Below are 72,089 nucleotides of genomic sequence, written 5' to 3' on the forward strand. Positions count from 1 at the left end.
TTAAGAAAGGGATAGATAATAGGACAGAAAATATAATGTTGCCTCTATATAAATCCATGGTACGCCCACATCTTGAATACTGTGTGCAGATGTGGTCACCCCATCTCAAAAAAGATATATTGGAATTGGAAAAGGTTCAGAAAAGGGCAACAAAAATTATTAGGGGTATGAAACGGCTTCTGAATGAGGAGAGATTAATAAGACTGATATCTGCTGGGAGAGCAATACAGCGGTGCATAGACAATCCAGGAAGTTTTTGGAAAGCGTAGGGGACAATTTCCTGGCGCAAGTGCTAGAGGAGCCAACTAGGGGGGGCGCTTTTCTTGACCTGCTGCTCACAAACCGGGTAGAATTAGTGGGGGAAGCAAAAGTGGATGGGAATCTGGGAGGCAGTGACCATGAGTTGGCTGAGTTCAGGATCCTGACACAGGGAAGAAAGGTAAGCAGCAGGATACGGACCCTGGACTTCAGGAAAGCAGACTTCGACTCCCTCAGGGAACGGATGGCCAGGATCCCCTGGGGGACTAACTTGAAGGGGAAAGGAGTCCAGGAGAGCTGGCTGTATTTCAAGGAATCCCTGTTGAGGTTACAGGGACAAACCATCCCGATGAGTCGAAAGAATAGTAAATATGGCAAGCGACCAGCTTGGCTTAATGGTGAAATCCTAGCGGATCTTAAACATAAAAAAGAAGCTTACAAGAAGTGGAAGGTTGGACATATGACCAGGGAAGAGTATAAAAATATTGCTCGGGCATGTAGGAATGATATCAGGAGGGCCAAATCTCACCTGGAGCTGCAGCTAGTGAGAGATGTCAAGAGTAACAAGAAGGGTTTCTTCAGGTATGTTGGCAACAAGAAGAAAGCCAAGGAAAGTGTGGGCCCCTTACTGAATGAGGGAGGCAACCTAGTGACAGAGGATGTGGAAAAAGCTAATGTACTCAATGCTTTTTTTGCCTCTGTTTTCACTAACAAGGTCAGCTCCCAGACTGCTGCGCTGGGCATCACAAAATGGGGAAGAGATGGCCAGCCCTCTGTGGAGATAGAGGTGGTTAGGGACTATTTAGAAAAGCTGGACGTGCACAAGTCCATGGGGCCGGACGAGTTGCATCCGAGAGTGCTGAAGGAATTGGCGGCTGTGATTGCAGAGCCATTGGCCATTATCTTTGAAAACTCGTGGCGAACCGGGGAAGTCCCGGATGATTGGAAAAAGGCTAATGTAGTGCCAATCTTTAAAAAAGGGAAGAAGGAGGATCCTGGGAACTACAGGCCAGTCAGCCTCACCTCAGTCCCTGGAAAAATCATGGAGCAGGTTCTCAAAGAATAAATCCTGAAGCACTTGCATGAGAGGAAAGTGATCAGGAACAGCCAGCATGGATTCACCAAGGGAAGGTCATGCCTGACTAATCTAATCACCTTCTATGATGAGATTACTGGTTCTGTGGATGAAGGGAAAGCAGTGGATGTATTGTTTCTTGTCTTTAGCAAAGCTTTTGACACGGTCTCCCACAGTATTCTTGTCAGCAAGTTAAGGAAGTATGGGCTGGATGAATGCACTATAAGGTGGGTAGAGAGCTGACTAGATTGTCGGGCTCAACGGGTAGTGATCAATGGCTTCATGTCTAGTTGGCAGCCGGTATCAAGTGGAGTGCCCCAAGGGTCGGTCCTGGGGACGGTTTTGTTCAATATCTTCATAAATGATCTGGAGGATGGTGTGGATTGCACTCTCAGCAAATTTGCGGATGATACTAAACTGGGAGGAGTGGTAGATACGCTGGAGGGGAGGGATAGGATACAGAAGGACCTAGACAAATTGGAGGATTGGGCCAAAAGAAATCTGATGAGGTTCAATAAGGATAAGTGCAGGGTCCTGCACTTAGGACGGAAGAATCCAATGCACCGCTACAGACTAGCGACCGAATGGCTAGGCAGCAGTTCTGCGGAAAAGGACCTAGGGGTGACAGTGGACGAGAAGCTGGATATGAGTCAGCAGTGTGCCCTTGTTGCCAAGAAGGCCAATGGCATTTTGGGATGTATAAGTAGGGGCATAGCAAGCAGATTGAGGGACGTGATCGTTCCCCTCTATTCAACATTGGTGAGGCCTCATCTGGAGTACTGTGTCCAGTTTTGGGCCCCACACTTCAAGAAGGATGTGGATAAATTGGAGAGAGTCCAGCGAAGGGCAACAAAAATGATTAGGGGTCTGGAACACATGACTTATGAGGAGAGGCTGAGGGAGCTGGGATTGTTTAGCCTGCAGAAGAGAAGAATGAGGGGGGATTTGATAGCTGCTTTCAACTACCTGAAAGGGGGTTCCAAAGAGGATGGCTCTAAACTATTCTCAATGGTAGCAGATGACAGAACGAGGAGTAATGGTCTCAAGTTGCAGTGGGGGAGGTTTAGATTGGATATTTGGAAAAACTTTTTCACTAAGAGGGTGGTGAAACACTGGAATGCGTTACCTAGGGAGGTGGTAGAATCTCCTTCCTTAGAAGTTTTTAAGGTCAGGCTTGACAAAGCCCTGGCTGGGATGATTTAACTGGGAATTGGTCCTGCTTCGAGCAGGGGGTTGGACTAGATGACCTTCTGGGGTCCCTTCCAACCCTGATATTCTATGATTCTATGATTCTAAGACTGAGACTTTTCAGCTTGGAAAAGAGATGGCTAAGAGGAGATATGATTAAAGTCTATAAAATCATGACTGGTGTAAAGAAAAGTAAGTAGTAAACAACACTTCCTTAACACAGGGACAAGGGGTTTTAGGCAGCAGGTTTAAAAAAAAATAAAAGGAAGAATTTCTTCACACAACACACAGTCGACCTGTGGAACTCCTTACCAGAGGATGTTGTGAAGGCCAAGACCATAACAGGGTTCAAAAAAGAACTAGATAAATTCACGAAGGATAGGTCCATCAGTTGCTATTAGCCAGGATGGGCAGGAATGGTGTCCCTAGCCTCTGTTTGCCAAAAGCTGGGAATGAGTGACAGGGGATGGATCACTTGATGATTACCTGTTCTGTTCATTCCATCTGGGGCCCCTGGCACTGGCCACTGTTGGAAGACAGGATACTGGGCTAGCTGGACCTTTGGTCTGACCCAGTAGGGCCATTCTTATGTTCTTATGACTATCCTTTTATTCTGTGTTTCTACAGCACCTACCACCATGGGGACCTAGTCCATTACTGGGACTTCTAGGTGCTATGATAATACAAACAACAAGTAATGATATGAATGGTAATAGATTGTCACTATGGCTGTACTCATAAAGGGCACAGGAGTTGTGAGAGACATGACCTGCGATAAGTGGGTTATCCTGACTGCTGGCTCTGTATCCAGTTCCCAGAATCTACCACCTGTACATGGAGAGAGCAGGGGTCTCTATGCTAGAGACCAGGAGCTCTGTTCCAGGGAGCAGAGTGTGATGGGTTGGATCACAGAAACCCCCTTGGGAATTGCCAACTGGTGTGCTGAGACTACCTCTAAGCCTATTTTCCCTGGCAGCTTGGGACTTCAGAGCCCTGCCTGGTTGTGCCAGACACGCTAGCCTGCTACAAACACAGACCCAGGTCTGAACCAGGTCCCCCAAAGGCTGCAGGCTTAACTGAAAAAAGCTTAAGTAGTGTTCCTGTCTCCAACACTCAGATACCCAACTCCCAATGGGGTCCAAACCCCAAATAAATCCATTCTACCCTGTATAAAGCTTATACAGGGTAAACTCATAAATTGTTCACCCTCTATAACACTGATAGAAAGATATGCACAGCTGTTTGCCCTACCCCCTCGGTATTAATACATACTCTGGGTTAATTAATAAGTAAAAAGTGATTTTATTAAATACAAAAAGTAGGATTTAAGTGGTTCCAAGTAATAACAGATAGAACAAAGTGAATTACCAAGCAAAATAAAATAAAACACGCAAGTCTAAGCCTAATACAGTAAGAAAACTGAATACAGATAAAATCTCACCCTCAGAGATGTTTCAATAAGCTTCTGTCACAGACTGGATGCCTTTCTAGTCTGGGCACAATCCTTTCCCCTGGTACAGCCCTTGTTCCAGCTCAGGTGGTAGCTAGGGGATTTCTCATGACTGCAGCCCCCTTTGTTCTGTTGCACCTCCTTATACATCTTTTGCACAAGGTGGGAATCCTTTGTCCCTCTCTGGGATCCCACCCCTCCTGCTAAATGGAAAAGCACCAGGTTAAAGATGGATTCCAGTTCAGGTGACATGATCACATGTCACTGTAAGACTTCATTACCCACTTGCCAGCACACAGGTATACAGGAAGACTTACAAGTAAAAAGAGCCATCTACAGTCAATTGTCCTGGTTAATGGGAGCCATGAAGATTCAAAACCACCATTAATGGCCCCCACATTGCATAATTACAATAGGACCTCAGAGTTATACTTCTTATTTCTTGTTTCAAATACAAGAATGATACATACACACAAATAGGATGACCACACTCAGATTATAAGCTTTGTAATGTTACCTTACAAGAGACCTTTTGCATGAAGCATATTCCAGTTACATTATATTCACACTCATTAGCACATTTTCATAAAATCATGTAAAGTGCAACATCACACAGAGACTCAGTCTAAGGATACGGTTTTGATCTAGGTTCCCCAGATAGAGATCCTGTACTCTGTGTGGTATGATTTTTGAACAACAGGATCAGAGCTTGTGCAGAGCTGATTTCACAGTGAGTCCTGACCTGACCAGTGATGCAGAGCTGCGTGTACAGAAATAGGTCAGGTACCTGCACATCCAAGTGGCTCCTGGCAGTGTGGACCTCTTTGCACTGCTGCAGACAGGCAGGAGAGCCATCCCAACTGACTACCACTGAGTCTAAGTGGATCCATGAGTGGTGGCTTAAGGGGGTAGGGATTGCTTTTTGATAGAGTTCTGGACCTCAGCAAGCCAGACAATTAATATACTGGAACTGTACTATGGGCTGTACTCCTGATATGACAAAAGGAGCAAAACCCAATCAGTATATGTAATTATGCATCTGGTTATGTTTTCTCTCCCCACCCCTCACTTCCAAATAAAAGGTATTTGTGGTTCCATGATCCAAAGGATTTCTGATTGTTTGTGTGGGGAAGCAGCACCTGCAATAGCAACTATGGAGGTTTGTTATTAATTTCCCAGAGCCACATGCTCATAACCCACCAGGGGTGCTGGAACAATTTGTATAGTAGGGGTGCTGAGAATCATTGACCCAAACTGTAAACCCTGTATATAATCGAAACCACTTCAAGCCAGGGAGTACGGTAGCACCCCCAGCATCCCTAGTTCCAGCACCTATGTAACCCACTGACCAACAGAAAACATTTAAAACCCCCAAATTGGGTCATTCGTGACCAACAGATGGCTTCAGCATCTGATCATTTAGATATGGGAGAGTAAGATCCTCTTCTGTAATCTACAGCAAGAGAGGCTTTCTTCCCTACCTGCCCTTATGCAAGGTGTTGACTGCAACCTTTAATGCTTTGAACCTGTCATCCTGAAAAACCACTTCTCCCCATACAGCTGTCATGACAGCTGAGATCAGCTGAGTCAATCTACTGTTGATGACTAGAATAAATCTTTTTAGGACTAGTGGCAAGGCATTCTCCATTGGGGACTCTCACTAATGGAACTTATTCCCTCTGAGATACACCAGAGCTGGAGTCTGGTGCTCTTCAGGGTATGTTGTAAGGTACACTGATTTAGCCAGGCCTTTTACAAACTATCAGAAGGCAGTAATACGGGGTTTTCTTGCTGCTGGATGCAGCTATTGAGCTGCTGTATATGGTTTGTTAGCCTGCCTAAGACGGTCGCTTTGGTATCTTCAGTATCAACGTATTTGTTTAAATTTGACTGCTGCTAGGCACCTAGAAGCTTCACCAAAGGACATAGAACACATTTTAAAATAAATAGATGTCAAAGCGATGCTCTCAGAGAAATCCCCTGGGTACTCTCTGAAAGCTTCTCTCTGCCTGTCTGTGTTACCACAATATATTTAAAAAGGAGAGAAGAATGCCTCCAGCTTCTCCACAAAGGCTTGTTGAGGAATACCAGCCAGCATTAGCCATCTCCAGTTCCTCACCCTAGAACAATGGTTCTCAATCTATTTACCATTGTGGGCCGCACATGCAGCTCATTGTGTTATGTGGGCTGCAGCCGCACAATAGATATACTACCTGTATGGCCCTGAGAAGGTCACATGGGCCACAGCTATGTGCTGATTGGGCCGCAGGTTGAGAACCACTGCTCTAGAAGAATCAATGCCAAGTAGGATTAGTGTTCTGTCACCACTCTGGCTAGTTGGCTGGGACACATCGTTCATCGGAGTCAAAGTGAACACTAAATTTTGTTCTCTTTTAAAAACAGTCTTTATAAGTGTATTCCCTGCTTGGCCTCCACTTCCTATACTGAATTCTAAGCCATGAGATTCACAGGCTACTGGTCACAGGAACTTAGTTCTTTCTTTGACAGGGTAAGCTCACGCTACCTCAAACAGCCATCTTTCATTAGTACAGAACTGAATAGGAGAAAAGTAGATGAGCCAATGCAAATCACATACCATTAACCAGACAGCCAAAAGTACTATGATGTGGTACTAATAAATCCAAGAGGATAAGGCTATGTCATTCAGTCTCTACAGTTCAAGTGGATGTATCAGTTTATTAAATAATAGGTGAATAGTAACCATTACTGAAGCAACTTCATGCTTCAAGCTACCACATCAGCTCTAGAAGTTTTCACCCACCTAGTGGGTACATGAAACAGACTTAATAAAATTTGTTAGGGGGTAACGTAACTGTGACTTCGTGGTCTTGTTTTTAAATTGCCATCTCCCTCCCCCCACCCCCATTATGCTCAGTCCCATATAAACTTATTTTGACCCAACCAGATAGACACCTGCAGAGCTAGAAATCGTCAAATGCAGTCTGAGCCCTGGTCTACACTAGGAGTTGAGGTCGAATTTAGCAGCGTTAAAATCGATTTAACCCGGCACACATCCACATGACGAAGCCTCCCCCCCCCCCTTTTTTTTTTTTACTTAAAGAGCTCTTAAAATCGATTTCTCTACTCCACCCCCAACAAGGGGATTAGTGCTGAAATCGGCCTTGCCAGCTTGAATTTGGGGTACTGTGGACACAATTAGACGGTATTGGCCTCCAGGAGCTAGCCCAGAATGCTCCATTGTGACTGCTTTGGACAGCATTCTCAACTCAGATGCACTGGCCAGGTATACAGGATAAGGCCTGTGAACTTTTGAATCTCATTTCCTGTTTGGCCAGCGTGGCAAGCTGCAAGTGAGTGCAGAGCTCATCAGCAGAGGTGACCATGATGGAGTCCCAGAATCGCAAAAGATCTCTAGCATGGACCGAACGGGAGGTATGGGATTTGATCGCTGTATGGGGAGAAGAATCCGTGCTATCAGAACTCCGTTCCAGTTTTTGAAATGCCAAAACATTTGTCAAAATCTCCCACGGCATGAAGGACAGAGGCCATAACAGGGACCCGAAGCAGTGTCACGTGAAACTTAAGGAGCTGAGGCAAGTCTACCAGAAAACCAGAGAGGCAAATGGCCGCTCCGGGTCAGAGCCCCAAACATGCTGCTTCTATGATGAGCTGCATGCCATTTTAGGGGGTTCAGCCACCACTACCCCAACCATGTTGTTTGACTCCTTCAATGGAGATAGAGGCAACACGGAAGCAGGTTTTGGGGACGAGGAAGATGATGATGATGAGGTTGTAGATAGCTCACAGCAAGCAAGCGGAGAAACCAGTTTTCCTGACAGCCAGGAACTGTTTCTCACCCTGGACCTGGAGCCAGTACCCCCCGAACCCACCCAAGGCTGCCTTCTGGACCCGCCAGGCAGAGAAGGGACCTCTGGTGAGTATACCTTTTAAAATAGTATACATGGTTTAAAAGCAAGTGTGTTTAATGATTAATTTGCCCTGGCATTCGCGGCCAGTACAGCTACTAGAAAAGTCCGTTAACCTGTCTGAAGTTGGAGCAGAAATCCTCCAGGGACATCTCCGTAAAGCTCTCCTGGATCTACTCCCAAAGCCTTTGCAAAAGGTTTCTGGGGAGGGCAGCCTTATTCCGTCCACCATGGTAGGACACTTTACCACTCCAGGCCAGTAGCATTTACTCGGGAATCACTGTAGAACAAAGCATTGTAATGGATGTTTGCTGGCGTTCAAACAACATCCATTCTTTATCTCTCTGTGTTATCCTCAGGAGAGTGATCTCATTCATGGTCACCTGGTTGAAATAGGGTGCTTTTCTTAAGGGGACATTCAGAGGTGCCCATTCCTGCTGGGCTGTTTTCCTGTGGCTGAACAGAAATGTTCCCCGCTGTTAGCAACAGGAAGGGGGAGGCAAAATACGACCTTGTAACGAAAGTACATGTGCTATGTATGTAATGTTAACAGCAAGGTTTACCGTGAAAGAGAGTATACCCATTGTTCCATAAAATGTGTCTTTTTAAATACCACTGTCCCTTTTTTTCCCCTCCACCAGCTGCATGTGTTTCAAGGATCACAGGATCATCTCCTTCCCAGAGGCTAGCTAAGATTAGAAGACGAAAAAAACGCACTTGCGATGAAATGTTCTCTGAGCTCATGCTGTCCTCCCACACTGACAGAGCACAGACGAATGTGTGGAGGCAGACAATGTCAGAGTGCAGGAAAGCACAAAATGACCAGGAAGAGAGGTGGCAGGCTGAAGAGAGGGCTGAAGCTGATAGGTGACAGCAGCATGTTGAGAGGAGGCAGGAGTCAATGCTGAGGCTGCTGGAGGATCAAACTGATATGCTCCAGCATATGGTTGAGTGCAGGAAAGGCAGCAGGAACACAGACTGCCACTACAGCCCCTGTGTAACCAACCACCCTCCTCCCCAAGTTCCATAGTCTCCTCACCCAGATGCCCAAGAATGCGGTGGTGGGGCCTCTGGCCACCCAGCCACTCCACTCCAGAGGATTGCCCAAGCAACAGAAGGCTGGCATTCAAGAAGTTTTAAAGTGCTGTGTGGCCTTGTCCTTCCCTCTTCCACCACCCCTCCCGGTGCTTCCCTCCTCCACCACCCCTCCTGGGCTACCTTGGCAGTTATCCCCCTGTTTGTGTGATGAATTAATAAAGAATGTATGAATGTGAAGCAACAATGACTTTATTGCCTCTGCAAGCGGTGATCGAAGGGAGGAGGGGAGGGTGGTTAGCTTATAGGAAAGTAGAGTGAACCAAGGGGGTGGGGGTTTCCATCAATGAGAAACAAACAGAACTTTCACACCATAGCCTGGCCAGTCATGAAACTGGTTTTCAAAGCTTGTCTGATGTGCACCGCGCCCTCCTGTGCTCTAACCACCCTGGTGTCTGGCTGTGCATAACCAGCAGCCAGGCGATTTGCCTCAACCTACCACCCTGCCATAAAGTCTCCTCCTAACTCTCACAGATATTGTGGAGTGCACAGCAAGCAGTAATAACAGTGGGAATATTGGTTTTGCTGAGGTCTAACCGAGTCAGTAAACTGCGCCAGCGCGCCTTTAAACATCCAAATGCACATTCTACCACCATTCTGCACTTGCTCAGCCTGTAGTTGAACAGCTCCTGACTACTGTCCAGGGTGCCTGTGTATGGCTTCATGAGCCATGGCATTAAGGAGTAGGCTGGGTCCACAAGGATAACTATAGGCATTTCAACATCCCCAACGGTTATTTTCTGGTCTGGGAATAAAGTCCCTTCCTGCAGCTTTTGAAACAGACCAGAGTTCCTGAAGACGCGAGTGTCATGTACCTTTCCCGGCCATCCCACGTTGATGTTGGTGAAACATCCCTTGTGATCCACCAGTGCTTGCAGCACTATTGAAAAGTACCCCTTGTGGTTTATGTACTCCCCGGCTTGGTGCTCCGGTGCCAAGATAGGGATATGGGTTCCGTCTATGGCCCCACCACAGTTAGGGAATCCCATTGCAGCAAAGCCATCCAGTATGACCTGCACATTTCCCAGGGTCACTAACCTTGATATCAGCAGATCTTTGATTGCATTGGCTACTTGCATCACAGCAGCCCGCACTGTAGATTTGCCCACTCCAAACTGATTCCCAACTGACCAGTAGCTGGCGTTGCAAGCTTCCACAGGGCTATCACCACTCGCTTCTCAACTGTGAGGGCTGCTCTCATCTTGGTATTCTTGCACCTCAGGGCAGGGGAAAGCAAGTCAAAGTTCCATGCAAGTGCCCTTATGCATGCAAAAGTTTTGCAGCCATTGGGAATCGCCAGGTTCTTGTGCTGCATATACTGCTGGATAATGCGTGTGGTGTTTAATGTGCTCCTAATTGCCAAAGTGATCTGAGTGGGCTCCATGCTTGCCGTGGTATGGTGTCCGCACAGAAAAAAGGCGCGGAACGATTGTCTGCCGTTGCTCTGACAGAGGGAGGGGGAACTGACGACATGGCTTATAGGGTTGGCTTACAGGGAATTAAAATCAATCAAGGAGAAACAAAAAGAACTGTCACATAGAATGGCCCCCTCAAGGATTGAACTCAAACCCCTGGGTTTAGCAGGCCAATGCCCAACCCACTGAGCTGTCTCTCCTCCTGGTATTTCAGGCAGGACTGAATCTCCATTAAACTTTTCAAGGTGCCCCAGACAGACCTCACTGAAACGATTGTCAGCTGTTGATTTCATGGAGGGAGGGAGGGGGGAGCAAATGAATACAAAACAAATCTGGTGTATTTCTTGTTTTGATCCATTCCATCTATCTTTTACATATTTGGCTGGCAGCAGACGGTGCAATAGGACTGCTAGCCATCCTCATCTCCTGTCTGCTCGGCAGAAGACTGTACAGTAGGACTGCCGGCAGGACTAAGGAGAATGACCTGGTCGAATCACTCCTATTTTAGTTCCTGCACCCATGTCTGCCCAGGTGCTCCTGACCGACCTTACTGAGGCAGCCAGGAGCACCTCAGCCATGATGATGATGGCAATGGGCTGCTGCTGTGTAGCAATGCAGTACTGCGTCTGCCAGCACCCACGAGAGTACGGTGACAGCGAGCTGAGCAAGCTCCATGCTGGCCGTGGTATGGTGTCTGCACAGGTAACTCAGGAAAAAAGGCGAGAAACGATTGTCTGCCGTTGCTTTCACAGAGGGAGGGCCTGATGACATGTACCCAGAACCACCCGTGACAATGTTTTTGCCCCATTAGGATCTCAACCCAGAATTCCAATGGGCGGCAGAGACTGCGGGAACTGTGGGATAGCTACCCACAATGCAACGCTCTGGAAGTCGATGCTAGCCTCGGTACTGTGGAAGCACTCTGCCGACTTAATGCACAATGCACTTAGAGCATTAGAGCATTTGTGTGGGGACACACAAAATTGTCTATATAAAAACGATTTCTAAAAAAATGACTTCTATAAATTTGACCTAATTTCGTAGTGTAGACATACTCTGAGAGTTGTATATTTTAAAAGCAGCCATGTTCATCTCCCAAGCTTTAAATAAGCTATATGCCTGGGGACTAGCTAGCAGCATGGATGCCATGTCTTGACACAGTAGTTAACTTATTATTACCACTATTAAATATTCCTTGGTGTGTGCAAATGTCAATGAGGCCAAGGCACAAAACAGAAATAAAAGCAACAAAAGTTGGCATATTAGAAATATTACAAATTGCATATGATTACAGCCTCTATTTCCTTGTGCAAGTTTCTTCCACACAGGTCATTTTAAAGACATCTCTAAACTAGTCTGATTTCTCTTGGGAGAGGTTGCAGTTAAAGGTTTATTACAGTTATTAATTTATTATTGCAGTTAAAGGTTTATTAAAGCTTTAGGTTACAGGAGTTGTCAAGAGTTAAGGCTCTTTTAGAATCAAAGCTACAAAATCCTCTAAATCCAATTTCATAAGATTCCTCTTTAACGTTCTAGAGACAGTCCATCTGAACAAGCCAGCCATAAAAAGGTAAATAAAAAAAAGAAAAAACCCCTCCCCTCCAACACCAATGCTTCCGGAATCTAAAGGGAAACCCTTCCATAAAGGTGTGGTTAAGGAAGCATCAAGAGACTCGGGTGATGAACTTCATTACTACCAAAATAAGACATTTTTGGGACATATGTTAAGAGAAGTGGTTCTGTCTGAATGAAGCAATTCAACAAAGATTATCCCGTTTGTCTGTTTGCAGCTCAGACTCAATCCCACACTACTGAAGTCAATGGAAGTTTTTTCTAACTGATTTCCTTCACAAAGGATCAGACAGACCCTTAAGACCATTATGTTTCTGTTTTGTGCAGTGAAATGTATGACAACTAGACAGTGAAGCTTTCTGATTGTGTGTTTTACAACTGCAGGGAAGTAATATTGAAGTCAGATTCTGTGTCATTTACTGTAGACTAAAACAAGACAAGTTTGGCTATATCCTTTGAGTAAATATGGTTTCCACCAAAATATGTTGTGCCTCTTCGATGAAATTTTATCTTACTATTCATGGGGCGGGGGGGAAAGAGAGGATTCTTTGGGCATCTGTCATATTGGTTGGTCAGTTTATGTTTTAATGGCAATGTTTTTAATTTAAAATATTCATAATGAATGTTATAAGGAAAAGATAATCGGCACTTTTGCCAAAAAGATAAAGTTTGAAGAAAGAACCACCTAAATGTCTTTTGTTCTAATAGGGTATTACAAACAGCCAAGAGTTTAAAAAAATAGAAATAGCTGGCAGTGTTCTTTTAACTTAAAATTGCATAACTAAAACTTACACCAAAGCTGGTTATGCTAGCATGTGCCTGTCCTTGGGCCAAGATTTATTTAATGTTAACAAAATTTCTTTTCGGTATTGTGTCCTAAATGTGGAGCAAAAAATTAATGATGTTTGAATCATTTACAAAACCTGGTTACTTTATGTAAAATGTTAATGAGAACAATTAAGTGAAGAAATGAGATACTCTCTGACCTAATTAGCCTTGCTCATGGAACTTTCTCCCTTGCACAGGCCTCCAGGCTGTGAGTGCAGAACCCACTCTTGACATACAGACTAAGTCAGCTGTTCTTGCCAAATTACGCAGCTCACAGCAAATAAATAAATAAATGAAAAAAATAAAAAAATGTCACATTGCACACAGAGCAGGCTCCAAGGCTAAGAAACAAATTTACAACATCCTCTCAGAACTCCATGCCCTACATACAGCATCAAAGGCGGCAGTGTGAATACTTTGGCTTGAATCAATGGATTTTATTTTATTTTTCAGTGGGGGTCATCAGCCTGGATCATCAGTGCAGAGTTACTGTGTGAAAAGAAGGGACCACTGTAGAAGAATATATCAATTCAAAAAAAATATTTTCTTCAAACTTCCCTTACGTCATTCATCTCTTGGCTGAGGACAGACAGGAGAATTTTCAGCCCCAATGCAAATTTTTGTGACAGCAAAGTGAATGAGGAGTGCGAGGGCAGGAAATAAAACCAGGCTTAGAATGGAGTGCCTCCTGCAATGGTAACTACAGAGTCAATACCGTGACTCCCTGATCAATAATTATAACCTACTCCCCTCTTTTTGTCCCCCACATTTAAAGAGGATGCAAAAGATGCATTGGTTTCAATTATTTTTTGTTTATGGCACTGTATTACTCATTGAACACTTTGCAAATATTTAGGATAGATGATCCTTACTCAGAGGACAAGTTAGGGGAAGGAAAACAACTATATGTAATTTATATGCAAGTCAACTCTAATCATATTCATAGCCCAGCAAAAGGGGCTCTTTAAAACATACTTAACTGTGGAAAGACACGTGACTAGAGCCTGGGAAATATGCACAAACGTTTAGAAGGTACAATGCCTAGCAGTATCTTTGATGGATGTTAATGGAAGGAGATTCCTTTCTCTTAGCATAGGAATTATATAAATCATACTTCCTCATTGGCAGGATTTCCCAAAGTTCTAAAGCCTTCTTATTTGGTTCTATGTCACCAGATGCTGCTCCAAAAATCAAGTAACAGACTGGATTGCAAGAAGATTATTTCACCTTCTCATAGTTATTCTAGCCAGGGTGATTTCTGATTAAAAATGTACAGGAGGTAACAAAAGCCCCAGGAAGCCACAAAGGTACTAGACACATTTGGAGAAAAACTGATTAAGGAGATTTGTTCACGGCTTGAAAAAAGTTAGTTGAGGGAAGGGGTCACTTTAATCTGGGAACTCATGCAAGTTGAATGATGAACCTAGTAAAGGATATTTACCCTAACATTAAGTGCAGGTTTATTATTGAAACATTCAGGTGGTACAAAGACCACATCCCACATTTGGTCTTACTGATGGGGAGATGGGATTTCCTGACATTGGGCCAGGTAGTGGCTTTAATCCACAGGGACATCTCACACTGCTGTGAATAACCAGTACAGATTCCTCTAAGAGCTCTGGCCACCTCAAGCTGGAACAAGACACTCTGCTACCCTTTCACGGTATACATTGGATTCTCCTTTCCCCCACACCATACTGACCATTGTCCTCGTTGGTGGGAATTATTTTATAAAGATACAACCACAGGTTTGGGGCCTGAGCTGAGAGGTGCAGAGCAGCCAGAACCTCCCATTGAGGTTGATGAAAAGTTACACAGTCAATGAAAAGTGGCTTAGCAAATCTCAGGATCAGGTACTAACAAGTGACTTACCTAGCAGTCAGGCAGACTACATCTACACTGGAGCTGAAAGGTGTGATTTCCAGTTCAAGTAGACATACTTGCACTAGTTTGATCAGAGCTAGCTCACTAAAAATTTGGTGCAGTGGCGGTGGTGTGAGCAGAAGGATGAGCTAGCTGCCCAGGCACAGTCCCATCCAAGACCCTTGGTGTGTACTTGAGGTGGCTAGCCCCTCTTGCTGATCATGCCATCATGACTACAGGCTGTTATTTTTAGCATGTTAGCTTATTCAGAGCTAGCGCAGGTATGTCTCCTCAGTCCTCAGCTCCAGTGTAGCTGTACCCATGCTGACTGCGGCAGGGGTAGGCCTGGGAAAAGAATCCAGACGTCCTGACTAATAATTTACACGCAATCAGTGGTGCTCAGTCTTTTCCATACCATGATCCCGTCTTACATGACACTCCAAATGAATACAGAGTTAAATATTTGATCTTGTTCAGGGGCTTTTTGCTAAAATTTAGAAGCCATCATGCGTGTTCTTTCAAGCTCTGAGTGACTTGATCCCCTGTGGGAACAGTACTGAGCATATTTTGGGAAACACATATTGTGGTTATGGATTTTTGGCTAACCCTATCAGTTTCATACATCAGCAACTAAGAAATGCAAGACTCCTGTAAGTTTGTTTTGCACAGGGACTAGAGATCATTTGGTTGAACTCTAAACTTCACGTAGCAATTCATGACAGAATATTTTGTGGTGCCTTAATTTAGCCAGTGTATTTGTGTAATTTGCTCAATTATGTTCTCTAGAAAATGGGGGGAGGGGAGACGGGAGGTGAAATGGTTTGAAATGAAATATGCATTCTCCACTACAGATATTTTCTCTAAGAGATGCAATGTAGCACCCTGCCCAGTAAGGGGTTTTCCCAGACATTCTGCAGCGAGGGACTTACACGAAAACAGCATCACTCAGCTCTCTCTGCTGTTGTCTCTGTGTGAAATATAGATTATCTCCTACTTGTTCTCAAAACTAGAAACAGGCCTGAATCACAAACTGCAGTTACAGATTTGGATCTAAATATCCCTAAAGCTCAGATGTGTTCAGACCCATTGTTCTTGGTCAAGTTCATCTCCATTTGAAATGAGAAGGCAATGAGACTCAGGGAAGAGAAGTTGGTGTAAGAACTGATTAGTACATTCTAAATAAGACAGAGGGGGGGAAAAGGAGAGGACTTCAAAATGGCAAGGCTATCATTACCGTTTGAAGAGGCAGCGCAGTAAAGTGGTTACAGCAGGGGACTGGACGTCAAGACTATTTGATTCTATCCCTGACTCATTATGTGACCTTGGGCAAGTTGCTTAGCCCTATCTCTGCCTCAATATGCCTACATGGAGAGTACATATAATACTCATAATTAAGGATAAGCTTTAGTCATGGAGGTCTCAGATTCCATGACTTCAAAGAACCTCCATCACTTCTTCAGCTTTAGCCCCCCATTGCAGTGGTGGAGGTTGGAGCTGTCAGCCGCTGCGGTGGGCAGCTGGAGCTGTCAGTCGTCCCATCCTGCAGGGCTTGGGCTTCAGTCATGTTTCCCACCCTTGGTGGTCAGCCATTCCCCTCCCCTTATTTTTAGTAAAAGTCAGACAGGTCTCGGGTTTCTGTGAATTTTTGTTTATTGCCTGCAACAGGGCCAAAAGTATCTGTAACAATATCTTAACCTTATAATACCTCACAGGGGCACTCCTTTCCAGGAAGTGTTTCCTGTCAGTCAGAAGGCAGTGAATTCCTTGGCAGATGTAGCGCATTAGCAAAATCACCAGATTACCTTCCTTCAGGAGCATTAAACAACAAAATAGGATACCAACGTACATATATCATACTCTATCACAAAATGTCTCCAAAACAGAAAATGCCTCCATTATTAGTGAAAATGAAACTCATCAAAATCTCCTGGAGAGAATTTTAGGGTGGATTGTGTTGATCTGAGCTGTCAATTGAAGTCTCTCTCCTTTTGATAGTTTTTGCACTAGTCATAGGACTGGAAGGCACCTCTTCGGACATCAAATCCCATCTCTTTCTGTCAGAGGCAATCTTGTCATCTAATCACTTTCATGAACTTATCACAAAAGGTACCTAAACATACATCCATGTCAGGAAAAGGTTGAGAAATTTCCCATACATTTTTATAACCAAAGGACTAGAACTATGGTTACAGTCATAGGTGAAACAAGAAAAAACAATATCTTTCTGAAGTGGACTCTTGGTAAGCAGGAAATAATCCCTATAGTCCCACCTAATAGGAATGTGTGACCTGTGCTAACACTAGAGGAAACATCCTGTTTGTCAAAAATCCCAAACATGACATCAGCAGCCTGGGTTGTGGTAGCCCTGTTGGTCCCAAAGTATTAGAGAGACAAGGTGGGTGAGGTAATCGCTTTTATATATCACCTCACCCACCTTGTCTCTCTTATCAGCCCAGGACAGGCATTGGTGACTACCAAAAGTTTGTGCTGCAGGAAGGCACACCAATAAATTCTCATGTCACCTTGTCATTGACTTTAACGAGAGAAGGATCAGGCCCATTTTCTAGTCAGAACGGTGCTCCAAAAGAAGGCCTGTGGTAGAATTAGAGATGTTAGATATGGGAAAAGCCTATTAGCGATAACATTTATCTGCCACTTCCCGGGGCTGTGGAGAGGATTAGTTAATATTTGTAAAGCATTTTGAAGATAAAAAGCACTAAGTAAGTATTATTCTTTTCTAAATGGATTCTAGGTATTTGCCTGCATGATCAGCCAAATTTTCTACTGTAACCAAACTTTACTGAAACTAATTTTAAATACTTTTATTGCTTTCTCAACATTGTTTAAATATTTTATAGCTAATGCAGTCACCTGGTGAAGAACCCCAGGCCACATATGTCAAGGCTACCATACCAGCATAAACACCAAACCACTGTAACTGTTCCAAGGTTATAGTACCCCACCCATAGCACAGAAGTCAGAGATGGCAAATACATCTTAGATCATCTTGTCCACTCCCTGGTCAGTGATTATTTTCTATTGCTTTATACAGTCTAGGATAAAATATCACACTATGTGGCTTTTGTCTTCCCTTTAGAAATGCATCTGTCTAATATAACTCAACTGCCTATTAAAAAGGTTTCCTGCTTTTCAGTCTACATTTTCCTTTGCTTAATTTAGTCCATAACTACTTATTTCCCCTGGGATTACTGTAAACAATTCAGCTCCCTCCTAATGTTTAGCCCCTTCCGATACTCAAAGACAGTTGTCAAATTCCCCTTAGTTGCATTCCAGGAACTCTGGAAGTCCCCTTCTAAAAGCAGTGGCTGCAGGAATGCGGTCTTTGTTACAGATTCTTCACTGCTCCCTCACCCCCATTCAATAAAGGGTTGAGAAAGATTCCACTCCAAAGAAAATCCCCAGAAAAAAAAAATTGGTATTCCTAAGGTACAATCAAGATATTTCTGGCCTACTTTTTACATCATAAGCAGGGGTAGGGGAGGGAAAGGGGAGAAATAAACCCAGTTCCCCCGCCCCCCTTGAAGGTTACCTCTAAGTGAGATTTATGTGTTTAGTAATATCATCTAGGCTGCTGCAAACTACAGATCTATATATAGTTAAATATATTCAAGTGAGATATTCTGTTTCTAATGCAACCCAGTGGGAATTTCCAGAGGAAGACAGACAAGAGAACAATAGTAGTTACATCTTAGAGTCAGTATCAATACAGAGGTCATATAATAATAAACTGTTAGTCCACTGTGTTTTCTGCCATATCAGTGCTGAGGGGTGGAAGGTGCATGACTAGGTAATTATACGGAAGGAATTTACATTGCTTATTCATAGTCACAAATCCTCAGCCTGTCTCCCTTAGCCTTCCCAGAATTAGAAAGGATGAAGTCATGAACTTTAGATTTAGAGAGCGTTTTATTATCTATATTGTATACTCCATGGGACAGGGACCAGGTCTTCTTCTGTTTCTTGTACAGAGATTCAGGACTGGTAGTGCTTAACTTATTTACATTTTAGTAAATAAGTTTAGTGCAGTAGATCCCAATTTCAGAATAACAAGTAGAAGATTAACAATAGTAGGAGCTATATATTTAATGTGGTCTTGGCTTGGGAAAGCTATTTTCTAGGTAAAGAGAATTTCCCAGCAATTCTACTACTCAGAAAAAAACACTTCTCTTATTGGATCACACAGTAAGAATAAGTAAATCATGCACATTCCAGACTAGAGAGAGAGAGAGAATGAACTATAATTTTAAAAGCTTAAACATTTATATAGTGACAGTTCATCCAGTGGTGTAAGTTATCAATTGCTGATCTGCAAGTCAAAAATGCTCTGTGCAAAACCCAAACAAGGTTTCAGTCAGTGTTTTCCACCACCTCATAACCTAATCAGCAGAAACTCTGGCAGTCTGAGCTTCATAAAAAACTCTGCAGAAGTCAGGTGGTAAGGAAGGTAACAGCTCTTTACTGCTGTAGGCTAGAAATGAAAAAGCAAGGAGAGGCTCTATATGTCAAACAAAACACAACACAAAACCAAGCCCCAAACACACCCAGTGGTCTTTGAGAACCTGTGCTTTTTTATTAAACACTAACTGAACATCAGACTTTTAATTGAGGGTTCAGGCAGGGTTCCAGTCCCTGTTCAGAGAATAGCTGGAGAGCAAGGATAGTCCAGTGGTTAGTGCACAAGCCTGGGCCAGGGCAGACCTGGGCTGAATTCCTGTTCCACAACTCACATCATGTGTCATCTTGGGCAACTTGCTTAGACAGAGATCTTCAAAGCTATTAGGTACCTAATTCTCATTGATTTCAGTGGGATTTGGGTGTCTAAGTAACTTTGAAGATCTGGGCCTCCATTCCCTGCCCCCATCTGTAAAATGGGATGATAGTACTCCCCTATCTCACAGGGATGATGTGAAAATAACTATATAAAAAGTTGTGGTGCTGGGAACATTGTAAGTATTATAGATACAATGGAGCTACTTTATTTGTTATTGTATTTGGGAACTGACAAAAACACAGATTAAGTTTTAAAACTTTTTCAGTTCATATCACTGCATCCTTATTTATGCTTTCACGAGCTCCTATAAGATCTTGATCTCTTTCCACAAGTTAGTAAATTTAGATACTAAAAGATGAAATTAAGAATTCTTCTTTAACATAAGTTTTAACTTTTGAACGATTGCTTGTCTACATGAAAAACTTTCACTGGCTTAACTAAAGATGAGTTTTAACTACATTGGTTTAAAACTGGTGCAATACGCTGACTGGACACTTATTTCACTTTTAGCCAGGTTTTTTTCAATTTTAAATAGATTATGAATCAGTTTAAACTAAACTGAATTAAGCCACTCTTAAATTGAATGCAGAGTGTCTACAAAGGCATTTGTACCCGTTTAAGTCAGTTGGAAAATTGACTTAAGCTAAATAGGTGTAACTTGCTCACATAGATACGGCCATAGTTAAAGTCCATAGCACTTTATACATTGGTTCTCAGCTGTGGACACATGACTTAGTGCTGTGTTCCACCCCCTGAATCAGGGGATCTGGATACTATTCCTAGCTACGATATTGGGTCTGCATGACCACGGGCAAATCACTCAACATCTCTGGACCTCAGTTTTCCAATCTCCAAAATGGGGATAATGATCTTTTCCCATTTTCAAGGAGTGAGAACTAAAGTCTGTAAAGTGCGTAGAGATTCTTGGATGGATAGAGCTATAGGAGGTGCAATGCATTGTTGCAGGGGGGAGGGGGAGAAGAGGAAGTCTGCTCTTCTGGATATGTTTTTGCAAGTCTGCTATAGACCACTGGACCAGGGGGATGAGGTGGATGAGGCTTTCTTCCGGCAACTCACGGAAGCTACTAGATCGCATGCCCTGATTCTCATGGGTGACTTTAATTTTCCTGATATCTGCTGGGAGAGCAATACAGCGGTGCATAGACAATCCAGGAAGTTTTTGGAAAGCGTAGGGGACAATTTCCTGGCGCAAGTGCTAGAGGAGCCAACTAGGGGGCGCGCTTTTCTTGACCTGCTGCTCACAAACCGGGTAGAATTAGTGGGGGAAGCAAAAGTGGATGGGAATCTGGGAGGCAGTGACCATGAGTTGGTTGAGTTCAGGATCCTGACACAGGGAAGAAAGGAGAGCAGCAGAATACGGACCCTGGACTTCAGGAAAGCAGACTTCGACTCCCTCAGGGAATGGATGGCCAGGATCCCCTGGGGGACTAACTTGAAGGGGAAAGGAGTCCAGGAGAGCTGGCTGTATTTCAAGGAATCCCTGTTGAGGTTACAGGGACAAACCATCCCGATGAGTTGAAAGAATAGTAAATATGGCAGGCGACCAGCTTGGCTTAATAGTGAAATCCTAGCGGATCTTAAACATAAAAAAGAAGCTTACAAGAAGTGGAAGGTTGGACATATGACCAGGGAAGAGTATAAAAATATTGCTCGGGCATGTAGGAATGATATCAGGAGGGCCAAATCTCACCTGGAGCTGCAGCTAGTGAGAGATGTCAAGAGTAACAAGAAGGGTTTCTTCAGGTATGTTGGCAACAAGAAGAAAGCTAAGGAAAGTGTGGGTCCCTTAATGAATGAGGGAGGCAACCTAGTGACAGAGGATGTGGAAAAAGCTAATGTACTCAATGCTTTTTTTGCCTCTGTCTTCACTAACAAGGTCAGCTCCCAGACTGCTGCGCTGGGCATCACAAAATGGGGAAGAGATGGCCAGCCCTCTGTGGAGAAAGAGGTGGTTAGGGACTATTTAGAAAAGCTGGATGTGCACAAGTCCATGGGGCCGGACGAGTAGCATCCGAGAGTGCTGAAGGAATTGGCGGCTGTGATTGCAGAGCCATTGGCCATTATCTTTGAAAACTCGTGGCGAACCGGGGAAGTCCCGGATGACTGGAAAAAGGCTAATGTAGTGCCAATCTTTAAAAAAAGGGAAGAAGGAGGATCCTGGGAACTACAGGCCAGTCAGCCTCACCTCAGTCCCTGGAAAAATCATGGAGCAGGTCCTCAAAGAATCAATCCTGAAGCACTTGCATGAGAGGAAGGTGATCAGGAACAGCCAGCATGGATTCACCAAGGGAAGGTAATGCCTGACTAATCTAATCGCCTTTTATGATGAGATTACTGGTTCTGTGGATGAAGGGAAAGCAGTGGATGTATTGTTTCTTGACTTTAGCAAAGCTTTTGACACGGTCTCCCACAGTATTCTTGTCAGCAAGTTAAAGAAGTATGGGCTGGATGAATGCACTATAAGGTGGGTAGAAAGCTGGCTAGATTGTCGGGCTCAACGGGTAGTGATCAATGGCTCCATGTCTAGTTGGCAGCCGGTGTCAAGTGGAGTGCCCCAAGGGTTGGTCCTGGGGCCGGTTTTGTTCAATATCTTCATAAATGATCTGGAGGATGGTGTGGATTGCACTCTCAGTAAATTTGCGGATGATACTAAACTGGGTGGAGTGGTAGATACGCTGGAGGGGAGGGATAGGATACAGAAGGACCTAGACAAATTGGAGGATTGGGCCAAAAGAAATCTGATGAGGTTCAATAAGGATAAGTGCAGGGTCCTGCACTTAGGACGGAAGAACCCAATGCACCGCTACAGACTAGGGACCGAATGGCTAGGCAGCAGTTCTGCGGAAAAGGACCTAGGGGTGACAGTGGACGAGAAGCTGGATATGAGTCAGCAGTGTGCCCTTGTTGCCAAGAAGGCCAATGGCATTTTGGGATGTATAAGTAGGGGCATAGCGAGCAGATCGAGGGACGTGATCATTCCCCGCTATTCGACATTGGTGAGGCCTCATCTGGAGTACTGTGTCCAGTTTTGGGCCCCACACTATAAGAAGGATGTGGATAAATTGGAGAGAGTCCAGCGAAGGGCAACAAAAATGATTAGGGGTCTGGAACACATGAGTTATGAGGAGAGGCTGAGGGAGCTGGGATTGTTTAGCCTGCAGAAGAGAAGAATGAGGGGGGATTTGATAGCTGCTTTCAACTACCTGAAAGGGGGTTCCAAAGAGGATGGCTCTAGACTGTTCTCAATGGTAGCAGATGACAGAACGAGGAGTAATGGTCTCAAGTTGCAGTGGGGGAGGTTTAGATTGGATATTAGGAAAAACTTTTTCACTAGGAGGGTGGTGAAACACTGGAATGCGTTATCTAGGGAGGTGGTAGAATCTCCTTCCTTAGAGGTTTTTAAGGTCAGGCTTGACAAAGCCCTGGCTGGGATGATTTAACTGGGAATTGGTCCTGCTTCGAGCAGGGGGTTGGACTAGATGACCTTCTGGGGTCCCTTCCAACCCTGATATTCTATGATCTCAGCTACTTCTTCTCACCTAGGGAAGTAAGAGTCCTAGGTTTGTGACATCTAGGCTGTTGCCCTGAGAGTTTCCAAATTTGGTATGAAGACTTGGTGTGCCAAATGTTCACCTTTCAAGCCAATCTGAGTCCATTTTCAAGTGAACCTTCACCAGTTATGGTTTCACATGAAAAGAATGAAAAAAGTCTCAAAACCAAGCAAAAAACTTTGGCTTGCGTAAACAAGGACTTGCACACACAAATATTTGCATGTTTGTGTCCATTTTTTGTGGATGTTTCCAGGTGCAACTTAAATGACTATTTGAAAGTTTGGCCATAGATGTGTATCTATCACACTCTTGCAATCTCATTAACATGGCAGGGAAAGTGTAGCAGGGAGAGGCATGTACAAATGACCCTCCTGGAAGGTCAGACATATGAGACAGAGTTAACATAATGTATTCCAGGGCATGGTGTCTTCAGACATTTTTTTAAAAGACTATACAGGGAGCAACTGGAGGGCTTGTTTACTGGATGCTTTGTCTTTACAAGCATTTTAAACAGAAAAAAAATGCATGTCATGAACCCATCCTTTAGAAAATGGGTCAAATTCATTGCAGTCAATGGAGTTGTTCTCCTTTACATCAACAGTGAGTTTGGCTCAACACAGTAGAAACTAAGGAAAATGCCCTTAAGTGGATCTATTCCTTACCTGGCAGCAGGGAGCACTTTTGGCTAGAGAAAAGTCTAATGGTGCCCTATTTCCAGATTCCACCTCAGTTTCCCTGTCTATACTCCATCTGTGGAGCACCTCCTTGCCTGACCCAATAAGGCTGTTCAGAGTGTGCAGGGCAGGTGAATGGATTATATTGCAGTTCAGGAATGAAATGGATCACACCAGTAAGGTGGGGAGGAAGGAGATTGGGCTCTCTCATTGGTGGTGGGGAAGTCATCAGCTGGAAGGAGAGAAGACAGGCATACTAAGGGTCAGAAGTTTGTGTCCAAATTCTTGCATAACAGATTTTTGGCAATTAAATATGTGCTTTCCTTTCCTTTGATACATCTTTTAGCACCTTCTGGGCTGTTTGGAATTTAGTCTTTGTTTTTCAGTAACAGGACTGAACAAGCCAAAGTTAGTTTTGTCTTGCAAAATACCTTGGAGCAAATGTGCCGTTCAACACACGAAAATAAAGGTGGGTCAGGGATTGATTCTGCAAACCATTACTAAGTGAGTAGCCTTTGCCCATGTGTATTGTATTGATGGTGCTTTGCTCTAGTTGAATAACTGAAAGCTGCAAATCAAGGTACATTTATAGTTCAAATAACATTTGATGAGAAATGTTTAATATATAGACATTAATACCCTCTCTGGTTCTAGCCAGTCAGCAGATGCCAGGTAGACCACTGTGGCTTAACAAAGAGGCTCAGTTACAGGAAAATAAGGTTAGTTAGAACCCTACACTTTTCCAACTTGAAGGCCTGTGAACAGAATTTGTTAGCCTCTTGTCTGCCATAAAAGAAGGGTATACACAGCTAATGGATAGTGAGAAAAGGATCAGCCAGCTGAAGAACTAAGCTTCCACACCATTTGATGGCTGGTTCTCAAATATTTCCTCACCAAGGGAAATACAGGAAATCAGATTAGATAGTCTTTTGAACCCTTCTGGCCTTAAAAACAAAAAACAAACAAAAAATATGAATGTCTATTGCCTCTAGGGAATCTATTTTTCATGGCCTGCTTTTGGGGCAGCAATGCTACCCTGGGTGAGAGGAAATAGCCAGGGTTACCATGCTACAGCAGCCTTTGCAAGCCAACATTCTCTCCAAGGGGACATGGCTGCCAGCTGAAAGCCACCATTTTTTCTGCTTTATGGTTTGTCAACAGTTGTGGATTACTAATGGTCCTGGGGCCCCCATCCTTTCTCCACTTTTCATCCTCTGTAGTTCAAGCATCTGTGTGCACAAAGGGTGAGATAAAGAGGAGTCAGCCTTCACCCCTGAAATCACTGTAGTGTAATACAGGGTGACATGTCGTATGATAACAAAATCCAGCAAATATACAAGTAGAAAAGAGCCTAAATGGCTGCATTCGAGACAAAGTACAGCAGAACTTCAGAGTTATGAACACCAAAGTTACTAACTGACCAGTCAACCACACACCTCATTTGTAACCAGAAGTACACAATCAGGCAGCAGCAGAGACCAAAAAAACCACACCACACTGTGCAAATACAGTACAGTGTAAACAAACTACTAAAAAGGGAAAGTTTAAAAAGATTTTACAAGGTAAGGAAACGTTTCTGTGCTTGTTTAATTTAATTTTTCTTCCGCATAGTAACGTTTCAAAGCTGTATTAAGTCAATATTCAGTTGGAAATTTTTGAAAGAACCACCATAACATTTTGTTCAGTGTTATGAACAACCTCCATTCCCAAGGTGTTCATAATTCTGAGGTTCGACCGTAGGACATTCAAGGATGTCTCATCAGTACTTTCACTTGCAGATGCTGCCTGCTCCAAAGAATTCCACCTCCTTGATCACCATGATGACACTGCAGACTCAAAGTATCTGCCAGCATCGATCAAAAGTGAGGTCTATGTGCCATTATTGAAGACAACAATCACTGGGCATACTTAAAGGCCAAAATTTTCAGAATGGCTCAGCACCCGTAACTGTGGCCAGGTATTCAAAAGAGCTCAGCATGTTGAGTGTGCATTGGGAGCTGAGCTCTTTTGAAGATATGGTCATAAGCATCACTATGGGAACAGCAGGGTGAGTACTTTTGAAAATCTGGCCTCAGCTGTGGTGCTGAGCACGTGAATATCTGTCCCTGGGCACTGTGGAAAATCTGGCCCTGTTTATGCACAGCCATAAGAACTAACAGAACCTAAAATGGAAGCTCAGGTTGTACAGATTTAGTCCAGACCTGCCCACCTGAAATGGGCATGTCTTGCCTACTTAGAACATTTCTGTCGGGGCTCTGGGGGCATGGGTCGATGTGGTGGGATGGGTTTCAAGGGTCTCAACAATGCAGTTCAAGTTCAGTCTAGAGAATCAAAGCCAGGAGCAGCAGTCTGTACACAAAGTGTCACACAGCAGAATCAGGCTGGAGTTGAGGTCAATGAGCCACATCAGGTCAGAGCCAAATGAATCAGCTGAAGTAGGATCAGTGGAACAGAGGCAGGGTGAGAAGTCAGGAGTGGACCACAAGCAAGGTCTGGTATCAGGAGCAGGGCCATGAACCAGGAGCACACAGCAAGATCTGTTTACAGCACCAAGCTGGGATCCACCTAGTTGCAGACAGCCTCCAAATGTTCCCTCTAGGTCTTAAACAGTGTTCCTGGGCCAATCAGGAAACATGGTAGACTCTGCCCATCAGGACCAATGCAAGCAGGCAATCCAGTGGTTCTTGAACCTATAGGGCTCATATGATGCTGTTCCCTCCTTTGCCAGAGTGGTCAGGTGATAATGTGGACACAGCAACTGTTCTGGAGCCAGTAGAGCTGGGTTCCAGAGCCTCATTTCTCCACCAGCCTCCTCTAAGGTCTTGCTAACACACTAGCTCTCTCTGATACCCTCTACCAAGCAAAGAGATTCTGTCCTGCTTCAAGGTATATCTCTCTCCTCTTCTTCCCCCACCCCCCCCAAATGTGGTCAGAGTGAGGACCTGAGCACAGAGATAAGAGAAGAGGTTGTCTACATGGGAAACAGAAGACTTCTAAATAAAACCAAAAGGATGAGGACACCAGCTCATTGTTTCTTGAGGACATCGAGAATGCTGCTGACAAAAGTAAAACCCACCCAGTCACTGACCATCTAACAAATCAAAAGCAGCAAATGCAGAGCCAGATGGTGGATCCAGCTAAGTGGGTAGACAGGCTAGTGTAGAAGGAACAGTTCTGAGAACAAGAGAGGGCCAGATGATCAGAAAGTCACTGAGGTTCAAAAGCAGTAGTTGCTCACAGATGTCCAATGTTTTCAGTTATAGTGGCCAGTAACATCTCTAATCAACTGTTTAACATCACGGAGCAAGCAGCTGCACAGACAATAGAAGGTGGAAGTTAGTGGGAAGAGTTCAGCAGTTCAGATTTGAGAACTATTTTGTTTATTTTCTTGACAATTAATGGCCAGACTAATTGTTGTTTTTGGCCTGCTATAGACAAAGCTATCTATTGCTACAGTAAATCAGAATCTATTTCTGCAAAGCTGACAAATAAATGTGGACAATGAAATAAAGATCACGTTCTGCCAAGGAACAAGAGACTGCCCTTTGCAGTAATGTAATGCAATCTGAATGGGTGATAAACCACAGAGACTGTGAGAAACGAAGGCACACACCAACTCCAGACACAACAGATAGTGAGTAAGAAATACCTAGGCAATTTCAGACTTCGCTAGAATAGCTGGTCTGTGTTGCTGAAAGAATCAGTGCTATCAAGTCACAGTGAAGCACAGGGAAGGGTATAGTTAGTGACTGTAACAAGTAATCAACAGATAAATGCCACATAGGGCTTCTAAGTAGCAGGCAGCACCTAGTGGATGCCACAGACCAATATATAGTTCATGCTACATAAGTGACATTAGGTAAATCTGGCTTGGCAGCAGGAATAAATAGGATAAAACAAGAGTGGCACAGATAAGATGCCACAATGAGATCAGTAGATATTTAATGGTGACACCTTGCCCCCACTAGCAGTTTGATCCTGAGGAGACCTCTTTAAGACTGTGGGCCAGATTCTCAGCTGCTGCAAATCAACATAGCGCTATCAAAATCAATCAGCTGAGAATTTGGCCCATAGACTTCAATTGGACCCTGGAGTTACAGCTACTGAGCACCTCTCCAGCTCAGGCCCCATAGAAGCAAAGTGGGCCATCTCAAGGGCTGTATATTAACCATCTGTCTCTTGTGCACATGCAATCCTTGCCAGTCTATGTGACAATAGCAAGTGAGATGACAATACTGTGGTTGCATTCCACTGATATGTCAAAGGAGCCCTCTGTTTCAGTTATATGCATGTTTAGAGGACACATCAGAGAACATGTGAGCCGAGGTTGCATACTGATGTATGGTTATGGTCTATACATCTGAACTAGGTACGTGCTGCGTGTTACATAGTATTTATGAGACATAGTTAGAGCCACATGGTAAGTAATAATCTTACGATTAAGTAATAATCCTAGGATGCGCAACATCCTTAATAAATCAAAAGAAGCTTGACATCAGTTTACGTTGCTTACACTAGTGATCTCACTGATTACCTGAGAAATGTGTGAAAGCAGAAGACAAACGTCAGATGCATCAACGTATCCACGGTAATGCGATACAGGTGATTAACACAACCTTCCAAGGAGAGGATTCATTGCTTATTTTATCACATTATACTTAATGAGCTTGGATGTCTGCTTCTGTCATCATGCACAATGGTCCTGTTATGAAACCACATGCTGCTTTGTGTGTCAGGTAGATATTCACTGTTGCTCTAATCAAAGGGAACTGGCAGAAAAGTACAGCTGAAATTTCATCAACATCCAGTAACTACATCACTATTTCCCCCCAATATAGAATTGGTGTGTTCTTGTGGGAGAAACTGTGGAACTTGTCCCTTCTGGAAGTCTGTCAGACCCTGGCTTTTGTTAGTCTCAAAGAATGCTGCAAGGCTAGTTTTTTCCAGGGATGTCTTTACCAGATGTGCTTAAGCTAAGGCACTGTTCTATATTTTCCCATTGTTAGAGTGGATAATAGGGAAAAGGAAGGTTCATATTTTAGGTATAGCATAATGCAGTATTATTATTAATAAAATAATAAATACTACAATATGAGTCGAAGGCCAGGATCTGAATCTAAACTCCTTCAAATTTCAAGATTCAGCAGGCGGTGTTTTGAATTTGAACTCTGCAGCCAGACCTATCTCAGTTATTTTTGTTTAGGGTCAGATCCAAAACAAGGAGGATCAAGTTCTACCATCTGGATCTAGCCCAAGGCAGCAGCAATCTGGTGACCACAACCGATCACATGAATTTTCAACCACAACGGGGCTGACATCTCAAAAGAGCACCACAGAAGTTTTTGATGTTGAATTCAAACTCAGCCCTGAACTTAAGCCTTGATTCATCTTTGAACTGAGCACATCCCCAGCCTAAACCTAATCTGGATCCAAACACACTGTCCCCAGCCCACCTCTAAAAGACAGCTGTCATGAAATAGCCAGATATGGTATAGGTGTCTAGGACAAATATGAATAGCAATTGTTGACTCAAGATTTATTGCTGCAGACATCTCAAAGGAGGCATTTTCCCTATGGATGAATCACACTTGTCCAGTCAGGCCCATGGCATTATTACGTTATTTCCCCACAAACTCTCACCTTGCCAGAACCTTAAAGATACCATAAATACAGAAGCAGCAGTATTTATTCTATTTCATATAAACAAGGAAAGCGAAATATAAGACATGCAGATATACCTTATTAGCTTTGTTTAAAGCAGCTCATTGTGGGGCCTACATTAACGGTTCTCAGCCTACGCTGTCTGCCTGATGGCCAGCAGCCAGGCAATACCCACCACCTACAGCTGTTGTCTACAAAGACACAGCTGACAGCAGCTTGTGACTTGCTGTTCTGTTGCCCTGATCAAGCTGTTCTGAGGCTGACTGAATCTGTGTCACTGCATGCCATGACTATGCCACTTGGTTTAATTAAGATGCTATCACAATTGAACTGCCTACAGCCGACAATTTATACCTACCAGTGTGACGTAATCTCAGCGGACACACTACTGAGCTCTGTGTCAGTCTATAGGCTGATACACAGAAATCAATCATGTGTGAGATTATTCCTGTAAGGATAAATCCACTCACATGTATATACCATGACATTTATGCAACATGATCCTCCGGCCACCCTTCATTGAACTACCTGTCACATAACACTGATTATGTCATATTGCAACACAAACAGTTTGGAGCCATGAATGCCGCACTGTTTTAGCAGCATCCTTGCCCCTGCTGTCCTCTCCACTGAGGACACTTCTCTCATCCTGGATCTATTATGATGTACACCCCTTGAAGATTTCAGTGCCATCACCATGTTGTGGTTGTATTTTAATGTTTGAGTAGGGTTGCTATTGCTTGCCTCAATTTTGGCATCACTTATATAGTTTCCCTATTTAGTCCATCTCAAAGCTGGGAACAGAAATTAAGTTGCTGGGTCCTTCCTCTCATTGGTGAAAACTACATTTAGTGTCTAGGTACAAAATGGAGGTGAAGGCACTTCCTCATTTTCCCCACTCTTCCTGCCTGGGTCAGTTTGCACAGTGCTTTGACAATATGAAAGTGCCATGTATCATTTGTTAGAAGTACACGTTACCAATGGTCACTACTAGCACAGAGCCACATAGCACAGAGCTGACATCCACTGTTTGCTCTCTCTCTCTCTCTCTCTACTGCATCGACCCTTGTGACATTTGGGCATATGAGAGAAATTAAAAGCAATTACAAATCAGACTGCACCCAATACATCTCAGTGGCTCCCAGGCCAGACCCCAGGGCGAATGAACAATGTTCCTTTGTCCCAAAGCAACGGTAGTGGAGGTCTCTGCTGATCGGCTGTAGTACTGAAAGGTTATGAACACATTTAACAGGTTTCAGAGTAACAGTCGTGTTAGTCTGTATTCGCAAAAAGAAAAGGAGTACTTAGAATCATAGAATATCAGGGTTGGAAGGGACCTCAGGAGGTCATCTAGTCCAACCCCCTGCTCAAAGCAGGACCAATCCCCAATTAAATCATCCCAGCCAGGGCTTTGTCAAGCCTGACCTTAAAAACTTCTAAGGAAGGAGATTCTACTACCTCCCTAGGTAACGCATTCCAGTGTTTCACCACCCTCCTAGTGAAAAAGTTTTTCCTCATATCCAACCTAAACCTCCCCAACTGCAACTTCAGACCATTACTCCTTGTCCTGTCCTCTTCTACCACTGAAAATAGTCTAGAACCATCCTCTCTGGAACCACCACTCAGGTAGTTGAAAGCAACTATCAAATCCCCCCTCATTCTTCTCTTCTGCAGGCTAAACAATCCCAGTTCCCTCAGCCTCTCCTCATAACTCATGTGTTCCAGACCCCTAATCATTTTTGTTGCCCTTCGCTGGACTCTCTCCAATTTATCCACATCCTTCTTGTAGTGTGGGGCCCAAAACTGGACACAGTACTCCAGATGAGGCCTCACCAATGTCGAATAGAGCGGGACGATCACGTCCCTCGATCTGCTCGCTATGCCCCTACTTATACATCCCAAAATGCCATTGGCCTTCTTGGCAACAAGGGCACACTGCTGACTCATATCCAGCTTCTCGTCCACTGTCACCCCTAGGTCCTTTTCTGCAGAACTGCTGCCTAGCCATTCGATCCCTAGTCTGTAGCGGTGCATTGGGTTCTTCCGTCCTAAGTGCAGGACCCTGCACTTATCCTTATTGAACCTTATCAGATTTCTTTTGGCCCAATCCTCCAATTTGTCCAGGTGCCTCTGTATCCTATCCCTGCCCTCCAGCGTATCTACCACTCCTCCCAGTTCAGTATCATCCGCAAATTTGCTGAGAGTGCAATCCACACCATCCTCCAGATCATTTATGAAGATATTGAACAAAACTGGCCCCAGGACCGACCCCTGGGGCACTCCACTTGACACTGGCTGCCAACTAGACATGGAGCCATTGATCACTACCCGTTCAGCCCGACAATCTAGCCAACTTTCTACCCACCTTATAGTGCATTCATCCAGCCCATACTTCCTTAACTTGCTGACAAGAATACTGTGGGAGACCGTGTCAAAAGCTTTGCTAAAGTCAAGAAACAATACATCCACTGCTTTCCCTTCATCCACAGAACCAGTAATCTCATCATAAAAGGCGATTAGATTAGTCAGGCATGACCTTCCCTTGGTGAATCCATGCTGACTGTTCCTGATCACTTTCCTCTCATGTAAGTGCTTCAGGATTGATTCTTTGAGGACCTGCTCCATGATTTTTCCGGGGACTGAGGTGAGGCTGACTGGCCTGTAGTTCCCAGGATCTCCTTCTTCCCTTTTTTAAAGATTGGCACTACATTAGCCTTTTTCCAGTCATCCGGGACTTCCCCCATTCGCCACAAGTTTTCAAAGATAATGGCCAATGGCTCTGCAATCAGCCGCCAATTCCTTTAGCACTCTTGGATGCAACTCGTCCGGCCCCATGGACTTGTGCACGTCCAACTTTTCTAAATAGTCCCTAACCACCTCTTTCTCCACAGAGGGCTGGCCATCTCTTCCCCATGTTGTGATGCCCAGCGCAGCAGTCTGGGAGCTGACCTTGTTAGTGAAGACAGAGGCAAAAAAAGCATTGAGTACATTAGCTTTTTCCACATCCTCTGTCACTAGGTTGCCTCCCTCATTCATTAAGGGACCCACACTTTCCTTGGCTTTCTTCTTGTTGCCAACATACCTGAAGAAACCCTTCTTGTTACTCTTGACATCTCTCGCTAGCTGCAGCTCCAGGTGCTATTTGGCCCTCCTGATTTCATTCCTACATGCCCGAGCAATATTTTTATACTCTTCCCTGGTCATATGTCCAACCTTCCACTTCTTGTGAGCTTCTTTTTTATGTTTAAGATCTGCTAGGATTTTACCATTAAGCCAAGCTGTTCGCCTGCCATATTTACTATTCTTTCGCCACATCGGGATGGTTTGTCCCTGTAACCTCAACAGGGATTCCTTGAAATACAGCCAGCTCTCCTGGACTCCTTTCCCCTTCATGTTAGTCCCCCAGGGGATCCTACCCATCTGTTCCCTGAGGGAGTCGAAGTCTGCTTTCCTGAAGTCCAGGGTCCGTATCCTGCTGCTTACCTTTCTTCCCTGTGTCAGGATCCTGAACTCAACCAACTCATGGTCACTGCCTCCCAGATTCCCATCCACTTTTGCTTCCCCTACTAATTCTTCCCGCTTTGTGAGCAGTAGGTCAAGAAAAGCTCCCCCCAAGTTGGCTCCTCTAGCACTTGCACCAGGAAATTGTCCCCATCGGTATGCATCCGATGAAGTGAGCTGTAGCTCACGAAAGCTTATGCTCAAATAAATTGGTTAGTCTCTAAGGTGCCACAAGTACTCCTTTTCTTTTTACGAACACATTTAAGATCCTGAATAATCTACTCCTCTAAATACATACCACTCTTCCTTGGGCACCATCGTCCCCTTCAATGAGCCTCTAGGTGCTTTACCAGGACATACGTGATGCAGATTGACACACTGTTACACAGTAGGTTTGCATAGCGAGTGTTTACAGGGGTTGGGCTTTGGAGCTGTGATGTTCAATAAATGGCTACCATAATCTGTTATGAATGAGTAAATAGGGCTTGCCTCATGCAGGGTGTGATCATATTGACACTATCGCTGCATGTATAGCTTCAGGACAAAGGGCACTCTTGTAACAATTGTGTTTAATTGTATATTTGGCAGTTTGAGGTGATAGCATGTGTCCACATGAAGGGACAAGAGTGGTAATGTAACACATGACCCCACAGAGAGGGCGCAGGATGATAGCAGTACAGGCTCCTGCATATGCCTTTGACAGATGTATTGCATAGGGCCTGCTCCAAGTGCAATTGTCTGGAGCCACCCATCCTGGCTCTTGTATTCTTATCAGTGCTTACCTGTAGATCTCTATTTACAGTAGGCCAGCTTGTCAGTTAAGCAACATGCAATATTGTAGATACAGCCATGTACATTAACTGAAAGGAGAGGCCATCCGCTGTCCAGTCTCTACACTTTTAACTGTAAAGTTGGCTCCCTACAACTTCTATGGTGTGCTTCAATTCAGATACAGCTAGTTCGAGAGTGGAGCTGGGATCTTCAAAGGAGCCTTAGGCAGGTAGGTCAAATAGCTCTGAGCACCTTAGGTGGAAATTACCTGCACAAAGTCAATGGTATCGGGGCACCTACCTGCCTTAGGCTCCACTGAAGCACCCAGCTTGAGTCACTGTGTTCCTCTTCTTGCCCCCAAATGCACCATGTTCTTTGTGTAAGTCATCTTTGGCCATACATTACAATAGTTTTTTAGACTTACAGCCATGCCACTCAGGACATCCCATGGGTTTGTATCCATCAGCCATGCTTCTCGAAGGAGATCAGCATTAGCCGCAAGGTAGCACTTCCTCTTCTCTCCCAGAGGCTCTTAAAATGAAGTTCTATTCATAGAAATCAACCTCAATCACAATGAGTTACCACCACACTATTACCTGTGTGCACACACAAATCCACACCCAAAATCCTGTTACACTTTCCCCCTGTCTCTGCAAACCCATTATGGGTCCTTTTACCTGGGTTGGTTCATACACAAGGCTCTGTACTACATCAACCTGCACTCCACAGCTTTTGCATTGTTGAGATTTAGGCCCACCTGTAACATCTCTAGGAGATGGATTTCCTGTTGCTGATGCTGCTTTGCCTGTGTGTTGCCATTGTTGGTCATGGCTCCACTTCAAAAGGATTATTTCCCTCAGCCTGTTTTTCAGATGAAATTAACCATGAGGACACATATGTACATCCAAAGACTCTGTCCAGAGAGCAATAAGCTTTCTTCCCCCACCCTAGTTTATACTTCCTCATTTCTACACGAACAAATTGAGCCTAGTCCTAGCTAATCCACCTGCTGGAGTGTCACTGATTTTTATGTCTGGTAAAATGATCTAATTCACCTCAGCTGAGGTGATGCAATCATACATCCCCCCTGGACAAGTTTCCTGATTTCTTGCACTGAAGTGAGTGGCCTTTGTTCTACTCAGAGAGGAAGACTGTTAACCCTCTGTCTTCCAACTCCTAGAGGGAGCCTCCTGCCTGTGCTAGAACACAGGAACTGGCTGGCTAATGCTTTCAGCTTCCTACCTTCAGCCTTTCATTCCCAATAAAGAAAAGGAACAAAAATGAAAACTCTGAGTTCACACAGTGTTAAAAGGAAGTCAAATATTCTTCTTATAGTCAGCAAAGCATCTTATGACACATTACTTTTCACGTGCCCTTTGATCTAAAAATAATGTCTATGATTTTAAAAATCATTCCTGCTGTGAGTAGGGTTGCTCTGCTTTAACTGCTTGCCTTGTTTTCCACAACTTTGCTTTGGTTGACCTTTTATTGGTTCCATTGTGCAATGAAGAATCATACTCAGATTCCTTCACAAAATGGGCACTGTTTATTTAACACACACAAGGTGACTATCACAGGGAGGGGTAGAGATCATGACAGCCGGTCAAAACCATTCAGAAGCTAGCATTCTTCTCCCAGGCAGTTATGCAAACCTCTGTCTCCAGACTTAACCATAGGTGCAGGCTAGAACATTATTAGCAACAATATGGGCAACTGACTTCCCCCCTGTACCCCTGCTTCCCCTCCCACCCTTTGTCTCTGGATAGGCTCTCTGGGACAGGAACTACTATTGATTTTCACATTGCCTAGTACAATGGGGCCCTGTTCCAAGCTGGGGCCTCTTGGCACTGCCATAATGTTACTAATGCTAGAAAGATGTCATCTATTTCCAGGCATCTATTTCTAGACAACAGGAAATGACACCTGGTGCCAATGTTCCCTCTAATTTTTGACAGGCTGTGTGCGCAAAAAAATTCTTCTGTTCAAATTGTTGTGCTTCTGTGCAAATTTTTGTGCACGCGGTGTTTCGCCATGTGCGCGGGGTTTAGGATCTGTTTGCACACGCACACAGCTTAGAGGGAACAGTGCCTGGTGCTCTAGTTGACCCATCAGTGATCATTAACTTGTTTATACACAGCAGGCTCCATTGCTTAAATGCAAGAAGACAAGTGTACAAATCTAGAGAACAATGAATGAGAGCAACAGTCATTAACACATCAAAGCCGGATAATAAATGCAGGGCAGCTCATCCTATGGAGCTGACTGACTTCATGTATTGTGGAGTTTTAAAAATTTCCCTACCCAACATTTGTCAGAAGAATACTACTCCTGTGGGGCTTAGCTCTGTATGAAGGGAGCCTTTATGGTTTAGGCTGCTTTGCCCTGTGCTGGTGATCCCAGACATATTTAAAAGCAGCGACTGGGGGGATCCCTGGGTGGGACAGACCCAGCCACCCTTTCCTAAACCCCGCTGTAGGGGATAAGACTGGATGTAGCTGGAGCGCTGCTTCACTCTGGGAATTTCTGGGCTGCTGTATGTAAAGGTGGTCCAGTTTAGGATCTGGCCTATACCAAGCGTCAGTGTATGAAACAAAGGATTTATCTGCTGCTATGCTAGTTAGGATTAAAACTTCAGGGCTATCAATCAGACTAGGGCTCTGAACTTCAAGATCCTCATATGGAAGAGGCAATGGATGCTCTGTTTAACGATTAAGTTTGATAACACCTAGGTGAAGTAAGTGGGAAATCTATAGATTTCTGTCACAGGCCACTGAAACGTAGTAATGTTCAGTGTGGAATACAGTCGAAGTTTAACAGTGAACAGCAGTGCTTTACAAGCATTTAGGACAGGAAGTGAAGAATACTCTATTAATTTGAAACTGGGGAGTGGGGATTTGCATGGACAATGAAAAAAAAAAATGACCTGATCTGGAATTTAGCCAAGACAGCATAATGAACACCCTTTTTCTTATGGACATTACCAGGGGATTTGTAATGGTTGCAAACAGCCAGTACCCCCATTCAAAGTCTCATCCAAAGGACGGGCCCTGCAGCAGCACAGAACTCTAGAGCGCCATACCGGGGTATTGAGTCTATCCAGACTGACAGGTTTCAGAGTAACAGCCGTGTTAGTCTGTATTCACAAAAAGAAAAGGAGTACTTGTGGCACCTTAGAGACTAACCAGTTTATTTGAGCATAAGCTTTCGTGAGCATCCGATGAAGTGAGCTGTAGCTCACAAAAGCTTATGCTCAAATAAATTGGTTAGTCTCTAAGGTGCCACAAGTCCTCCTTTTCTTTTTATCCAGACTGAGATGTTAAGAATGCCAGCTGCTGAGTCACCCACCCCACTTCTTGTAGCACAGAGGTAATTCCTGGCAGTCTCCCATCCAACCCTTCCCCCTGCCCCACCAACCAACCAACGAAGCCCTTTCACACACACACACACACCCCCACAGACCAGCCCTGCTTTTCGTGTCCAAACCATTGGGATCTTCTCATACCTCAAGGTAACGTGAAGAAGCTTTTCCCCAATGCATGGTATTGCACAGTTAGGCACATTTAAGGCATTTTACATTCTCTTTTTATACATCCATCATTGGCCACAATCCAAAACAGGGTAGCAGGTAGGTGGGCCATTGGAATTGCCCTTCTGGAACAGATCAATATAAATGAATCAGCTGCTGGACCCTTTTCCTTAGAAAGCTATCCTCCGAGTAATGATTTCTCATTGCAACTTACTCATGCAGTGGTATTGCTTTAATAAGTCATGAGGACATCAGGACACTGATAATGGCACCAGTTTAATGCATTGGCAAGGGAGGCCCTGTGCGAAACAGGCAGCCAGCTGAGAAAGAATAGAGTTAGGATTGAATCAATTTAATTAGATTCCAGGTAACATGCTAGTGCCAGGATGCTCACTTTTAAAACCCATACAAAATAAGCATTATGACCTCATCACAAATCTCATAGTCTGTTTAATTTAGCTTAATCAAGAAGTCACAGAGTCACAGTGGCTGCTTCCTTTTGCTTCTTGGCAAATCATTTGTTGGGTTGGAAAAGACTTTGTTTTGCTATTGATTTGCTTTCTATTGCACAACCTACGAGCTTCATGAAACAAAATGAGTATTTCCTGTGTGCCTGATCCCCAGTCCATTGAACTAAATGAAGACCCTTTGCATTGACCTAAATAGCCTTTGGATCATATTCATCCCCTTCTGCTAGACCAGGGGTGAGCAAACTTTTTGGCCCGAGGGCCACATTGGGGTTGTGAAACATTATGGAGGGCCAGGTAGGGAAGGCTGTGCCTCCCCAAACAGCCTGGCCCCAATCCCCTCTCCATCCCTCCCACTTCCTGCCGCCTGACTGCCCCCCTCAGAACCTCCCACCCATCCAACCCCCCCTGCTCCTTGTCTCCTGACTGCCCCTCCCGGGATCCCACGCCCTATCCAATCCCCCCTGCTCCCTGTTCCCTGACTACCCCAACCCCTATCCACACCCCTGCCCCCTGACAGGCCCCCTGGGACTCCCACGCCTATCCAAACCCCCCCCCCATTTCCCTTCCCCTGACCGCGCCCCCCCTCCCAGAACCTCCACCCCATCCAACCTTCCCCTGTTACCTGTCCCCTGACTGACCCCCTGCCCCTTATCCACCCCACCCACCCCGCTCCCTGCCTTCTTACCATGTCGCTCAGAGCGGCAGAAGCTCACAGCCACGCCGCCTGGCCGGAGCCAGCCATGCCACCGCACTGCCCGGCAGGAGCGGCGGGCCAGAGCGCTGGCAGCACGGCGAGCTGAGGCTGTGGGGGAGGGGCCGGGGACTAGCCTCCCTGGCTGGGAGCTCAAGGATCAGGCAGGACGGTCCCACAGGCCGGATGTGGCCCACGGGTAGGAATTTGCCCACCCCTGTGCTAGAACAAGATGCATCAACCTTCACCTCCTAAAGTAAAGATAACAAATGATATTGGGGCAGACAGATAGCTTGGAAGGGAGATGAGGAGGAAATTCTTTTCTGCAGGCCATTCTCATGCTTCTTCCTCACTGGCACCTATGCATTTAGAGCCTGTCAGCAAAAGGTTCAGTCATCAATCAGTGATGATATTATTGTGCATTGTATAAGAGATGGTTCTGCTTTTGCTGAGTTCTGACTCTGAAATAAACAAGGCTTGAGAAGGAAAAAATTCTTTGAAGAGTCCAGGATAACATGAACAGTCCACGAAATCTGAGACCCTGAATTAGATTGTATCAGGTTGCCAAAAAGCAGAGAATTTCATGGAACAAGGAAGAATCCTTCCTCCTCTCCTCCACTCTCTTCTTTCTCCTCCTTATTTCTTTTGTTCCTTAAACAATAGCAATATCAATTGGTATTAATATCGCTAAACGACTGGCATACACCACCCCCTGTTTGTTCCACTCCATTTTGGGAGACTGCCTCTGTAACTGTATAAAATAATCAGGCTGGTTTTAAAACAGGAGAAAAGTTAGTGAGATTGTTAACATGGAGAGAGTGTTTTAGATTCAACAGTGATAGAAACAATATAAAAAGACAGATAATTATATTTGAATGCTGTTTTTTCCCCTTTGTATTAACAGATCAGAATATGTGTTGCTAGTTACATAGCCACTCTGATAGGTGGCTAGTTTGCTTGTGTTCTTACTTAGTACATACCAGGAGACAGATTGCAATGTGGGAGAGGGGTTGTAATAGATTAAAAGAGGCATATTTTAGGACTTTAGTAATTGTCTATTGCAATAGCTCCTGGAAGCCTCCGTCATGGACCAGGAACCTGCTGCACTAGGTACTGTACAAACAGACTAAAAAAGACAAGCATGAGCCAGATTTTGTGCTCAAAAATTTACGAACAATTCCCACTGATTTTAATGGAAACTGTTGGCGCCTATCTGGGGGAAGATCTTGTCCCTGGTAATGTTGTGCAAGCCGCTTGTGGTTTTACACTGCACCTGACCAAGAAGAAAGACTTTCTGTACGTTAGTAGAATGGCAGCAATTCAGACAGGATCACTCAGTGGAGCGGCACAGTGTATTAATCAATGTTTGTATAGTAACTTGATATTCTCAGATAAAAGCCACTGCAGACATGCAAAGTGCAAGGCAGGAAGAGGTGTAATTTTTAGAGGAACATTTTCTTGCCTTATTTTTTTTTTTTGTTAACTGTTTCACTGCTGGCTCTCTGAAGCCTCTGTGGTTCTGTGGAGTACAGGGCTGCTCTTTGATGTGCTGACATACCACTGAAATGCCAGCTTTTCAAAAGGATGACCCCGTGGGTCAATGCCAGAGAGACAATCTACGCAGCTTACCAAGAACCTTAGTCAGCAGAAAAACAATTGAAGGACTTGTATAAGTAACATCTTTAGTAGGGTCAGATCAGACCATGAATCAGAAGCATTTTCTCTCTTTTCTGAACCCATGAGAGTCTTCTAGAAGAGTTACCACAGCACCAGAGACTTATGCACCTTAACATTTTACAGAAGCTTTTCTTTGGTCATCAGACTCAAGCAGGCACTTTTAATTCTTCAGGGAATGCTCAACCGAGCAAAACAATATGTCTGACTTCTTCTATGCCATATCTTCCCTTTTGAGGACTGACTGCAGTCTTCCATTGCATTGAAAGCGAGGAGGAAGAGAATAGTTTACAATAATAGTCTGTCACTTTTATATTGCTTTCTATCCACATCATCTTTCCTTCTCAAAGCGTTTTACAACTTTGGTTGAATTCAGCCTCACAGCCACCTTGCAAGGGGGGTAAATAACATATTCTATTTTAGAGATGGGAAAACTGATACAGAGCAGTTAAGCAGTTTGTCCAAGCTCACACAGAAAGACCATAGCAGAAATATGACCAAGACCCAGTTTTTCCTTACTCTTAGGCCATATCTACATTGCCCCACAGTTTGGACTATGGGGGAGTGAATAGCAGCGTGCACACCTGACCAAAGTGCTGCACTGTAACTCCCCCGTATGGATGCTGTTGGCACAAACTAAAGGGTTCCTAGTTTGCATTAATGTAGTCCTCTTCAAACAGGATTGCATTCATACCAAGTAGCAGCATATTCGTTTGCACCTGCAGCATCCAGGGGAGTTACAGTGTAGCACTTTGGTACACCAGGCTATTCACACCCCCACGGTTCGAACTGCAGGGCAGTGGGGACACACCCTCAGTCATGTAATGTAGCTACAAGACTATCTCCCCGACCCCCAATGCCTGTGTCACACCAGTAGGATGCTAGCTGGCCACAGATGGAGTCACATAGGACACACCTCTAGATGGGATTGTCAAAACAATTGGAGTTCCCTTGCCTGAGTAGGGGTCCATTCCAGAGGGACAACAGTCTAGTCCAAATCAAGGCCTGCCCTTTCATCAGGGAAACAAGGAAAGTTTCTTTAACTAACTGGGAAAAAACCCAACAGTTTTCCATTTCCCCAAGGGAACACTTACCTCCCTAGCCTCAGGACCCCCACTACCATTTAGAATTATGTATTCCACGGATCAGACTAGCTATCGCTGAGGCCTACTGCCTCCCATTTATATCCTGCACTCTCTGGATTATTAACTGCAGCTGCCTCCCTCCAGGGCTGACACTTCTAGACGGTGTTGCGAGTTGGAGCCTGTTTCCATCTATTTTGTGTACTTATATGGCATCACCATAGTATCCCTCACAATCTTTAATGTATTTATTCTCACAATACCTCTGTAGGTGGGGCACTGCTATTATTCCTATTTTACAGATGGGAAGATGCAAGGCTTGCAGCTGTGAGAATTAGAGGATTGAACCCAGCCTCCCAAGCCCTAAACTAGTGACCTAATCATTGGAATGTCTTTCCTTTCATGCTCTGTCTCCAGGACAGACTATTAGCCCCTTCCTCTCCTGGCCCAATATGGAATTTGTACAACCCATCCGATTCCTGTTCAGAAGTTCTCTGCCAAATTTTATAACTTGATTTTGCCAGATGCAAGAGATCACTGCACCAGTATTGCACAGTGCTCTGGACCTCAGGAAGTTTCTGACAAACTATATGAATAAACTGAGCATAGTGTAAGGAGGTCTCTAAAGAGGCTCACTTCTCCCACTTCCATTTCAGGAGAGCCAATCTGAGACCTTGGATCCCCACCATTCACAATGATTCTGCCTGAACTGTCATGTGTTAATTTTCAAACCTGCATGAAGCATGACTGACAAAAAACAGTATTCTGTTCGGAACTGGTTTTCCTGGTTTTCCTGTTTTAAATACAACTGTGACCTTTAGACTGAGAGACTCTTGCAACGTACAATTATATGGAAGTGAAAACAGTCTTGCAGCCTTTCAGATTGTTTCCTGTTGTTTTTGTGTTCACCAGACTTGTACAGTTGGTAAATCTCTGTGACTTGTTCTGATGCCTAACAGCCATCTTCTACTCCTTCCTTGGGTTTCTCACCTGTCAAAGGCAGCATTTTAGGGGTTCTCACAACAAATTTTCTGGTGGCCTCAGAGTGGGGCCACCAACTCTTGTTGGTGGCCGCTCTGACAATTTTCCCTGTCTAACCTGCTCTTAAAAATCTCCAATGATGGAGATTTCACAGACGCTTGTCCCCTCTCAGTCGTCTCGTCTCCAGACTAAACAAATCCAATTTTTTCAATCTTTCCTCACAGGTCATGTTTTCTAGACCTTTAATCATTTTTGTTGCTCTTTTCTGGACTTTCTCGAATTTGTCCACATCTTACCTGAAATGTGGCTCCCAGAACTGGACACAATACTCCAATTGAGGCCTAATCAGCACAGAGTAAAGCGGAAGAATTACTTCTCATGTCTTGCTTACAACATTCCTGCTAATACATCCCAGAATGATGTTTGCCTTTTTTGCAGCAGTGTTACATTGTTCACTCATATTTAGCTTGTGATCCACTATCACCCCAAGATCTCTTTCCGTAGTACTCCTTCCTAGGCAGTTATTTCCCATTTGTATGTGTGCAACTGATTGTTCCTTCCTAAGTGGAATACTTTGCATTAGTCCTTATTGACTTTCATCCCATTTACTTGAGACCATTTCTCCAGTTTGTCCAGATTATTTTGAACTTTAATCTTATCTTCCAAAGCACTTGCAACCAGTCCCTCTCCCCCTGGCAGGAGACAGAGAGGGAGATTGGAACTGAATGCACAAGAAGAGTGGGACCAAGAACTAGTGGGGCACACTGGGAAACAAGGAGCTGGAATTCACTGACAGAACCGGGATGGGCTGGACAAATGGATATAAACTGGCCATGAACAAATTCAGGCTGGAAATTAGAAGTTTTCTAACCATCAATCATCTGCAGACTTCTTAAAACAAGTGAAATAATTGCACTACTTGAAAAGTCTTTTGCAGCTTTATGTATGGCACAGTATTCATTGTGCCTGGCTCCTTTAAGGTATTTTCAAGAAACCTAACATAGCTTTGTAAAGTGTGCAGTATTTTCTAAATGTAGGACTTAAGGATAGACACTTAGTACTTGGCATCTGCATATTTCCTCCAAATGTTGGTAGAAAAAAATTTACCCCTCAGAAAAGGAACTAGACAATCTAATTTTATACCTTAGTGAGGAAGTGAAAAATGAAAAGCTTATGCATGACAGTTTGACACCAGCACAGATATATCAATAATATCCCGGAAAGAGCCTTTCCCAATTCATAATCGGGACTTTGGAACAACTAAGCAGAGATTTAACATGAAACCTAATGCATGCTGGGGCAGGAAACTCTGGGAGTGTCAGTAAGTGTGATGTCTCTCAAAATCTGGGAAGCCTAGATGGACCCGGTATTTCACCAAATATTAGTAGCAGTCACATGGCAAAATCTCTGCCCACCTTACTGACAGTGTATCCTGGACTAAGGGTGGGGAAAATAGCTTTCCCACAACCCCCAAAAAGTGTGAATAAACATTGTATAACCAATATCAACATGTGCCTGTATCCAATCTGTGAGCAGCTCCTTGCACAATCTATTACTATTAAGAGAAAGAATAATCTGCATATATCAACCATTTCTGGGTCAGGGAGCTTACATGCATTACATGAGGACCCTGACCTCTGAGCCTTCCCCATGGCCTCTTAGCATCCTCTTCTTGCAGAGGTCTTATAAAAATTGCACATTCGTATTATTTAAAGGGGGGGGGGCAGAATCAGGTGTGGCTAATTCGTGCCCTATGCTTCCGATACTGGCAGTGGGTTTGCTGGCATGCACTTTTGTACAACAGAAGCCAGAACTGTTACTAGTGATAAGTTCATAGAGTATAACAGTGATTGATGCTTCCCCTACATTATCACAGTGCTCATCAAGTCTGTTTAAAAAAATAAACTGTTATCTTTTTTAAACAGTGCAGTTGTAGTTTTGATTGGGTTTTGGCATGAGCTTTGAAATAGGAAAGTCACTTTACAGAAGATAACACTGCACTAATGTAATCAAAGGACAGCTCTCAGAATGATAAAGAGTACAGACTACATTCTCAAAACTTCTCACAGCACAGGTGTCATGTGACTTATTGGGAGTACACAAGTCACCAGACATGTTACTATCACTGAGCACAGGGTGACAACATGTAAAGTCCTTTGTGGACAAAACTTTACATGTATATAAATTGCCCCCAATGGGCTGTCAGTGACCTGAGTGTGCACATCAGAACTTCCAACAGAAAACAGAGTATTCAGTTAGTAATTTTCCTATGGAAACAAAGTTCTCCATATTGTTCGTTTTGGAGGGGAATTTAGGTTAAAGGGTGAAGACAATGGAACTTTTATTTTAAAGCAGAGAAACAACTAGATTGCATTCAGAAAAATGCTATTGATCGAGTGTCTCAGAAGGTTGCAGGTAAGGTGATGCAGGTGCCGTTTTACCTGCATACATCAAGTTGTACATGCCTGCCAATGTTTGGCAGCTACGAACAGGGACATTTGGGAGAGAAGTAGAGACACATCTTTTAACAATACTGAAATACATTGGACTGGGAAAATTTCTTTGAGAGAGAGAGAGTGGGTAAGTGGTCAATATTTTGCTGAAAAATAGGGACTGACCCTTCTAAAATGTAGAACTAAAACTCACCCAGGAAAAAGACTAATCAATGTATTAATTAGGCGAATTTAGTTTTGGAATCTCAGCAGTGAGCTCAGTCAGAATGACATTATTATGAAACAAAAGTGTACAGGGCAGATGATGGAACAATGGAAAAGATATGTCTCTGCTATGAAGGACTACTGTGCTCATCATCATGGTATCTGGGTTTGTTACACATATGTGTAGCCAACAACTGGCAAAAACCAACCCACTTCTTTTTATACTGCGTTCCTCCAATGATTGACACAAGCACACATACACATGCCCATCTGCAGGCCCATGTTAAGAAAACAGAAAGCCAGAGTGTACAAATCTCACCCTTTCCCCCTAAAAATTCAGGCACTGATGAACTGTAAGAAGGAACAAATTCCAAAGCTAAGGACCCTTCTTTGCAGGGGCACCATTTCAGATTTTGGTAGGGGGGGCAACTTTAACTGTGATTCCAGGGGTACTTAGGCACCTGAAAACTCTAGTTTTTTTTGCAGACAGTAACTTAGACACTAACTCACAGGAGTTAGACACTAACTCACAGGCCTGGATCTAATTCCTATATAAAGAAAGAAAATAAAATAAAGATTAGACCCATTCAGCTCTAATACTAACATGCTCTGACATCTTGTGTCATGTCACTTAAGGGCCACTAGATAGGTTTAAAATGTTAAAGTATAGTCTTACTCTTAAATACAACAATTAAAACAATTGTGGAAAAATCTAATTACTTTCTATCATGTAGGCTACTTACTTTTTGCAGTTTGTCAAGCTTAGAATAGATAATTTAACTTTTGGAAACATCCTATTAGGGCATGAGTTTACACTGGACCTACACTGCTCTAGGGGTGTTACCATACTACAAATAATAGACTAGAAACGGACTTTAAACGGGAGCGAAACTGACCCTTTCAAGTTACTGTCACAGTATTGCCAACCCCAAATGTTCAAAAATCATGAGTCAGGCTCACCAAAAACCATGAGATTATGTAAAAACAACATATTTAGGGTTCTTTTTAATGGCCTTCTGATTTTTGAGCCTTTAGGGTGCACTGGGGTCACATATAGAAGCTTTCTCCACAGCCACAAGGGCTAGAAACATACTTTCCCTTTAAGAATGAAGGCTAAAATCATCACTTAGCCACTTGACTCCAGGAGCTGGGGCTTTAAGGAAAACAATAATTATCATGAGACTCATGACAAAATCATGAGAGTTGGCAACAAGTTTCACTTCTGTTTAAAGGCTTGTTACTTTCTGGAAGGCTCTTAAGAACAATACAGTGACTGACCGGCATTTCTCACAGGAAAATATTTAAAACCAAACACCAAGAAAAGTCGACATTTTAAAGTTGAGAAAAAATTGAGTCTTCTAAGGTATATCAGGGCCACTGCAAGCAGGAAAGGGAAATAAACAGGCACAGGAGCTCTGGGCAGCTCTTCCTCTTGAAAAAAAAGTTGGACGGTCAAATCTTCCAGTCCTCAATCAGGTAAAACGTCTATTGGTGTTAGTGCCTTGTTTTGGGGCTGGCACACCCCATCCTCTTTGGTGGAGGGGTGTTTTGGCCCCACGGCTGAGTTTGGATGTCCACCCCTGGCCTCGGGACAGTGTGGCCTAATGGTCAGAGTCAATAGGGTTGTCCTTTCATTTAGGACTGGGTGGCCTAGCGGTAAGGATCAATAGGACAGAGCCAATAGAACTAGCCTTCGGTCAGGGCTGCGTGGCCTAGCAGCCAGAGTCCATAAAACTGCCCTTTTGGTCAGGGCTGCGTGGCCCAGTGGCCTGAGTCAATAGAACTGCCCTTTCGCTCAGGGCTGTGTGGCCTAGTAGCCAGTCAGTAGGGTTGGTGAGCTGGGATGCCATCCCAGGGTGGTTGGCGGCCAGGGTAGGGGGACATGGGCTCTCCCTCTCCACTGGGTCCCAACCCAGGCCCCTGTTGGTGGCAGGGTTGCCCTCCACCAGCTCAGCGGGGATCCTGATGAAACACACTGAGCTAGTCTCCGGTTCTACAACCGACTCCCTGCAAAGTTTCCCTGGGTCACTTCCTACCCAATTCTCTGCAGCTTGCTGTCTCGGGGTCCCCACAGTCTCTTTTCCCTCTGTGGCGTCCCAAGTTTGGGGGTTGTGGGCAGTCTCCGTCTGGTTGGCCTCTGCGTCCTAGAGTGTGGGCGATCCTTCTGCAGGAGCCGTCAGCACACCTCTTTCCTTTCCAGCAGTCAGCCCAGACTGAGCTGCTCTGTTTCCTTTTATAGCCTGGTTACAGCTGGAACATGCCCAGCGGAGCTGAGGGGGCATGGCTCCTTGGCCCAAAGAGAAGGATTATCCCCTGCTGCACCAGTGCAGGGCTGGTACACCCCATCTCATGCTCCACTCATAGATATTAACATGTACTCAATAATTATACACTTCATACTTAAATATCTGAGCCATCTTATCCAGGTTTCAGAGTAGCAGCCATGTTAGTCTGTATTCGCAAAAAGAAAAGGAGTACTTGTGGCACCTTAGAGACTAACCAATTTATTTGAGCATAAGCTTTCGTGATCTACAGCTCACTTCATCAGATGCATTCAGTGGAAAATACAGTGGGGAGATTTATATACATAGAGAACATGAAACAATGGGTGTTACCATACACACTGTAACCAGAGTGATCACTTAAGGTGAGCTATTACCAACAGGAGAGCGGGGGCGGGGGGGCGACACAACACCTTTTGTAGTGATAATCAAGGTGGGCCATTTTCAGCAGTTGACAAGAACATCTGAAGAACAGTTTGGGGGCGGGGATAAACATGGGGAAATAGTTTTACTTTGTGTAATGACCCATCCACTCCCAGTCTCTATTCAAGCCTAAGTTAATTGTATCCAGTTTGCAAATTAATTCCAATTCAGCAGTCTCTCGTTGGAGTCTGTTTTTGAAGTTTTTTTGTTGAAGTATTGCCACATTACACAAAGTAAAACTATTTCCCCATGTTTATCTCTCCCTCCCCCCCCGTTCCTCAGACGTTCTTGTCAACTGCTGTCAAGAATCGTCAACTTTATGGACTCTGTGGATGCAATTTCTGTTCTTTGTTCTGGAATTGGCCTGAATACAGCTGAAACCCTAAGAATGAGGCACAAACACATCTGATACTCATATGACACTTTCTTATTCCTTCCCTTTCTCAAACTCAGAACAAAAAATGACAAAACAAAATGGTCTTCAGTTAAAATGTAAAATTTCACAGCAGCTGTGACATTCCCCTCTGGTGTTATCTGGACCAGTGATCTGCTAGGTCACTCCAATCCTTGACTCTGGGAGCCAGCCTTACCCTGCTCTTGCTGTGAGAACCCCCACTCCTGGGTTGTTCACACACAGCCTCTGGCATGTAAGCTGCTCCCAGCTACTTGCAACTGAATGACACTAGCCAATATCTCCGGTCCCAGACACAACCCTAGGAACCTCCATCTTGCAGTGTCCAGTTATGCCCGCTGGACACTGCAAGCTTATATGAGTTTGTCAATTTAACAAAGAAATTGATATGTACCAGGCTTGTTATCCCATGGGGAGTCTCTGACATGCTTCAAACCAAACGCACTACTTCAGATAGAATAAACAAACAGGTTTATTAACTAGAAAGATAAATTTTAAGTGATTTTAAGTCAAAGCATAACAAGTCAGATTTGGTCAAATGAAATAAAAGCAAAACGCATTCTAAGCAGATCTTAACACTTCCAGGGCCCTTACAAACTTAGATGCTTCTCACCACAGGCTGGCTGTTTGCCCTTCAGCCAGGCTCCCCCCTTTGATCAGCGCTTCAGTCGCTTGGTGTGGTGTAGGTAGAATGTAGGTGAAAGTAGATGTAGGTGGAAGAGAGAGGAAGAATATGGCAAACATCCCTCCCTTTTATCATGTCCTTTCTTCCCTCTTTGCTTTGCCCCACCCCCTTCAAAGTCAGGTGAGCATTACCTCATCGCAGTCCCAACCTGACCAAAGGAGAGGGTGTGACTCACTTGAGAGTCCAACAGATCCTTTTGTTGCTGCCTAGGCCAGCGTCCTTTGTTCCTGTGAGGCTGGGCTGGGTTTGTCCCATCCATGCCCTGACAAGGTGTGAACTGCCTCTCTACTCTTGGAAAGTTTTTGCCTGGGCTTATTTTAAGCCATGAGGACACATTTTCAGCCTCATAACTACATACATGAAATTATAACCTATAACATTACTGTAACAATTACAATAACATTACTGGCAAAGAGTCCTGTGGCACCTTATAGACTAACAGACATATTGGAGCATGAGCTTTCGTGGGTGAATACCCACTTTGTCGGATGCACTTTGGGATGCACCCACGAAAGCTTATGCTCCAATACGTCTGTTAGTCTATAAGGTGCCACAGGACTCTTTGCCGCTTTTACAGATCCAGACTAACATGGCTACCCCTCTGATGCTTAATAACATTACTGTAACAACAATGCTCAGTGCATCATGAGCCTTCCGAAGACACCCGACATGACAAACTTTGCATTGGATACCACAAATTCATTTTACAAGGATGAACAAGGGGGTGCTGGGCAGTGATGAGCTGCCAAAATCTTAACAACTGGTTCTCTCCTCACCCCACGAGGGGGTCGTGGCCCACCCCCGCCCCCCGGGACTCCTGCCCCATCCAACCCCCTGCGTTCCTTGACACCCCCCACCAGGACCCCTGCCCCATCCACCCCCCTCCCCTGTCCCCTGACTGCCCCCAGAACCGGGCAGAAGGGTCTCGTGGGCCACCGTAGTCCCACCCCACCCCTAAGAGCCAGAGGGTCCTGCTGGGGGTGAGGTGGGGAGTCCCGGTGGTGCTTACCTGGGGCAGCTCCCAGGAAGCATCTGGCAGGTCCCTCTGGCTCCTAGGGGTGGAGTAGCATATTTGGGGGGGGAGTAGGGGGAGCGGCCAGTCCCCCCACTGATCACATCAAAAGTGGCGCCTTAGGCGCCGACTCCCTGGGTGCTCTGGGGCTGGAGCACCCACGGGGAAAATTTGGAGGTGGAGCGGAGGTAAGCTGGGGCCGGGCGACAGCTCCCCACCCCGCGCCCAGCCCCAGCTCACCTCTGCTCCACCTCCACCTCCACCTCCTCCCCTGAACACGCCGCCCCACTCTGCTTCTCCGCCCCCTCCCCCCAGCTTCCCGTGAATCAGCTGTTTGGCGGGAAGCCTGGGAGGGCTGAGAAGCAGGTGGCGGCTTCACACTCAGGCCGAGGGTGGCTGAGGTGAGCTGGGGCGGGGAGCGGTTCCCCTGGGCGCCGCCCCCCCCAGGTTACCTGCTGCGGCGCGGGCGGCCCTCCTCGCGCCCCCCCGCCCGAGCTCACCTCCACCTCCCTGGGGCTGAGTGCGAAGCCGCCGCCTGCTTCTCAGCCTGCCCCGGCTTCCCGCGCAAACAGCTGATTCATGGGAAGCCTGGGGGGGTGGAGAAGCAGGGCGGGGCGGCGCGTTCGGGGGAGGAGGTGGAGGCGGAGTGGAGGTGAGCGGGGACCGGGGGTGGGGTGGGGCGGGGAGCTGCTGGTGAGGGCTCTGCACCCACCAAATTATTCCCTTGGGTGCTCCAGGGCTGGAGCACCCATGGAGTCGGCACCTAAGGCACCACTTTTGGCTGGTTAAATTAAGAAGCCCTTTTAAAACCGGTTGTCCCTCGCGGAACAACCGGTTCTAAAAGGGCTTCTAAATTTAACAACTGGTTCTAGCAAACCAGTGCGAACCGGCTCCAGCTCACCACTGGTGCTGGGTGTTCCCCTGAGGTACAGAGCGTCACAGCAGCCATTGCTCTACAACCCAGCATAGGGCAGAACCTGCCACTGCTTAGGGATTAAGTGATCTCTCATCTGACTCTCATTCTCTCTCCTTCTACATCCTTCCTGATCCCTAGGCTGCTTTTCATGCTGTTAACCATGACATCCTTCCCAAATGCCTGGAACGATTTGCTGGAGTCTCAGAGAACTGGCCTTCTTGGTTTTGCTCCCATCTATCAGAGCTTTTTTTCTGCAGCATGCAGAGAGAAAGGCTGGTCCAGTGGATAGGGAGCTAGCCCGGAGACACCTGGGTTCTGCTTCCCCCATGGACTTCCTGTATGACCTCAGGCCAGTGCCTTAGGGACAGAGTTTCAAAGGTTTTTAGGCACCCAAAGATGCAGTTAGGCATCTAGTGGGGTTTACAAAACACCTAACCTTTTAGGCCCTTTTGAAAATCCCACTAGGTGCCTAAATACCTTTGAAAATCTGGCCTTTAGTCTCTCTGTGCCCCATCTATGCAATGGGGATAACAGCACTACTCTACCTCACCGAGGGGCTGTGTGGAGACATAGGTTAGACAGTGTGAGGCGCTCAGATACTATGGTGATGGGGCCGCACAAGTACCCCGGGTAGAGGGGGAACTTCTCTGAACCACTGCTATCCCTTTGCCTGATTCTGGCCCCTTCTTTTTACCCATCCCCCTCACATCTCCTTCTTTTCAGAATGTAACCTTGGCTCAGAGGGCTTGGCTGTATTTCTTCTGAGTCCCCTGCGTTCTGTTTTCAACCCCCTGGCTCCTGCAGCGGGATTTCAGTTTCACAGGCTCATCTAACAACTTCCAGATCCTAAATCTAATTACAGGTTTCAGAGTAACAGCCGTGTTAGTCTATATTCGCAAAAAGAAAAGGAGTACTTGAGGCACCTTAGAGACTAACCAATTTATTTGAGCATAGGCTTTCGTGAGCTACAGCTCACTTCATCAGATGCAGTGAGCTGTAGCTCACGAAAGCTTATGCTCAAATAAATTGGTTAGTCTCTAAGGTGCCACAAGTACTCCTTTTCTTTTTTAAATCCAATTACCAGCCCTTTCTTATCTTAATCACCCTGCCTCTGTTTGTAAACAAAACGCTGGCTCCCTGCTCCAGAGACACAAGCTGAGAGCAACCCCTGTCCTCTGACCTCTGTCTGGGGCTAGGACATGTGTAGCCAGCAAAGCTCCTGTACAAAACTTGGGGGGGGGGTATTACCCCCCAAAATGGTGCCCCTGCACTGTGTTTTGAAACTTTTGCACATGAAGCCATCTTTCTTTACACGTTTTAGAAGTGCCCAATTTTTCCCACCCCAGAAACCCTATTCTATATAAATCTGCTATGACCATTACTGAGGCAAAACTCCCAGGGAACCCAATGGAAGTTTTGCCTAAGCAATGGCTGAGGAATCAGGCCTAAAATTACAAATCCGGGTGGGGCAAAACCGTAAAGTCCAATACAATATCTACTTGATTAGACTTACAACAAGGTGAAATGTACCCATACAAACTGCTAAAGAACCCGCTGATTAAACTGCACACATAAATGTAAATCAAGAGCTCAGATATCACTTGTTAAACATACGCTTTATCAGCAAAATAGCCAAGTTTTTACTGTTCTGAAATCCACATGGGGCAATGTCAGCTCCAACATTCTGCTATCCTTCACCCATAGAGATCTAGCATTGCTGACTATAGGAAAGACATGTGTGCACCTTCTTAGAAGATATGGAAAATACGCATAGGTTCTTTTGTTTGCTAAGGGGTTCCACAGCTAAGGCCTGATCCAAAGAGCATTTAAGGAAAGACTCGGTCATTAATGTCAATGGGCTTTGAATAAATCCCTAATCACATTGAAGAGTTCTTTAGAAACATATAATTTTCACTCAGAACTATGAAGGGTCCATCCCAACCATTTTACTGTCTGGGAAAGATTTGTTGGTTAGCCCTTTGGATAAACATGTTTAACTAAAGAAAATTAATTAAAGGAAAAACAAATAGGATTGCAGCAGATCACTATTTATCAGGACAGGCTTAGGACACAGACAGACAGCACCTGGCTGAGGAAGTTCCTTCCCCTTATTTAACCACAGCCAAACTATCTTCTCCATCAGTCCTTTAAAGTAGAGAGAAGGAGAGGAGAGGAAAGGAAAGGAAGTAGGCTGGCAAGATGCACACAGCTGAATATTGAAATAAGATGGAGAGGTGGCCAGGCATAGGGATACAGGAAGACTGTCCCCTCTGGCAAGATCAGAGAAGAACTCGCAACTAATTGTGGTGAGATTGTGGGGATGGAAATGAACCCCCAGTACAAAGCTTCTTATGGCTTTTGGCAATGTAAGCATTACTATAAAAAATATCTAATTTTTCTAATAGGTAATAACTTTGGGCAATTTCTTAGGTGCTTTAATAATTAATAATAATTCTTCCTAGTCCCAGAACATCCAAACCACGAGTAGAACAAGCTTTGTTAGTATTTGAAGCTTGGGGATGATTAATTTAGAAATTCTCCTTTAACGAATGGCAAGAACTCTTGGTATTTTATTTTCTGACTTTAAAAGAGAAAACAGAAATGAACTGTAAAGCTTCTAAGAAGTAGAGAAAGTATTTAAAGACATGAAGAGGGTTTTATCCTGTTTTATCACTGAGCTTAGATAAGATTCCTAAACAGGAAGAGCATGAGGTCAAATAATAGCTCAATCCTACTTTATCTCATAGACTGGGGTGGGCAAACTTTTTGGCCTGAGGGCCACATCTGGGAATAGAAATTGTATGGTGGGCCATGAATGCTCACAAAATTGGAGTTGAGGCATGGGAGAGGGGTGAGGGCTCTGGTTGGGGGTGTGGGCTCCTGGGTAGGGCCAGAAATGAGGCGTTCCGGGTGCGGGAGGGGGCTCTAGGGTGGAGCAGGGGTGGGGCTGGGGATGAGAAGTTTGGGGTATAGAAGGGTGCTTCGGGCTGGGACCAAGGGGTTTGGAGGGCAGGAGGGGGATCAGGGCTGGGGCAGGGGGTTAGGGTGTGGGAAGGGGTGCAGGCTCCAGTTGACGGTGCGGGCTCTGGGTGGGGCTGGGGATGAGGGGCTTGGGGTGCAGAAGGGTGCTCCAGCTGGGACTGAGGGGTTCGGAGGGTGGGAGGAGGATCAGGGCTGGGTCGGGGGGTTGGGGTGTGGAGAGAGGCTCAGGAATGCAGGCTCCAGGCATCCCTTACCTCAAGCAGTTCCAGAAGCAGTGGCATATCCCTTCTCCGGCTCCTACGTGGAGGCGCGGCCAGGTGGCTCTGCACATTGCCCCGTCCACAAGCACCCCCCCTGCAGCTCCCATTGGCTGCAGTTCCCAGCCAATGGGAGCTGCGGGGTGGCACTTGGGGCGGAGGCAGCGTGCAGAGTGGAGCCTCCTGGCCGCCCTTACACGTAGGAGCCAGAGCGGGGCCATGCCGCTGCTTCTGGGAGCCGCGTGGAGTGGCCCCCCAACCCTGCTCCCTGGCTGGAGTGCCGGAGCACCAGAGCAGGGCAAGCCCCAGACCCCGCTCCCCAGGCGGAGCTCGAGGGCCAGATTAAAACGGCTGACAGGCCATAGTTTGCCCACCCCTGTCATAGACAATGACAAAGCATGGACTAGGAACAAAGTCATTCCAGACTTATGCAGACATTTTCACAATTACTTTAAAATAATACTTTCAACCGGTTAAGAAGCATGTGAGATGAAGACTATGTACAGAATAATACTGTACGCTCTAGTGACTTTCCCACAACCCAGGAATAACAAATCTGCAATAAAAGTGTCACAGGTGTTGACAAAATACAGACTATCCTGTTCTTTTGGTGTTGTTTTTGTTCTTAAATATAACACAATGCCATGACCACACCTTGTACTTAAAGGTGATCTGCAAAAGAAAAAACAGATTGGATTTGTGCACAATATATTTTAACATCTTTCTGAAGAAGGCAGGCCTGGTGGGGTAAATATTTAAAATCTATTATTTTCTGTCTGCTTTTACTTCAAAAATAACAGGAATGTTAAATCTGATATTTTGGTGCTGTGCAGATGTGGGCATGGCTTTTCCTAGCTCCTAAATGATGAAGTCAGGAAACTGAATCTTTAACAAAGACATATTTTCTTCCACATGTTTATCAAAAGTTTAAGTTAAAGTTAAAGATAAAGCAAAGAGTATTAAATATCCTGAATAAAACTTTACTTCACCTCTTAAGTAATCAGGTTAATTCATCTGTGGCAGACCCAGAATTAGAACACAGGATTACTTGAATCCTGATTCTGTATAATGTCTCCTTCTAGGCCCTGTTGATTATCTTACTTGGCATTTGCTCTGGGTTTTTTTTATTTTCATTTCAAGCCTTTTCAAACTAAATATCATCAAACAAAGGCTGAAAAAAGTGGGACAGATGGGCCTAGGCACCATCATCAACAATAAGGATAATCATATTTATTTCTTTAAAGGAACACAACCCTAATTATGATTTTGTCAGAGTTATATGTTTCTCTAACTGTTGTAACTTTCATGTGGTTTCACTCTCTCTGTGCCAATGAAAACCTTGATCAGTTTTCTCATGGCCCTATTTGGGGCAAGAGTTTGTATCCTTCTTTGTAACTAAGACCTGTTACCAAAGATATTATGTGATCCTGGCACTGCCTGTACTGAGGTCAGAGTTCAAGTTCTCTCTTGGGGGCCCAAGTTCTGAAAATTCAAATTCTCATATATAATGAATGAATATTTCCTGGGCAATTGCACAAAAACGAAGAAAGAAAGGAAAAAAAGAGGCAGGTATAAAAATAAACATACGGAGACTAATACTGCAGAAAGCATCTCTGGATTGGCAATAAACTTAGTTACACTCTAGATTACATGTAGCATGGCTGAAAAATCCTTGTTGTCCTATGCAGCTGACAGCTGTCTGTTTCTGCCTTTCTGCTCAGTGTATAATCAACCAATACCAAGGGTGTATGTTTTTGTAATCAGCGAGACTTCTCTTTATAGTCTGTCTTAGCTTTGGGAAATTTAAGTCTCAAGTCTCAACTAGCATTTGACATTACATCACCCACTGAACCAGACCAAGATGAGAATTCTGGTTGTGACGCGTCCACTTATTAATAAGAGAAAAGACGTGTCTCTTTGAACACTAGTCTTGTTTGCTTCAGTTGAATTCCTATCACAAGCATGCATTGATATTAGACAAAATTCTCTTGAACTGCCTCCCCTTACCATTAAATTATTATCAATTCACCGGGCTTATCGATTTCCAGTTCACATGTTTGAGATCAGCTTTTGTTAACATGTAGTTTAGTGGGATACACCCAGCAGAAGTTCCAAGACTAGCAGTAAGCAGCAATTATTACTGCCCTTCACACTCAGTGTAGTTTATTCAGATACAAGTATTATAGAAAAGGCATCAGAATGGCTCATAAGTTAATACAGAAGTATGAATAATACATAAAATACAATTAACTTCCCCTTAAGTCCAAGGTTCTTCAGATCTAGAGTTTTGGTTCCTCTCAATTCAAGACACCAGGATCAGACAGGAAATGTAGATCTCTGTCTATGTTTGAAGAGGTTCAAATCTGGCTTCAAACGTCACCAAACTTTGGCATTATTTGGATATGGGGTTTTGGTTTGGGCCCATCTCTAAATCCGATACCCAAAATGTTATAAACAGATTTTCATTTGACATAGCTTAAAGAGTCACCAAATTATCTTGAAGTTTAGTCAGGCACAAAATGCTTAACATTAGGGATGGGCAAACTAACTCAGGTAAAATAAGAACTGACAAAACCCTTCTCTTGAACCAAACCCAAACTACTTATTGACAAATCTCTCTCTTTCTTTTTTTTTTTTTTTTTTTAACTTTTGCACAACTCTGCTCTTCCTACAGTCATTTTGGCTAGATCCAGAATCAGAAACACAAAAATAGTGCAAGACAGGACAATTCTTGGTGTTTCCAACTTGATTGAAACCAAGCGATACTAGAAATCTTACAAGAAAGACTGTTCTTCCAAGATTTCCATCCTGATCTCACACATGCATCCAAAAATCCGTTAACATTTGGATCATTTGTATTATTCCTCAAAGTTTATACTTCAGAGGTCTGAGTCTCCCTACACAGGATATGAGTAACTCTCCTTGACTTCAGGGGGATTTACTCATATCCTGTGAGGGGACAAATGGGAGGTAAAAAGTAAAAGGATTCAAGAAGGGAAGATGAGAGAGAGAGTGAATGAATTAATACACTATGGATCAGAATCCACAGTTAATGAGACACCAATAGTAAGTGGGATTCAATTATTCCATCAGCTGTGTTTGCATAACTCACTTTGAAGTTAGTGACAATTGTGTGCACATGATTGATACAATGATCAGACCCCTCATGATTTTAATTTATTTGTATGTTATCTTTCAATGTGACACTTTCAATATATATAATGTGTGTGTTATATGTATATATAATATATGTATGTGACTGTATATTTATTTATATACATATAAATATAAAAGACAATTAGGATATTTAGGGGTAAAACAGAAAAGCAGTGATTGACCCGAGCCTATACAACACTTCACAAAAAGAGCGTGAGACCCATTTCTCAAAGTTTAAATCATGGATTGCCCATTGCTTGGTGGATTACATCTACTAGGACATTTCCCACATCGCTGAGCAACAGAACCTTTAACGTATGAGGCTGTATAGCACCCTGTACTGTAAGAAGACTTTTACCAACCTTGCTTACACATTCCAGAGACGGGCACAGGAATTCCCTATTTTTTTACCATGTACATGAGCGAACCACATGGAGTAAACACATAAATAAACACACTGACACTGACAACAAAGTGGCAGCTTCTGTCAACCTGGTCAGGAACTGGAGTAACAGGTTTCAGCAGACCAGGTAAGAGAAGCCGCCAAAACAAACACCTGCCAAAGCTCCTGATGTTGCTGCCACTTCAGGTGCTCTCAAATGTTGCTGTCTCTGCCCTCTTTTGTGGTGGCTGTCATCACATTCTCTCCAATAGTGGGGCAAACGGCACATGCCAAGATGAGGAAAAGCAGTTTAAGTCAGAGGCAAGTCTGGATTCAAAGTTCAGGAATGTTTGCATCTGGCATTTTGCTTCAGCCTCAGATCTTTGTCCCCACAGCAAAGCAGGTCCCTACGTAACACACAGCAGCTGATGCAGAGCTGGAAATAAAGGCTTGGATCCAAAAAAGCTCCTAAGAATGTGCATAAATTTAAGCATATGAAACTACTCAGATGCTCAAAAAAATGTGCGTGCCGTTGTGCTTTGCCAAATCAGGGCCTTGGAAAGGAATCGGTACTATGTTCTGCGCATAGGGTACAATCAGAAAGATACAGGGTAACTTCAGCATTGATTGAGAATGTGTTCTAAGATGTGTGCTCAATAGAGGACAAGGAGAAGTTGTGTTTTATGTTGAGGAAAAGCTGGGGATACTAGACAAAGTATTCAGCAAGCTGCCTCCCTACTGCTGATTCCATCCGATACTTGGCACAGAGCTTTTGCAGCTGCTTCGAGAAGGCCCTGGAGGGATAGGGAGAATAGGAATACCACACACAAAACACTGTCCCAAGGCTGAGGGCTGGGTCAAAGCCTTGCAGCTCTGTTTGGCGGGGTCAATTTGTTGAGTCACTGTCATTTCCTAGCACGTTTCACTTGGCACCCATCCTAGCTGAAGTGAAGAAATCCCAGACTGGTATGGCCCAGGCTCCTGTCAGCAAAAGGAACACACTGAAAAGCAGGGGGAGGAAAAGTGAGAAATTTAAACAATTTCGCTGTTTGCTCCCTTTACCCTTTTTCTCAGCCTCCTGACGAAAAAAGTCCCCTGACCAAAGCATGTCCTAAGGCATGATTACAAACTCCTGACTAACATGTTTCTGGTTTCCCCAGAAGACTCCTGCTTTTGGGTACCCTCTGTTCAGCCCCCAAACAGCAGCCTGAATCTCCTGAATTTATGGAGAGGCAGCTGCTTAGCCAGCATCAAGCAAGCTTTGTGCAATGGAAAATGGCCTTAGGGTACGTCTTCGCTGCAATCAGAGGTTTGACAGCCTGCATGGGTGACAAAAAGGTTACATACCCAGAGTCCTGGGTTGGCTTGTGCAGCCTGCATTGCTGTAGCTAATTTGCTGTTTTTATTCAAGCTGGCTAGATCAAAGATAATTTGGGTATGTCTACACATGCTGCAGTCACAACTCTGATTGCCGTGTAGACGTTCCCCTGGGAAACTATGGAGCAAAAAGGTGTGGAGTGAGCAGCCATAGCCAGACTCTGCATCAGGATAGAGCCAAAGACCTGAGAGGAGCAGGGAAAGCAGATCCTGATGGCAGGAGTAGGTCACTGCAGCTCAGCAAAGACAAGCAACAGAAGCTAGGGTGCAGTCGCTTGTGTTGAAAGTAGGGATTTTTCAGCTGGAGTCTATGCAAAACAGAATGAAGCTGGATAAAAATTGTATATGTGTTTAAAATAAATAAATAGATATCTGTGTTATCCAGTGAGATGTAAAACCAAGGTGTTATGCAGTGTGTGTGTGTGTGTGTTAAAGATCTCAGAAGGCTTTTGAGCCCCCTGCCCAAGGATCAGAGTGTGAATCCAGGTGTCATGGCCAACCTCCCCCCTCGCACTTAAAATTTCAGCTGTGGTTTCAATGATATTTACCTTCCCCACCACATCTCCTTGTGATCCTGTTGTTGCTACTCCATGTCCTCCTACTCTGGACAACACAGATTTCTATTTTATTTATTTATTTATTTTTAACACATGCACAATTTTCCTCCAATTCTATTGTGTTTTGGATAGGCTACAATTCCTGAATGAGCAACAGGAGACGTGGGGCTGGGCCTGAACCTGAGAAACATGGGTTCCATTCCCTGCTCTGCCACAGACTTCCTGTATGACCTTGGACAAATCACTTAGCTGTCTTAGTCTCCCGTCTGTAGAATGGGGATAATAGCAGGGGTGTTCTGAGGATAAATACATTAAAGCTTGTGATGGGTTCAGTGATTATGGTCATGGGGACTGGATAGATAGATCATTATGAATCACATGCCCAGTTCTAACCTTTAATGCAAAACTTTGGTACTTACAATCTATGGTGGTGTTTTATCTGCATCATTTATACACCACCCAGCTCACCATGACTGAATCTCAGGAGTCAGAGCACTGGAATAACAGGGGATCTTGTGGATGAGGATTGAGGGAGTTTGAACAATATCTGACTGCCTGTCTGTGGCAGTAGCAGCAGTATTATTAATTTCTCATGGTCAGGAGCACAGAACACAGTTTAAAGGTAGATGCAATTATCGGCAGTGGGTGTGATTTGCAAAATGTGTTAGCCACAGTAGTGGCCCCTGTGTGTGTTCTCTGGAATGTTGGTCTGCTTTTTCATTTTGAAAGCCATCCATCATTCAGTTCCTGTTCTCTCTGTTTTCCCCTCATCTTCCCCTACACACCCATTTTACCCTCACCTACTAGAATGTAATTCTTTTTCTAGAATGAGAACAATAGGGAGCCATTTAAAAAGACTGGAGTCTGCATTTCTTGGGAGGCTATAAATATGTAAACCTGGGTAGGTCTGATTCTCAGAAGTGCATGACACCTATAACATCCATTGACTTAAATGGAGGTGTGAGTGCCCAGCACTTCTCAGGATTAGCATTTTGGTGTTTAGGATTAGATTTCTGACTGGGATGATTTATGGTCTGTTTTGCTTTAATTGCCCGTATCTTATTTATAGGAATATGCACTCAGCGTTGAACATGTACAGTGAATAAGAACCTTGGCTCAGAAACTCAGAGGAATTTAGACACCTCACTTCCATTGACATCAATGAGAATTAGGCACCTAAATACCTTTTGAAGAGCTAGGCCTTTATGGTAAAAAGGGGGATGATACAGACACTTTGCTGTTTAATAACAAAGCAATGTAAACAAATGCTTTGCTTTCTTTTATATTAGCTTTCTTTTAATTGGTTTCTATTATCTACCTTATCTAGCTAGGTGTTTCTGATGGCTTTACACACTGGTTAAACTCTGTTAAACAGGGGTCCATGTCAAGCCAGCACACCTTGCAGAAATGGCAAGTGGTGGGAAGAACTGTACAGATCCAGATACCTGTGCATTATGGAATGAATCTTGCATCTTCCTTTACAGGTAGGTAAGTCCCACCCCCCAGTAACACAACTAGCACGGTTGTGCTGTGCAAGAGCCGAATTAGGCCAGGGATTTGGGAGCCTACACACGGTTCGTGCACCTTATGTAGCATGGAGCTCAGTTCTTCAGTGCCTCCCTGCATACCAGCTACTACCAAGATCCTCCTGTTCTTTCCCCCATATATAGGGCATGTTAGGATCATCTGGCTATCGCAGCCTTAGGGCGGAGATGATGGCAGTGGATTAGCTCAAAAGCACTTTTGTGGTCTAGTAAGGTGAATTCCTTCCTGCCAGTGTCCCTTAAGAGCTATCAAGGACTCAATAATCAATCTGTGCACTGGAAGGGTGGATCTGGGCCTAGTGGTATAAATACACAAATAGCTAAAGCTACACCCACAGTATACAAAATGACACAATTAAACAATGAGTCAATTTACTCTTGAGAATACCCCTATCTGTTTAACCTCAGAGATGGATAAACATGTGTTGCTTTTTCCGGGAGAGAGACCAAGGGTGAAATTCAGAAAGGATGGGTATAGGGAAGTGTGATGGAGTGTCCACCTCACACAAGCACTGAGTGGACCAGAAGGAGTCAATTAACCCTAGAGATGCTGCACCTTCAGGGGAACCAGGTGCTGATAGAGCTTAATGGCGGATGAGTTGGAAGAGCATTATAAAGCCAGGACGTGAGCAGCAGCAGAGGCTGCAGGGAGGAGATCCGTGGTTACTCCCTCAAGGGAAAAAGGAGTTGGCTATGGACAAGGAGGAGATGCAAGGGGAGAATAAGCCCTGGGGTCCTGCCCTGGACGAGGAACTCTTACAAGAGGCCTACAGGGAAGAAGTAGCGATGGAGAGTGTAGGAAGCTCTGGGGGTAAACCCAGAGATAGGCAAGGAGATAGAGAGGTGGGGTAAGAAAGAGCCCAAAAACACAGCAACAGGGTCTGAGACTAAACAGACCTAGTTTGCTAGTCATCGGGTCCCTGGGCTGGACCCAGAGTAGCAGGCAGGCCCCAGGACTGGAGTTGGAACAGAAGACTGTCTCAGATGGCATATGGACAGCTTGTCTAGTGGGACTTTGTTACCCTGGGGGAAAGGGGTGTGTGTGAGGAGACTGTATGTTGACTGGCTGGAGGGCTGAGTCATGAAGGGGGTGGGTTACAGCGTGAGTAATATGTGGAAAGGGGTACCAGATGAGGTGAAAACTAATTCACAGATCCAGCCCCAAGGAGGCTAACCTATGGTGAGTGTACTCTTCCCCCACTTCACTGGGGGAAGTAAGTTTACACTTCGGAAAGTGGGTGTGAATCAAAGGAAGTCTAAGTTGCTGTCTCGTGTACATTGAGGGAAACGAGGAGAAGACGTAGGGGGCAGGGAACTAAGTTACACAGCCCTTAGCAAACCTAGACTTCCTTAAAGCTCACGGGGCTCGACTCTTTTACTGGTATAAATCAAGTGTACACTGAAATCAGTGTGAAATCAAATGTATACTGAAGTTAAACATGTGAGGAAAATCAAGACCATAGACTTGATTACCCACTTCCAAATTTATCTCTTGATGTTACATTTAACACTGAAATAATAACTGTCGATAATCTGCAAAAACAACTGTGAGGAAATAAAATGGGGTGAGACTAAACCTCAGACAGAAAAAAAAGGCTGTTAACAGAATGAGGTTATATTGTGTAACACTTTTTGTGACATAAATGTTTGGTCAGCTCAAACATTAACACAGGCTGACCTTTTCAACCCACTAAGCAGAGGCAGGCATGACAGCAATTCCTGTGGCATGACGCTTTCACTGAATGACATAATTCTCTGCTAATTTCTTGAAAAACCTGTGATGAAATATACACTAAGACAACTGTTCTGGCCCTTCCAGACCCCTGTGAGTCAGAGACTAATTTTTCCCGTTAGAAACAAATGAAACATCACAGCCGGTTTTCTGAAAGCTGTGACAATTAGAGAGGGATTGGGTTTTTTTTTTTTTAATATGGACTTAGACTGTACTGTTTCCATAGTTGGATCTACTTAAATCACTTGGAGTTCTTTTCACATCCCTTTATTTTGACCAGGTCTGTAGTTAGAGACCTTGGATATTTGTAGTGCTAATGTGTTTTGGAAGGCTAATTTTTCCCTATGTTAGGAATGTTATGATAGCTATACAAGGGGACCAGATGACTCTTGGGTTTGGTAACAGAATAGGGAGTCTCCCTTCTAGGTAACCAGTTGACCCACATCAGTACTAATCAAAGGTCATTCTCATCTAATGGATACTTGGTGGTCTCTGTGAAATGAATTGGTAGTCTCAGTACAGCGGTCACGTGCCCATATAACAAGCACCATAATAAATGGCACTAATTGGTACCCTGTCAGCACACTCAGCAGCAAAGCCAATGGATGAATAGACACGTAAAGCTATGAACTGCCATTGCACCACCTAAAGATGACCACCTTGAGCTGGAGGAGCTAAGACAGTAGCAGCAAAGGAGGGAAGTTTGCTTGGGCAGTGCTTATGCTGTATCTATTTTGTGGATAAAGAAAGGACTTGAGTTTTCAGAGCTGTCTATCTAGGCAATGCAGAGTAAAGCTCCCTAACTATACACATCACCTTCTCACACACATATACCCACACCCACTCAAGAAACCGACACCTTTCCTGCCACCAGGAAATCAAGAGGGATCAACGAGAGTCACCCAGATGATGTGTGTTAGCTAAACGTGTTGTAACTTTGACTTTTAAGAAAACCCTTTATTATGTGTAGCTACCTAGTTGGAGGCAGGGTGGAAAAGAATTAGGTACCGTAAACAATTTTGAATGGATCTGAGAGCCATCAGAAGGACTGTCAGGTATGATCAACCAGAAAATCCTTTTGTGAGGGGGTATCTATGCTGATAAATCAAACATATCAGAGGACTCCACTAGATATATCTGGCAGAGGACTTGGAAGAAAAGTTAGAGCTCTGAGACCCAGACAGGAGAATATGTCTGCCCAAGAGGATCAAAGGAAAAACTGGATTGTTAGAAATGTAAGGTGTTCTCTTTCCTTTTCATTGAACTAAGATGAGGGATTCTTATCCAGATTACTTTATGCAAAGCTTAACCCCAGATTTATGCAAATCTTTTCTTTTGTTTTAAAATGCTTCCCTCTATTTTAATAAATCTTTCTTCAGCTAAACAGGTCTTACACAATTGCCTGAGTAATTTTTTGCAGACAACTATGAAAAAAGCTAAACCTCTGAGGAGAGGCCAAGAAAGGAAAAGGGTTCTGAAACCATACCCCACTTGTATGTCTCCATCAACAGGCTATGGGCCAAAGAGATCCTATCCCAGAAGATGTGTCATGTGCAGAGTTGTGGTCAGACTGACACACAGGAAAACACTTAAGGACCAAAGTGGAGACATGAGTCGAAGGGGGACTAGTGACACTGTATGAAAAAATTAAAGTCAATACAATATTGTAACAGGACTTGCTGGCCCTTTAAGGGAGACTGTTAGCCCAACAAGGCCCGGTTCCCAGGTCAGCCCAGAATGAAGACATTCCAGGAATTCTAGCTTCCAAGCTGATGGGAGCGAGAGACCTGACAGTGAGTCATAGTGGGGAAGGGAGCTGGACTATAAGTTAATTCCCTTTCCATAGCGTGATAGGAAACAGCAAGAGAGTGTGCTGTGTGGTGGTTCTCCCTGCTGAGAAACTCTTGGGGGGAGAAAGGGCTTCGGGGAGGGGATGGGGAGTGGAAAGGGAAATAATGAACTTGAGCTCTGCATCTCCCAACTGGAAAAGGACTTTCTAGAAGAAGCCTATAACCTTAGGAGGCTAGTAGTTATAGCCACTGGGTACTCTGGGCATACTCTGAGGGAGGGCCCATGAAGGGAGTGAGGTTGGAGGAGACACCTGCTTTTATCATATAGGCCCTTTTATGTATTTGAAGGAGGGAGGGAGCTCCCCTATGACTGTGTGGCAACACCTGGAGATGGCGTACTTATATCCTTGTACCAGGAGATGTGAACCCCTGACAGAAGGGGAGAAATTCATATGGATCCTGGAGAGAGGATTGTAGCTTGGGGAATGAGTAGCTGAGCGAAAGGTTGCTTTGGTTGGAGTGTGTCTGTGTTTTTTTGTTTTGGGTTTTTTTTTTTCCTTTTGACTTTTGTTTGCTCTGGAAGGGATGGAGTTTTTGGATTAGCCAGAAAACAAAACTACCCATGAAGAAGGGAACTGAGGCAGCGGATGCATCTCTGCATGGGAGAGGTAAGGTTCCCCATTACAGATGCATTGAACCAGTAAGACAACAAAAACAATGGAAGTATAGAAGAATACAAAAATTGCAAACTGCTGCACAATTTATATCAAAGGTTGTAGGACAAAAATTATTATAATACTGAGTAATTTGAGGAAAAATATATTCCAGTGTAACTAAAGATTGTCATAATATTACAGATAGACAATTGAGAAATGTTAAGACTGAATTCTTATTTTATCTCACCCACTTTTCCCTATATTCCTAATCTGGGCAAGATTGTGCTCGTCTTTATGATTTTTCTAGATTAGGAAAAGAGGATGAAGTTAAATTGGAAGTTAAGTGTCTTAACTCACTCCAATTTTTTCTCCTAATCTAGACAAACTATGTGGCACTCTCTATAGAGCAAAAAAGGTACTTATGTCAGTTGTTAACCCAATCTGATCTGCTTAACTTGGCTGAAAACCCTGATTAGCACATGCGGACACAACTTCAGACAGTTTTAGCTGGTTGTGCTGTAGTCAAGGTGGGAACACGACTGAATTAAGTTAACTCTGTTGAGGTAACTCAGTAGAAAAAGCACCTTTCTGACTATGGACAGGCCCTTTGTTGGTACACGCTGGTCTTGTGTTGATAATAATTTAAAGATGTGTGAATGAATTTTTTCCCCTTTCTTGGGATGCAGGCTTCCGATAGCTTCTGCAGCTTTGATTTAAAGTAATCCCAGGCCTCCTCTGCCTTTAGATCCATAAGTTCTTCAGTCCAATCCACTTCCCTAACTAATTTTCTTAATTTTTGAAAGTCAGCCCTTTTTAAGTCAAAAACCCTAGTTACAGATTTATTTTTAGTTAATCCTTCAGTTCAGTTTGAATTGAATTAGCTCATGATCGCTCGAACTAAGATTGTCCCCTACAATCATTTCTTCTATGAGGTCCTCACTACTCACCAAAACCAAATCTAAAATGGCATCCTCTCTAGTCGGTTCAGCAACTATTTGATGAAGGAATCCATCAGCTATCGCATCTAGGAAAATCTGAGCCCTATTGTTATTACTAGCACTCGTCCTCCAGTCTATACCTGGGAAGTTAAAGTCTCCCATGATCACGCAGTTTCCATTAGTATTTACTTCATTAAAAACATTAAAGAGGGCTCTATCCATATCCAAATTAGATCCCGGCAGTCTATAGCACACCCCAAGCACTATCCCAGGGGAGGCTCTAGTAGTTTTCTTCCCCAATGTAATTTTTACCCAGACGGACTCTGTCTTAGCCATTCCATCGCTTCTTATTTCTTTACATTCTACCTCATCGTTGATATACAATGCTACTCCACCACCTTTACCTTTATTTCTGTCTTTCCTAAACAGCACATACCCTTCAATACCTGTACTCCAGTCATGACTACTACTCCACCATGTTTCTGTTATCCCTATAATATCTGGTTTCACTTCCTGCACCAGTAGCTCTCGTTCCTCCATTTTGTTACCTAGGCTCCTCGCATTGGTGTACAAACATCTTAATTTTTGCTGGTTGGCCTCGCTCACATTCTGTACCCTATTAGGCACGGTCATTCTACAGCCAGTATAACCTCTTAGACTGGAATCCACACTGCCCTTCCTCCTTATATACATTCTCCTACTCATGGCTGTATCCTTTCTTACTTCATTTTCTTCCCTCACAATGCTAAAATCTGGCGTGGAGATTACCTGGACATCTCCCAACCATCTCCCCCAAATTCCTAGTTTAAAACTCTCTTAATCAGCATTCATCCTAGAAGTCTATTTCCTTCCCTACTCAGATGAAGTCCATCCCAAGAGAACTGTCCTCTGTCCATGAATGCCTCCCAGTGGCCATACATCTCAAAGCCCTCCTTATAGCACCACTGCCTAAGCCATCTATTGATAGTCATAATCTTGTCACACCTTTGTTGCCCTTCTCTAGGAACAGGCAGAATCCCACTAAAGATCACCTGAGCCTCGATTTCCTTAAGCGTCGTCCCCAGTCTAGCATAGTCTCACTTAATACTTTCCAACGAGAATCTAGCCGTATCATTTGTTCCCACATGAAGGATAATTAGGGGATTCTTTCCTGCTCCCTTTAGGATCCTTTTCAACCTCAGGTCTACATCCCGTATCTTAGCACCTGGAAGACAGCACACCCTTCTATTCTCTGGATCAGCTCTGGTTACAGGCCTGCCTATTCTTCTCAATAAAGAATCCCCGATCACATAGACCTGCCTTTTCTTGGTGATGGTGCTATTCTCTAGTCTATCCCCTGTTCCCTCTGGCTGTAAGTTCTTTCCATTCCTATGCTCCCTTGTAATCCTCTTCAACCCATCCTGTATCCTCCTGGGGCTCAAATTTGGTGTAGTCTCCATTGGCTCTTCCCCTTTTCCCATAGGGCTAGCCGCTCTTCTCTTCTTTGTTTCCCTTCCACCTTCAGTGACTACCTGCTGAGCCTCTTATTCATTTTCCAACTCTGCAAACCTGTTCTTAAGCTCTATTTCTCCTTCACTAGCCCATCTTTTCCTCTGCCTGGTTCTTTTAGTCACATGCTTCCTCTGACCACTTCCTTCACCCAGTCTCCCCTCAGAATTCCTCAGTCCTGCTTCCATCTGCAAGTCTGAGCTTTTCCCTTCCAAAACCTCATGTCTTGGCTCCATAATCTGCTCAAACCCCTTTCTAAACTCAACCAGACTTTCCACCTGCATTTTCAAACCTCAGATCTTTTCCTCCATCATCTCTATCAGACAGCATTTCATGCAGACAAAACTCTTACCAGGTACCCCCTCCAGGATCACGTACATACCGCAGCTTCCACATCCAGTCATCTTCGTTGTGTCTTCCACTACATGAGTCACTCCCACTTCTGCCTCTGTATCGGTCATAGCCTCTCCACCTAAATCCTGTTAATCTGAGAAACACAAACCACACCAAAACACCACCACCCACAGCAAAAAAACAAACCCCAAACAAGCACCACAAGACAAACGCCCACTGAAACTCCCCTGTTTACAGCTCTCTTTGCTAGCTCCTGTGCCGCTACAGCTGTCTGTACCGCTGCCTGACTGGCTGGCTACCTTTATAGGACCCCTAGTCAGAGAAGCCCCGCCCCCTAATCAGGGCTCAGCTTCTCTCCCAGCACAAAGCCCCTACCAGTCTCTACACATACAAATACAAAACCAAATACAAATACCCTCTCCTCCAACAGAAGATACTTTCAAATCTGTGGGGGAAGGTTTTTGTTGTGTGTTTCTTTGTGTTCTCTCTGGGTCAGCAAGGAACCAGGGCAGGGAAAATACATCTCCTAAAGCCATACCAGAACTAAGCATCTAAGATTACAAATTGTAAGTAATGGGAAGGAAATGCGTTAGCTTTTGTTTTAGCTTGTGAATTTTCCCTAGGCTAAGAGGGAGGTTTATTCCTGGGTTTTTTTTGTTTGTTTTTGGGTTTTTTTACAACTTTAAAGTTTTGCCCAGAGGGGAATTCTCTGTGTTTTGAATCTGATTATCCTGTAAAATTACTTTCCATCCTGATTTTACAGAGGTGCTTCTTTTACTTTTTCTTTATGATAAAGTTCTGCTTTTAAGAACCTGATTGGGGTTTTTAGTGTCCTAAAAACCCAAGGGTCTGGTCTGTGCTCACCTTGTTTACTCTCAAGCCTCCCCAGGAAAGGGGGTGAAGGCTTTAGGGGATATTTTGAGGGAAATGGGAACTCCAAGTGGTCCTTTTCCTAAATCTTTGTCTAATTCACTTTGTGGTGGCAGCAATGCTATTCCAAGGACAAGGGAGAATTTATAAATTGGGGAAGTTTTTAACCTAAGTTGGTAGAGATAAGCTTAGGGGGTCTTTCATGCTGGTCCCCACATCTGTACCCTAGAGTTCAGAGTGGGGAGGGAACCCTGACAGGGTTGTAGGAAGAATGGAGACATTTCCTCACTCTGTTTTTCCTCCCTTCCAAACTTTTCCCTCCTTACCTCACTCTCTCATCCTTTCAGACTTAAAATGATTTGGTTGTGATCGAGTGGATTGGGCCCAGAGATCCCTTACTGGAGGCTTTAGAGTCCTGCCACACCCATCCCAGGAAAGGAGCAGTGGAGGAGTCCTCTAAGCAGCCTAGAATAGCTGCAAGGGAAGCAGCTAATCAGAAAGGCTGCAGGGAGCAGCCAACCATGGCCCAGGAGGGCCATATAAAAGGACAGTTAGTTCCTTACTGGAGCTTGAGTAGTGCAGGTTGTGCTCCTGGCTGGCAAAAGGGAACTGCAGTACCATGGATAGCTCAGTGCTGGCAGGGACTGGGGCAGCAAGGAAGAGCTTGTGGCTGGCTACTGGGCCTGAACTTAGAGGAGCTCTGAGGTAAGGGTGAAGCTTTGGTGAGGACTGGGCTGTGGGGAGGTGGCCCAGGGAACTGAAAGCAGTGTAGTTAAAGGGACATGGTAGACTGCTATTCTTAGGGTCCCTGGACTGGGACCAGAGTAGTGGGTGAGCCAGTTACTCATAGGCCACTGGGTAACTTGTCTACAATTGGACAGTGAGAAATGCCCAGAAGGGGAACTGAACTACTTAGTGGCTGAGCTGGAGAGCTGGGGCCAGAGAATACCAAGAGAGTGCCTCCAGGGAGGAAGCCGTGGGGGTCTTGCCCAATACTAGGGCTGGGACTACTTAAAGAGTGTAGACACACTTGACCAGAAGGGGTGCTCATGAGATGAGCGCCATACTGTTACAGGCCTCCCTGCTCCTAACAGCACAAATCATTTAACTTTGCCCCATCCCAAAACAAGCACAAATGTATTTTACCCTACTCAGCAAAAAGATCAACTGATTCTGGCATTTCATACTTGAGAAGGAGAATTTTCACTCCTCCAGCCCTGGAGGAAGCAAGGAGGCCAACAACAGCACATGATCTTCAGTCTCCCAGTGAGGCAGCAGCAGAAGTTCTTTATCCTCCCCACAGTCTGCCGGGAGGGGAACAGAAGGAGCCTGTGAATGGGCATGAGTTACTGCAGAATGGGGACCACCGGACCATATATAGAGCAGGGGAAGAAAGGAGCTCTTCCTACTACATGTCCTGAGGACCAGGCAGTCTGTCCTGCTTGGCTGCTCCTCCCCAGGAGGCAGGGAGAATGGGGAAAGACTGCCTGTCACTTGGAAACTTCTCCTTAGACCCAGAGGAGAATTTGACTCTGCAATCTAGAGGCAAACCCCAAAGAGTTAACAGGTCTGAGCATAGCAGATTCTCTCTCTATCCTGTGAGGGTGCCAGAAACTGTTTAGTCCAAGGGCCATTAAACAGAGATGAGGAACAGCAGGAGAATGTGTTTTAAGGAAGGGGAAGCCCTTTAATTTCTGGTCCCCAGCCAGGTAGAGTCCAGACCATACAAAATGCAGACATTAAAATAATCTCTCTTACAGGTCAATTTGATCATATCACTCCCCACTTTCAATCCCTCCACTGTCTGCCTATCAGCTATCCCTTAAGAATGAATGAACACCTGTTGCAGGCCTCTGCATAAATCTCCCTCCCTGCTGTAGAATCCCTTGTTGAGCTCCACATTGCTTCCTGCCCCTTCAGCTCCACCACTGATCACACTTGCCTGTTTGTCAGCTGCTGAGACAATCACCTCTGTGCTTCCTTCATGTGACTCTATTCATGGTTTTACCTTCCTGAATTCTTCCTCCTGGCCTCTCCATTTTTAAGTCCTACATAAGATCCCATGGCTGTTGTGCTGCCTATAATGAGTCTTGTTGATTTGTTTGGAAAAATCCCTCTTGCTGTTCTCCTGCCTGGACCTCTGTCTACTTCTGTCAAATCTTAAATTGGGACCTCCTCAGTGTAAGGACTGGCGCCTCTTGTCCATCTGGAAAGTAACTAGCACATCACTGGCATTACCACAAACCAGTAACAGGACTGTGTGTTGGACAGAGAGAAAAAACTAATATTTGTTATGATTACTGTGGAAGAGGACAAGATGGCTCTGTCCTTCTAGTCACATGCTCTGTCCTCATTAGCAAGATCAATTGATTAATCTGTCCTTTAGTCAATGGGAAATACCCTTCCATCCCCACATATATTTGTAAAATTTGAGGTATCCAGATCACTACTGATCAAAGGTCATTTCCATTTAATGAATGGTCAATGGCCTATCTGACATGAGTTGGTGGTCTCAGTCCAGTGGATATATGACCACAAAGCAAAACCACCACAGTACAGTAAATGGCACTACTTGCTTTTTTCTGCTGAGAATGCTAACCAGGGTGCCAAAGGTTGAATGGACATGGAGAATGGCAGACTACCACAGTCCCCATAGAGATGGTCCCTCCAGGTTAGGGTTAATGAACACTAGCAGAGAAGGAAGCTTGCATTGCCACTGGTCGCACTGTATCCATTTTGTGGCTAAAGAGAGAACTTGAGGTTTTTGGAGCTGTCAATCTGGAAGCTATTTCAAGCTTTAAATTCACTTGCACGTTAACGAGAAAAATAAAACTTGCTACAGAGAACAATGTATCATACTTAAGAGGATAAATAGCAAGATTCTGTGAAATAGGAAATAAAAATAAACACAAAGATCTTACCCAAGGAAAATTACTCTGCATAGGTCCAAGGATATTTACTCCACTTTTGTGTAATCAGTTAAACAATTTTCCACTACACTTGTTCAGATTTATCCAATCAATTTCAGGTTTCTTTGGGAATCATGTGGCTTGAAGGCAAATGTGAGACAAACAAAAGGAATACTTGGTGTATGTAATTTGTCTGAGTAGCAGAGAATAGTTCATTGTCCTCTCCATCTAACTCGGAAGGTAAATGTCTCTTGTAATAAAAGCTGTACAGAAGGCCTTACGCTCCTACTTTCAGTTTAAAAAAACTAGACAAAACTTGAACTCACTGGAGCCTCCTACTAAATTTGCAATGGACATGTAATACCAGAGAGAAAACGTCAGGTTTTAAACATAGTAACTGTGCCCAGTTTGTTCTACTGAATGTCTTAGTGCTTATGATTAAGGTTACAATTTGGTCATGGATTCCATGATTAGTTTAAGAGATACTGGTGATTTCTTCAGCTTCAGCCCTGCTCAGGCTTTGGCTTCAGCCCTGTGCAGCAGGATTTGGGCTTCCATGATTTATTGTTTATTGCCCACGACCTGTCTGTAATTTTTAATAAAAATACCCCTGCCAAAATCATAGCCTTACTCATGATTAACTCAAGGAACCTGTCATTTAGA

The sequence above is a fragment of the Lepidochelys olivacea genome, assembly GCF_965140295.1.
Source record: "Lepidochelys olivacea isolate rLepOli2 genome assembly, chromosome: 1".
NCBI classification, from domain to species: Eukaryota; Metazoa; Chordata; order Testudines; family Cheloniidae; genus Lepidochelys; species Lepidochelys olivacea.